Source organism: Hydra vulgaris, chromosome 13 (assembly GCF_038396675.1).
Source record: "Hydra vulgaris chromosome 13, alternate assembly HydraT2T_AEP".
NCBI lineage: Eukaryota > Metazoa > Cnidaria > Hydrozoa > Anthoathecata > Hydridae > Hydra > Hydra vulgaris.
Window position 1 is genome coordinate 10,807,273 of NC_088932.1, and position 72,089 is coordinate 10,879,361.

Here is a 72,089-nt window from a genome sequence, read left to right on the forward strand (position 1 = left end):
CTCAGTCAAAAATATCCCGGTTTTAAAAGAGGAGAAGCTCAAGACGAAGTAATCTCTGTCGGATATCAAAAGTTTTCTTTTGATATGTCTTCTGATTTCAGTACTTTAATAACATTTATTTTAAAACTTAACGAATGGACTATTCCGCAAGACTACTGGTTGGAATTTGATTGTTTTTTATATAAAAATTTGAGCACACTGACTAAATTTGGAACAACCAACGAAGAAAAAGCTTTACTCAACAAAATTTGTATAACGCAAAATTTTATATCCTACTTGATTAAAACAATGAGATTGTATCCCAATTTGCAAATGAACAATTCTGTGCCTGCTAATAATGTCAATTATAACCGTTCGTTTGACAGATTTAAAGCAATGTTGGTAAAAAAAACTATTTGAAAAATTTCAGAGATAACATTATTAACAGAAATATGGGTATTTCAGAAAATATGGAGGGTTTTGCAACTTGGGCCGAAACAAAAACATTATGTCAAGCTGCTGACGCAGCCGCCATTATTAGAGCCAATAATGGAGCAGCCGCAGGTTACCAAACCGAGCTAAAAGCTTATAATGCTTTAATGACAAGTGATAAAGGTTACAGATTTAGAGTCCCTCTTCAACTTTTGGACCCTTTTTTTCAAATTAAAGAATATTTTATTAAATATTCTTTAATTTGAATATTAAAGAATAAGCTTGAATTTTTTATTGAAAACGACATGAATCAATTGTTAGAACTAGTAAGACCCTATACAGATGCCGACGCCACCGCATTAGCAGGAGTTGGAGTCGCAATAAGAAATCCAGTTATTTGGGTCAATACTTATCGAATTAAACCAAGCATTCCCTTGGAAAAGGCTTTATATTTAAATAGCAAACCCGACACACCTTACACGGTTGTCAGAATGCCACATTTTGAACAAGTTATTACAAACGTAGAAGGAACGACTGAAATTACAATTAACTTGGGCAACATAAAAACTTCTGACTTGGTACCTCACGCTATCATTGTTTCATTAATGTCAAAAAAAGAAAATGATCATTTAAGTAAAGCGTGCCTTACACCTGTAGAAATGGCTTGCACTTATATTAAAAAAATTACTCTAAACAATTATAGAAGAACTTTTGTCAATTCACCAGGTGACACTGTTGAAATTGATTTGGGCAACAAATTAGAAGATCAACAATTTTGTTATAGAAGCTATGTTGCTTGGTGCAAAGGAAATTCAGCTTCTACTTTAAATCTCAATAATTTTGCAGATTTTTACACGAAAGACGACGACACGTTTATTAAATTACCAAGCGACTATTATAGTAGAACTGCAAATTTAACAGAGCCTTTAGTCATTGACTGCACAAGCGATTTTGGATATGCAAACGACAAACCTCCAGCAACAATCGCAGGAAACAACGCGTTTCAGATTCATTTTCAATTTATAGACACATTTAAAGGAGTTCTTACTTTGTACCTGCAATACGAATCTGCCATTGTTCAAACTGGAGTTCAGCAAAATGAAAATTATAGCTATGCGCCCGCTAAATTTAAATCGTCATAAATTTCAATTCAAACATTTTTACTTTAATTAAAATGACCTTGTATTTAAATTATTCATGTATATATAATATTAATAAAAAACAATATTCGTATTTTTTTTTTACTTTATAAAAATGACTTGTAGACGTTGTCGAACGAGAAAAGGAGGTCGAAAACATAAAAGAACAAGAGGGAAAGGATTTTTAACAAAAGTTAGAAACTCAGCCAAACAATTTTTAAAATCTGATATTGGAGGTTACGCTTTAGATTACCTACAAAAACGAAGAAATGGTTAGAAGAGGACGAGGAAGAGTTTATTTACCCCCACTAAAAGGTGCCGGTAGAAGACGTTTAAAAAGAAAAATGCGCGGTAAATTTCTTCCTATGTTGGCGCCGACTTTATTATCGTCTATATTGCCTCGATAATAAATTAACATTTGATTTTTTTTTTACAATGAGGAAAAGAAAACTTTACAAAAGACAGTTTAAAAAGAAAATACGCGGAGGTTCTCTCCCTCTGTTTATGCAAAAATTTATTGTTCGAAAACTTGTACAAACTCTTGTCAATTAATTATCTAATGCGTAAAAAAATATCACGTAAAAGACGAATCAAACGAATCAAACGAAAAAACAGTTTTGAAAAAAAATTACGAGGAGGATTTTTACTACCATTTTTTAATCCGTGGAAAGCTTATAAAATTGCAGAAAAACGAGAACAAAATGATAAAAAAACATTATAAAAGACGCTCGTTTCAAAAAAGACGCACTCGCCGTTTCAAAAGACGGTTACGAGGAAAATTTTTACCCATTTTGACCGCGTTAGGTGCACGACTTTTACCCACATTAGGAGCTTCGATATTACCCACAATTGGAAAAGCAGCTTTAGGCGGATTAGTATCTGGCGGAATTTCGTACGGAATTAATCGAATTGGAAAATAAAAATGAACAAATGTTAAAAATAATATATTTATTCGTTTACAACTGTCTCTTTTTTTCGTTCGTTTTGATATTTGTCGACCAAACAATAACAAACGTGAAAAGGAACAAAAAAAAAACATTGCAATACCATTGAAAAATTTCATGAGTAAGCAAGGTATCACTTCCACTATGAATAAACCAGTCAGCCCCAAAGGCACGAATACACAATTAAACGCGAGTTTTAATATTTTAAACATTTTGGATCTTTTAAATTTATCACACAGAGATTTAAAAATACTCGCTATCGTGCAAAACACCGTTCTGATACTTTTCTTTTGAGAATCGAACCTTTTTTGACTATTTCTTTCAACTGTGAAGAAATAATATAAAAACATTTTTTTTTTCTTTTTTAACCGCTTAATTTATGGCAAACGACCCTATCGAGATTATAAACCGCTGTTTTTTTTTAATAAATTCAATAATATAAACGCAATTTTTTTAATTCTTTTATAAATCACCATGTCACAACATGCACACTGTGACAAGAATGACCCTGTCACGCATGCGTTATTTTCACTTGTCACTATGTCACGATGTCACCATGTCACCACTTGTCGTCATGTCACCACTTGTCACCATGTCACTTGTCACCATGTCACCATGTCACTTGTCACCATGTCACCACTTGTCACCGTGTCACTTGTCACCACTTGTCACCATGTCACCATGTCACGATGTCACCATGTCACTTGTCACCATGTCACGATGTCACCATGTCACTTGTCACCACTTGTCACCACTTGTCACACCCCTTGACGCCCCATTTAACGCCACTTTTTTGGTCAGTCCACCTTTTCGGTCATGTGAGAACCATTACAACCAATCACGTTCTTAGGGCGCAATTTTCATGATAATAATGATGAAAAAAATAAAACCCGATTATAACATCTCATCATATATCGTTTGGATATGACTGTCATGAATATGTCATTTGTAAAATATAACTACATTATATATATATATACAAACCATTGACATTAACTAATGTTTTATATTATTAGGATTCTGTTTATTAATAAACATATTTTTGTGACATTATCATAAATAAGTTATAATTAAGTAAAGTTAAAGCATAGATTCCCATTTGCAATATTTACAAGGTTTTTTCCGTTAAAACTGATGACAGCTTTTTTCGAATGTTTAGAAAAGGAGCTGTTACTTTTGGAAACTTGGAGTCTATTCCAAGATTCATTAGCAAAACTGTAATGAATTGCTTCAACAGCTTGTTCAGAGTAGCAGCCTAATCCACGCACTCTTACTGCACAAAAAGCACCTATATGTTTTATAATAAAATGAATTTTCAATGAAACAGTTATTCCATAGTCTTCAACAAGTGTTGTGTAGTGATCTTCAAAGTTTTTAATATGTGTTTGAAAATCGTTATGAAGTTTTGTCCAAAACAAGACTCAACCAAATTGTTTAAAATTCTAAGCCCCTCTGCCAATGGCTTTAAATTAATTGGCAATGCACGCATGTACTTACAATAATTTTTAAGAATTTTACGGGAGGCGTTGCCATTAAAGGCATTATTCTGGACCTCTTTTGAAATGTTTAAAATCATTGATACTTCGGCCACTTCGTTTTCACCACCACATTTCTCTATATGATTATAAATATGATTAACAATTCCTATATATATTCTGAAATAGTTGTTACATTGACGGAAGTTTACAAATAGTACATGTACTAATCTTAAGTAAAAACCTTGTAAATAAAAGCTACTAAATATATTGTTAATGTTAATAGTAATATTAACCGTCCACAGCTGTAACAAAACTAACATTAAAAGTTAAAGGAGTAAAATACTAACAATGATAATAATAAGAGCGGTAGTAGTAACAATAATAACAATACAATGATAAGAGTATAATGATAATAATAAAAATAAAATGACAACAATAAAAATAATTACAATAATCATAAAAAGAATAATAGTAATTTAGTATTAGTCACACACATACACCTTTTATTAATGTGATTTATATTATCATATTTTATTAATGTGATTTATATTATACTGTGATTAATAAACTCAAATAGATAATCAAATATATTAATAACGTTGGTTATATAAAAACCTTACACGACAGTAATTATGAAAATATCAGAATATAAAATTATGTTCATACACACATTATGTTACATACACACATATATAGACACATATATAAACACACACACACACACACACATATATATATTTATATACTTATATACACACGCACACATATATATACACATATAAATATATACAAACATACACATACACATCCATGTATACATATACACTCACACTTATTCGCATGCGCTTATCACAAACACTTATACATATCTTTAGATTTATAAACTGTATTTGATTAGGAAGGAATGGAATAGGTTACTCTTAAAAACATAGATTGAATGGAGAGCTTTTAGGTCATAAAACAGCTCATAAAACACATTAACAGCTCCCTCCATTAAGTGTAACTCTGGTGGGAAAAGATAATCTGCCACTAAGTGGTCGCTTGTTTCTACGTGTATCAATGGAGGATTAATAACATTGCAAAATTCTTTAGCATTACGTTTTATTGCACCTGATTGAAAAAGTTTTGTGTACTGTTCCTCTAAAGAACCAAAAGTTCTAAGCTTCTTTTCTTTAAATGGTTGCATTCGTTTCCATTCGCATATATGGCAAGGTTGTGTAGTCATAGCGCTTGGAGATAAACCACACATTATTGGACAAAGCTTAAGATCAGCTACAAATGAGTGTTTTATTTTATCTAAATTTAGACAGTTCATTAATATAGAAACATTGTAGTGACTTTCAGGAACATTTGGAACTAAAGCTAGTAAAAAAGAAGCTTTTACAGAACCTTCTTTATATTTTGAATTCTGAGGTTCTTCATATGTACTCATTGTAGCTTTGTCTTCATGATTGTATTTGTCAAGTTCTAAACCTTTGCTCTCACAATCTGACAATAGATTCAAACAGATCTAAAATAAGATATTTTTTATTTTTACAATTTTTCTTTAGTTTTGACTGAATCATAGTTCTCATAAACATATTTAGAATGAAATTATTTACCTTCAGAAAGCCTCTTCCTCCATCAATACCGAGTTTGACTGTTTGATTGCTTAAATTCACCTCTTTAATCACAATAAACAAATTTACGAACTCCTCAATATTGGTGCACTTAATAAAATGGAGATTTTCCTTTACTATTAAATTTCCTTTTTTAAATTCAAATTCTTGATAATCAATTATAAAGAAATCTTCAAGTGCACTATCAATTACTGGAAGTACTTTTTGTAGGTTTGCTTGTATGCAAGTTTTCCCTTTAATTGATGTTCTGTTTTTTTTTATTATTATTTTTTTTTTTAGGTGCCCCAAGAAGTCCTAACGGTCTTGTCACAGGGCACCGCGGAAGTGCATTTAACCAGAAAGTTCACGCCTCCTTCCTTACCGTGACGCAAATATATGTTTAGAGCTCGTTTCGAACCTGGATCTCCTGCTTATAAAGCAAGCGCTCTAACCACTGCGCCACGGCCGCACAATTATATATATATATATATAGATTTAGGCTAACTAAATTACATAAAAAGAGTAAGAAATACTTTATTTAAAAATCGTTCTTACCTGAGTTCTTTTGCTAGCTGTATTAGTTTCTTGTTGGACAAAGTCTTGATTGAATCCTTAACAAATCAACCAAGGTGATCTGTCTAGGTTTATTTTTTAAGGGCCCTACTGATATTTGTAAAGTTTTTGCACCTGTAGAAAGTTTAATTCTTTTTGATCCTTGTTCATATGATTTTTCTGAGATGACTTGAGAAGCAATCTGATCCTTAACTTCAGCTGAGGTTTGAAGTTTTTCATATATTTTTACAGCTAACGTTTTATTTCCACAATGTTGCTTCTTTCCCTTCGCAATGTTTGAAAGACAAGGTTTACATATTTTTTTGTGGGGTGCACGCGACTTGGAAAACTTACTACTTCTTCTTCTTGTTCCGGTTCTTCCACATAAACTGGTTAGTTTGCATATTTTACATTGACAACTAGTAGAATTTCTGGTTAAAGGTGTAACAACGTTTTTAGCCCAGTCTATCACTAAATCCAGCAAGTAGTTTTTTCGACATATATTACTTCTACATTTATCACATATGCCAAGAGGATTTTTTTTATCATTGCAATCTAAATCAAAAGTGGACACTTTCTCTTTTATTGCTTGCTTATTTAATAGTCTTGATGTTTTATGAGCGCAAAAATAACAAATCTTTTTCCGGTTTGTGTCATGATCACACTTTTTTTGTGGATGCGACATTATAAGTATTTTTATTTATCTACAAAGAAAAACAAATATGTATGAATATGTATATATATATATATATATATATATATATATATATATATATATATATATATATATATATATATATATATATATATATATAAAATTTTCAAGTTATTTTTTTACTTATGTCCTGAATTTGGGGGATAAATTCCTAAATTGGACCCTTTCGGCCCCTAAAACATAAATATTTTGCTAAAAGGAATTTTATGATTTCAGTGACATATCAACCCTAATTCTACTCATTGTAACTAATCCAATGATGCATGACAATGGCCATGGTCAAAACTAAAAAGTGGTTGCAGGCAGGTGTGTATATAAACAAACTAAACTTCATGTGTATATAAAAATAGATAAAAAAAAAAAGGATCAAACATTGATGATGATAGACTTAAAAGTAAAAAATTAAAAAATAATAAAGAAAATACAATGTTTGTTTTACATATTACAACCAAACCATGCTAAACAGCTAAAAGTGAAAAAAATGTAAAAACCATGCTAAACAGCTGAAAGTGAAAAAAATGTAAAAACCATGCTAAACAGCTAAAAGTAATAAAAAGAATCTTTGCATTGGGTAGAAAAAGTTTAAAATAACACACTAATAAAATAAAATAAATAAAATTCAAGACAAAAAATACAAGTTTTGTAAAGCTACCTTCTGTCAAGAGTTTGTGGTGACCAGCGTTAGATGCACCATTCAACATTTGCTTTATATCCAACTTTCTCATGCTTTCAAAGTACGACTGTTAAATTGATAAAAATATATTTAGCAGCTATTTACTTTATTGTCACCAAAAAATTTGTTTTTACTGTAGACGATGAATGGAACTTTGAACTTTCCAAATAAAGGTTTAGTTTTACACATGTCATGACACATTTATTTTTTCAGTTGATCATCAATATCATTATCATCAAAAACTTGTCTTGCTATTTAATGCTAAAAATGAGTATAAAAAAAATACTATACTATACTATAAGAGTACTATAAAAAAAATGTTATACTAAAGTAAAAAAAACAAAAACAAAAACGAAAAAATGAAAAAAAACAAAAACCATTGCTAAGTATAAAGTAATTGTTAAAAATGTTATACTAAAGTAAAAAAATAAAAAAAAAATAAAAAAAAAAATGCAAATAGAAATCAATATTATTACTTATTATTTTATTAATTTACCTTATTACTTAAAAAGTAATAAGGTAACTGACATTAGTTAAAAAGTGAAATAAGGCAAGTTTTATAAAATAGCACATGCACTAACACATTTGATCACAAATATGGTTTAAGCCGGGCACAAGCTTGGCAAAGTTGGCTGATCGTAAAAAAAAGCATGACCAAACGTTGGTTGATGACTGGCATCACTAGCGTGGTGGTGCCAGTCATCAAAAAATGAATCCCATGCATGGACCATGCACGGCAAGTTTAATTTAGGCTTTTAAAATGTTTAAAAATCAGATACTAAAATACTGCAAAAAAATTTTTGTAAAAAAATAAATGTCATTAATATAAACTGATAAAATTGTAGGTTTTGCATGCTTTGTTTTTGTTGTCCAGGCTACAGCAATAGTATTGACATTTTAGTGAATGAATAAAATCAAATTGAAATTTTAAACACAAGCGAAATTTAAATGAATGCAAAGGAAGTCAAATGTTATATATGTATATATATATTTTTTAGCATAAATAAAAATTTATTTGTAAATAAAGTTGAAGTTTTTATTCCCCCCCCCATCCACCCCTCCCCCTTCGATTTCCCCACCAATTGAAGGAAGAGTCGTCTATGCCACCATTATTAACCCACTTCCTATATGAGCTATAGGAAGTGGGCCCACGATACCGCATTCGATACAGCCTATAAGCTTCATACGATGTATCTAATAGAAAAACAGTAATTATAAAGTATGTTAAAATTTATAAATGAAATATTAAAAATAAGATGCTTTTACCACTTATTTAAGATAATTACTGTCGAAGCTAAAAAGTCAAATTTGAAACTTTAATTTATGGAAAATCTTTAATAAAGTTTGTGGTGATTATAAAAAAACAAACATTTTTACAATTTATTTATGTATATACAAAAGCTTAAGCACTTACATAAAATATATTTATTTATAATATATTTATATATGCATTTATATATTTTTGTAGTTAAATATACGAAGTTACATTTACCGCTAGTTGTAGATAATGATAGTGTCGAAGCTAAAAAGTCAAATTTGAAATTTTAATTTACAGAAAATATTTAAAAAAGTTTGTGGTGATTATGAAAAAACAACCACTTTCACAATCTATTTATGTATATACAAAGCTTAAGCAATTACACAAAATATATAAAATATGTAAATACAAAATATATTTAAAATATATATAAAAAATATACAAAATAAATAAAAATCGTCACTATCTTGATTAAAGTAAGTGTCTCCGAAGCAGATGCTACTTTTGCATTTTTTGCAATAAAGCATTCTTACATTCTGTTGCATTAGTAGTTGCAGCTAAATAATACAATTGGTTATAAGCAAAAGTAAAATTTAAAAATATTTAATGAAATTTGAAAATTCAGAGTGAAATTCAAGAAAACATAAATATTATGCATAAATCAATATATTTCGATAAAAGATCTTACAATCGAGGTCATTTACAAATAGTTAAAAACTAATTCATAAGTAAATACCATGAAATAGTATTAATAATACAAATGATAATGATAATAATGATGATAAATTAACTATTATAAAAATAATAAGAAAATTATATAATAATAAAACAATATTAATTTTAAAACAACAATTGAATAAGAATGTGTCACACACAAACAAAAACATTTAGTGAGAAAAAAAAAAGAGTTTTCATAATAAATGAAAACATTCAAATAAAAAAGGAAATCATATCATAATACCCACCAAACACATATCGCCCCTCAAACATGGTTTCGTCATCAAACACATATTGTCCTTTCCATTTTCGAATGTTTTTTTCTTTTAACTTTGGTTTTTTTTCTTTCTTTTTCTTTTCTTCGCTCCCTTTATTTTTATTCAATTTGTTTTTCTTATTTTATTCTTTTTTCTTTCTTTTTTTTTATTTATAAAATTCGTTATAAAAAAGCATCCGCCATTCCGGAAGTCTCTGCACCGAATGATTATAATAACACTGAATGACTGACATTCCTGTTACTATGCAATACATTAAATGTATATTAATTTAAAGGTTCCTCAAGGTTCTATCCTTGGCCCTATACTCTTTTTAATTTACATTAATAATCTTCCAGATATTCTCACATCTAAGGTGGCATTGTTTGCTGATGATACTACCATTTATTCTTGTCGTGATAAGAAACCAACACTCTCTGATTGCTTGGAGGGGGCATTTGAGCTTGAAAAGGATCTCACTTCTGCTACAGCATGGGGCTCACAGTGGCTGGTGAACTTCAATACAGATAAAACTCAATTTTTTTCAGCCAATCGTTATCATAATAATTTAGATCTTCCTATATTTATAAATGGTGATGTATTCGATGAGTCATCTACTCTTAATCTTCTAGGATTAACTCTTACATCCAATCTTTCTTGGAAACCATATATCAAATCAGTTGCAAAATTAGCATCTGCTAAGGTTGCCTTTCTTTATTGAGCTCGTCACGTTCTTACTCGGATTCTATTCTCTATCTCTATAAATCCCAAATCCGGCCTTGTATGGAATACTGTTGTCATATCTGTGGCGGTTCTTCTAATGTTGCCCTTTCTCTTTCAGACAAGGTGCAAAAACGCATTGTAAACATAGTTGGACCTGCTCTTGCAGCCAACCTCCAACTATTATCACATTGTCATAATGTTGCTTCTCTTTCTCTTTTCTACAAATACTATAATGGGCACTGCTCTAAAGAGCTAGTGTCTATTGTGCCATCTACTAAAATTTATTCTTGTGTTATTCGTCATTCAATTAAGTCTCATCCTTTTTCTGTGACTGTTCCTAAGTGCTCCAAAAATGCTTATTTGTCTAGTTTTTTTCCTCGAATATCAGCTCTTTGGAATTCGCTTCCTTCATCTTGCTTTCCTGATTCATATAATTTGCAATCCTTCAAGTCGTCCATCAATCGTTATCTTGCTCTACAATCTTCATCTTTTCTCTTTCAGTAACTTCCAACTTTGTTGGAAACCTTGTTGGAAGCGATGTTTAAAAAAAAAAAAAAGTTGAATTTTCAATACCTGCCTTTGCTTCTAGCTACCCCACAGGTCTTACTAAACAAGTTAATAAAAGGTTATTAAACATTGATAATCAGTAATGTTATCTATAATAAAATTAAGTAAAACTAAAGTATAACTAAAAATAAATCCATACACATTTCTCTTAGCTGTTCCACTAAAATAACAATTACTAAAAAAAAAAACTTTATTGTTTTAAATTAAAATTTTCTATTACCAATGTAGATTTACTCATGCTTAAAGCAACTTAATACCAAAAATTACTGGTACCAAAAACTACTGGTAAAAATTACTAAATACATTGTATTTTTGAAACAGTAGAAATAAATATCGATTAAAAATAACAAAAAAATACAAAAATAAACATACATATCTCTGTTTGTTGTGTAACTAAAGAAAAGACAAAATTAAAATATAACAAGTAACTTTATAGCTAGTATTAGCTATAAATTTTATACATGTGTTATTTCACACTTTGTTATTGTATTACCTAAATTAAATTTTATAAGTTGTTAATAACAGCATACGAATATAGATAATGTGATAAATTATATGAAAGTTACAACTGTAAAACTAAATTGATTTAGAACTGCAAAACCAAAGTGTTAAGGTCAACTGTTTTAAATTTATTTTTAAAACACCATACCGTAAGGTGTTTTAGAAATGAATTTAAAACAGTAATAATAAAATAATGTAAACAATATCAATTTATCGTATGATACGATGGCTTGCTATTGTTTAGATTATAATTACTTATTTTATTTGATATCATACAACAAGTTATGTGTATAAGACATACAATCTTATACTATTTTTATAATAGTTTAAGACATACTGTCTTAAACTATTGTTTTTAGGTAACATTCAAGTCCTTAGCTTATAAACTTTGTTCAGATTTAAACATGTGCGAGGCTTCTTGTAAAATAACTTTTCACATAAAAATGTCATTTTAAAAATTAGAACATCACAGTCATCATTATTTTACCACCTTGTTTCGGTGTTTTCCCGGTTAGATGTTTCTCACCATGATTAAAATGTACTGCACTTGTGTCTTAAAAAAAGAACTTTATGTTAATCTTTTTTCATAAACCATGCATTACAGACTGGCTACTCCATAGGACCTGAGAATTTAAACAAATTTTCCCTTTTATTATTTCTTTTTCCATCAGAATGCTGGAATATAAAACGCTTTTTAAAACCTTCAGATACTGCACAAGCATTTCCAATAAAGTATACAATCAGTCTTTTATTCTTTTGCAAATTTTAGTGCATATACCAATACTCTATTATGAACTGACTTTCCAATAGCTAAATTTAATACAATCATTCTCTTGTTCACTCTTTTTGTTTTAATCTCAACCACAAAATCTATTTCTCTCATGAAGACAATGTTCATAATGGTTGAAAATATGTGTATGTTTGACAGGTGTGATTATTGGTTTTGGTTACAAATGTTAACAAAAAAATAAGACATTAAAAAAACTCACTTAATTTCTCCAGCATTTTTTCTCCATCTACAATTAGATAAATTAAATTTAAAAACATAATTATTACAATTGACACTGTTTAATAATTCAATCAAATTTTGATTAAAACATATATATATATATATATATATATATATATATATATATATATATATATATATATATATATATATATATATATATATATATATAAGTTTATAATTTGTATTTCTTCTTAAAACAATTAGTTTAACAATATAATTAAATAACATGATAAATGTAAATGTATATATATATATATATATATATATATATATATATATATATATATATATATATATATATATATATATATATATATATATATATATATATATATATATATATATATATATATATATATATATATATATATAATATATATATATATATATATATATATATATATATATATATATATATATATATATATATATATATATAATACTAAATAAGTAACAATTACAAAAAATACACTTTGCCTGATACATAAACAAACATTACCATGCTTCTAAATAAATAATAGTCTTATTAACAATATCAATTAATAATATATTATGTTACAATATCAATATATAAATAATATATCATTTTTAAATATTCAAAACTTAAATTTTATACTTTTTTTTGATTTTTTCAATTTAGCATGGAGTTCTTCTAAAAACATATAGTATAATAATGTGATTAAATAACATAAATAATATAAATATATTTTATTTAATTCGAAAAAATGCACTTTATATATAGGCTGTATCATTTTGTAACTAAAGTCAAAATTCTGGGACATTAGGGCAAAGGAGGGCATTAAGACCACTTTTTTCATATACTTTCAGATTTTTCTATTGTAAAAAATGAATACTGTGAAGTTCACGAATATGTTTTTTCCTAGTGACAGACAACATATTTGTATAAGAGGCATAGCATTTTATCCTTGGGGCGAAAAAACCACGTGATCATTGCGTAATAAAAAAATAAAAATATCTACCATTACGGTATGGGGGCAAACAAATACGTTGATTTCAGTACAACGCTACTTAAGCGCTTTGGAAATGTCTTATGATTATCAAGAAAAACTATCAAAAGAGGCTGCTGAACGTTACCAAAATAAGTTAGATTTAATAGGTAAGCTTTCTATACAACTAATAAAATTTATTAAAAGAAATTTTATATTAGGTTACATATTAAACACGCTAATACTGTTAGTGTGTTTACTTTATTAAGTAAACACACTAATACAGTATTAGTGTGTTTACTCAAACACATTAATAGTATTAGCGTGTTAAATATGAAATATGATATAAAATTTCGTCTAATAAAGTTTAGTAGTTAATCTTGCGTTTAATTATACTATTTATTTATTTAATCACACTAATACTATTAATAGTATATTACTAATACTATTAGTAATAGTATTTAATACTATACTTTTAATCGCTACTAATACTATTTAATAGTATTAGTAGCGATTAAATAAATAAAAAGTATAGTGTGATTAAACACAAGAATAGTATTAGTTTGCTAATAATGTATCAGTTATATCTCTAACACACTATTACTATTACTATCATAATAATTGTATTTGTACTAATCCTATTAGTAATATCAATAGTTTTATATATATATATATATATATATATATATATATATATATATATATATATATATATATATATTATATTTATATATATTATATTTATATATTATATATATATGTTATATATATATTATATATATATATTATATATATATTATATATTAGTTGAGTGATTACTTGTTAGTTAAATTTGGATTTAAAAACTACATTTTAGGTCTAAAAAAGTGCCCTTATAAATTTGCATCAGATGAGTGGAAAGATGATCCAACTGAATGGCCTGCTCTTGCCTATCATCATGTTTATCAATTTCTAATAAAAAGTCCTAGTAAGTAATTTATTATTGACCAAGACAGATAAAGAGCAATTTAATAAACAGTATTATTTAGTTTATTACACAGTACAATTTGATAATGAGAATATTATTATTAACATAGTATTAGATAATGTGTGATTCAGGCAATTAATAAGCATTTAATCATTTAAACATTTAAGTTACTATAATAACAATTATAGGGATATATTCTAGTGAAGCCATGGAAAACTTTAAATCATTAGATGCTTACAAATTTTTTATTGATGGATGGGTTCAAACTATAAAACATCAAAAACTCTCTGGTGGAGCTTACATTCTCCATAGCGAAGTCAGACCATCATTCAGGACCGCTGAAACAACTCATCAACCATGGGTTGCTATTGAAAATTTGGGGAAAGTATTGGCAGGACATTGTGATTGTATGGCTGGGTAAGTTTTATTTTTAGAATCCTAAAACTTACTTATATCTTTCGAAAATTATTTAATCAATGTTTTCTCAATCAACATCTCACATTTTTAAAATAATATATATTTATTCAAGAAATAAGATTAATTGTAACATATAAACAGTCCTTACATTTTTCTTACACCCTTAGCATACAGTACAGTATTTTAAACATAGCTAATTAGGTCTTAAAAAGTCTAAAATTCTTTCTTTATTCAGGCTTGGTGAAACATGTTCCCATGTAGCTGCAGTTCTTTTCAAGATTGAAACAGCAAACAGGATTGAAATGACTCATAATGTATCAACTGATCTTCCATGCAAATGGAATCAAAACTTCACAAAAAACATAAACCCATCTCCAGTTTCTAAAATAAATTTGTACAGCAGTAAAGCAAAAGAGAAATTGAATTTATCAAGAAAATCTTATGATGTTGAAGTGACACATAATGACGAAATGGATTTCATTAAGAGTTTGTCAACAATTAAAACTAGACCTGTAGTTTTGCATCTATTTCCTCAATATGATGGACCATTTATTGAACATAAGGTTTTTGTACCAAAGCTGCCTTCAAAGTTGCCTTCAAGCTTAAGAGAATTTTACTCTCCAAAATACATTGATTTTACTGCTGAAGAGTTAAATAAGATATGTACTGAGAAAAAGCAATCACTAACTCTTTCTGCAGATCAAATTTTTTATGTTGAGGAGGCAACAAGAAACCAAGCACAGTGTGAAGCATGGTGTCAGCAAAGAGCTGGTAGATTAACTGGATCTTTACTAAGTGAAATCTACAAACATGCTATAAATGATACAACTTCATCATCACTTATAAAAAATATTTGCAATCCCTCGTCAATCAATCTTCATGCTCCACCAATTAAATGGGGTAAAGAGAATGAAAAATTGGCTTTCCTTTTATACCAATCTGTATAAACTTGGATGGAGTCATTGGCAACCAGCAGATTAGCTTGACAGATATTTCTTTGCATGAGGTATTTCAGGTTAAAGATGTTGGTTTTTGCATTGATTCCAATATGCCATGGATAGGAGCATCTCCTGATGGGATAGTGACATGTGATTGTTGTGGCTCTGGAGTGCTTGAAATAAAGTGCCCCTACTCTTTGAGAGAAAAGTCACTTTTAACAGAAATTAAATCTGGTTCCTTTTATGTATTTGAAGATAATAACCTATATTTCTTAAAAAAAGACAATAAATATTATTTTCAAGTTCAATTAGAAATCAGAGTAACTTTAAGTCAATATTGTGATTTTATGATTTGGACTCCAACAGAGTTTTTAGTGATTCGAATTAAACCAGAGGTTGATTTTATTGATGAAGTTCTTAAAAACGTTACCATGTTTTGGGAATAAGAAATCTTACCAGAGCTTTTAACACAAAGAATTGAAACAACTAAATTGAAAAAACCTAATAAAAAATGTTCATCCCCTAAAAAACAAACATTATATTGTTTTTGTAAAAGACCATATTGTTTGTCAGATATATGGTAGCTTGTGATGATTGCGACATTTGGTTCCATCCATCATGTATAGGCCTCAAAAAACTACCTAAAAAAAAAGCCTGGTATTGTAAAGAGTGTCGAAAGAAGAAATAGAACAGGTGTATATATTTTATGTATTGATTGTTTTAATATATGTTTAAAAACAATTGATTTTGTCTTAAGTTAATATTAACACAGTGTTGGCTTACTCGTCAGCCATATGTATATTTTTATTTTGTTTAGACCCCTACCGTGTTGTTACTTAACCTGTTAGTCATAATATGTGTTCTGTTTGGAGCTCTAGCACAGTGTCGGCTCACTTGTAAGTATATTTGGATTCTAATTGGACCTCTGATGAGGTGTTTACTAACCGGTAAGTGGTTATGTGTATATTTGTATTTTGTGTCGACCTCTGGCGCGGTGTTGGCTCACTCATAAGTCATTATGTGTGTTTGTGTTCTGTGTCGACCTCTGGCGCGGTGTTGGCTCACCCGTAAGTCAATATATTTGTGTTCTGTTTCGACCTCTGGTGCGGTGTTGACTCACTCATAAGCCATTATGTGTATAATTTTGTTTTGTGTTATTGTTATAATTTTGTTTTGTGTTATTTGTACGTGTGTTATTGTTGTGATGTTTTGTGTTGATAGACAACTTGGCTTACCTTCTCGTTGGTGTCTATTGTTACAAATGATTATTAGATAGTTTCTTTACTGAAACTCGCTACTTCTAATCATTCACTAAAAGCCAAGAAACATGTTTTAAACTAAAACATATTTTTAATGTTGTCATTTTTAATCTTTAGTGTTGTTCTTAGGTCACAAAAACAATCTCACAAAGTAAGTTTCTTCTTTATTATTTATTTGGTCACATTTTTAATACTTCACATTAACATAATACATAAGACATTAATGTATAATTAATGTTTTCAGCATAAATTGGTTGCATTTTCTTTAGTAGATATTTATTTTCTTTAGCAGTCTGCTGTTGTCACTGGTTTTGGAGAGTACCTTCGTGAATGAAGTTAAAAAGTCAATTTTCTAAAAGCCAAGACAAAGCCAAGTCGTTAATCCTCATACCATTTGCTAAAAACTTTATAAATATTGTTACAATGTTATAATTCAAATTGTTATAATTAGTAATTTTGATCATTTCATTATTATACTGTGAAAAATATTTTTTTATTTATAACATTTATTCCACATATATTAAAAATATGCGGAAAAGATATTACTCTGTGGAAAATTTTAAGCAAAATATAGAATTTTTAAATATGACTAGATTATGTAGTATTTTTGTAAGTATTTATTGACTAGTCTGTAAAGTGCAATAATTTCAAAATGATGAATTAATTGAATTCCGTGATTCCTTTATTCGTATTTGCACAGATTAATTGTAATATAACGCGAAATTTCGTTCTAAAGAGTCAAGTAAAATCTCTTCAGCCTGCAAAATAGATTGTTCTGTCTAATCCCGACAGATTTAAAAATGAAATCTTATATTATAATTTCTTTTTTACATATTTAGTTACATATTATAATGATTGTTAGAATGTAAAGTAAATGTTACGTTTGAAGTTGTTGTAATTAGGCAAATAAACAGTCATCGCCTGTCCCTTGAGGTTTTTTTTCGGACTTTCAAATACAATCCCCGTGTAATTTATGTATCACTTATTGACATAGGTATTTTATATTATTTATAAAATAGTAATTTGATCATAATTACGTAAAACAAGTAATTTTATCTACTCCTTCAGACCGGTTGCGTGGACACTGGAGCAACTACACCAGGTACTTTAAGTACACGTATATGATTACGCAAAAAAAGATTTATTACTTTTAATTGCTATGAAAGTAATATATTTCTTTCAAGAGATCGCAGTTAAAGAGACTACTAAAAGGTTAAAAAAATTTAGTCATTTATTTTTTCTATAGTTGATAGATAACTGTTATAAATTTCAAGTCAAATAACAATGGTTCCAAAGGCATTAATGTGAACTACAAACAAAAAAAACTAAATTATGGTGGTGGAGGGGAAGGGGAGAGTCTCGCAGATACATGATGTAATCTAATAAAACATCATTTATATTTTGTTTTTTATATCATTTTAAGTTTATTATTATTTTATATGTAAATTATTGTTTACCTAGTTTATTTTAAAAATGATATAACTGTTTATAAGAATACAGCAATTTTTATAGAATGGGTTAAATGTTCACACAATTTTATTATTAATATAGGTGCCTGAAGCGACAGCATATTTTGCCAATGAAATGTACATTAACTACTATATTTTTGTTTCGTATTCTGCGAACACCTCACCGTAAATATTAAAAAAAGAAATCCTTCATCTTTCGATTTAATTATTAAGATGATTGTGTACTTAAGGCAATTACACTATGCGGAAATAGGATTTTACTTTCTTAGCAATTAAAAGTAATAAATCTTTTTTTGCGTAATCATATACGTGTACTTAAAGTACCTGGTGTAGTTGCTCCAGTGTCCACGCAACCGGTCTGAAGGAATAGATAAAATTACTTGTTTTACGTAATTATGATCAAATTACTATTTTATAAATAATATAAAATACCTATGTCAATAAGTGATACATAAATTACACGGGGATTGTATTTGAAAGTCCGAAAAAAAACCTCAAGGGACAGGCGATGACTGTTTATTTGCCTAATTACAACAACTTCAAACGTAACATTTACTTTACATTCTAACAATCATTATAATATGTAACTAAATATGTAAAAAAGAAATTATAATATAAGATTTCATTTTTAAATCTGTCGGGATTAGACAGAACAATCTATTTTGCAGGCTGAAGAGATTTTACTTGACTCTTTAGAACGAAATTTCGCGTTATATTACAATTAATCTGTGCAAATACGAATAAAGGAATCACGGAATTCAATTAATTCATCATTTTGAAATTATTGCACTTTACAGACTAGTCAATAAATACTTACAAAAATACTACATAATCTAGTCATATTTAAAAATTCTATATTTTGCTTAAAATTTTCCACAGAGTAATATCTTTTCCGCATATTTTTAATATATGTGGAATAAATGTTATAAATAAAAAAATATTTTTCACAGTATAATAATGAAATGATCAAAATTACTAATTATAACAATTTGAATTATAACATTGTAACAATATTTATAAAGTTTTTAGCAAATGGTATGAGGATTAACGACTTGGCTTTGTCTTGGCTTTTAGAAAATTGACTTTTTAACTTCATTCACGAAGGTACTCTCCAAAACCAGTGACAACAGCAGACTGCTAAAGAAAATAAATATCTACTAAAGAAAATGCAACCAATTTATGCTGAAAACGTTAATTATACATTAATGTCTTATGTATTATGTTAATGTGAAGTATTAAAAATGTGACCAAATAAATAATAAAGAAGAAACTTACTTTGTGAGATTGTTTTTGTGACCTAAGAACAACACTAAAGATTAAAAATGACAACATTAAAAATATGTTTTAGTTTAAAACATGTTTCTTGGCTTTTAGTGAATGATTAGAAGTAGCGAGTTTCAGTAAAGAAACTATCTAATAATCATTTGTAACAATAGACACCAACGAGAAGGTAAGCCAAGTTGTCTATCAACACAAAACATCACAACAATAACACACGTACAAATAACACAAAACAAAATTATAACAATAACACAAAACAAAATTATACACATAATGGCTTATGAGTGAGCCAACACCGCGCCAGAGGTCGACACAGAACACAAACACACATAATGACTTATGAGTGAGCCAACACCGCGCCAGAGGTCGACACAAAATACAAATAACCACTTACCGGTTAGTCAACACTGCATTGTTTCTAAACTACCATCATTCTGATGGTGGTTTAGAAACAATGCTTTCACCTAAATTTGTCAATGCTGCACACACAGTCACAATCTTGTCGAAACTCGCTAAATCAGCTGAAACTGCTTCATCTTTAATACTCCTAATGGTTCGTAATGGTATGATTCCTTTTAAAATGGTAAATCTATTTTTCATAAGTCCAATAACTCTCTCTATGTGGATCCTAACTGATGATATTTTTCTTGAATCTTCAACTTCTTTTGCTGATAACTGTGACTTTCCTCTTGTGAAAGCTGGAGTAATTAATTCAGTACTGCTCCCAACAGCAAAATCCTCTTTTAGAATAAAGCCGCGATCAGCTAAAATTTGATCACCAGGCATGTGATACTTCAATGTGTGAAATTGTGATTCTCTAACAATATGGACATCACTGGTTCTTCCACCCCAGCAGGAAATAAATACTTTTATAGTACAATGTTTTTTGTATTGGCTGTATAATTGTGCTCTTGACATTAAAGAGGATGGGGATTCAACAAAAATCTCAAAACAATCAATTATTGATGTTAATCTTGGGAACTTAGCTTTGAAAACTGCAGGAATAGTGTCAAACAAGTGATCTCGTTTTTGCATTTTGATTAAGCAACTTAACTTTAAATACATAATATCTATCCACTTCCAAAAATAATTTATGGCTATTTGTTTTGCAATGTTGCATATAAAAGCAATCATTTCAAAGGTGTAATTATGTCTTAATTTAATTATACATACCATGATTTGATTATACATTTCTTCCTTTGAATTTCTCCCATCGCTAACTTTTGCAATTAAATATGGTAAAAGTTTTTCCAAAACATCAAACTCTAAACCTGTTAATGTTACACATTTTTCTTTATACATGCTAATGTTTGCATAACTAAATGGAGAACTTGGCTTTAATTTCAAATCTGAGACTTCTAAACGAAGATTATATGTTTCTTCACGTAAATTATTCATTTCTATGTATATTGCATCTCTTTCTGGATTCTCAATTGATGTTGTTGAATTTATTTTTGCACTCTGTTTTGGTGAATCAATTTCTTCGCTAATCAAATTAAAATCAATGCCTTCGCTAAATTCAGTTGTTGTTTCGTGTTGGTTCAAGACACTAACATCCTCCACTCCAGTCAATGCATCGTCAGTATTTATTTGTTCACTGACTTCATCAACCTGTGAGTTATTGTCAAGACTCTTTTGTACACGATATTCTAAAAAAAATATTTGCATGTTTCAGGTATATAGTAAATACAAATACAGACATTAAAAAAAAAAATGTTCTGATTCAACTATTTTTTTAGCAAGAAAAAGTTGTGAAAATAAATTTGATATTTCATAATAATAAAATTTGTGCTCTACAAGCTATTTAACATTATTTTATCTAAAAAAAAGAAGCAATAAACATATAATTTATAAATGCTTAGTTTTAATGCATAACAAAAAAAAAATTGCAACTATTACATAAACAGTTTTTACAAAAACATTTTAAACAACAAGATAAATTATATACCAAGAGAACTGTTCAATCTATTTATTCTCCTTTCATTTTGTGACAACAATCGGTTTTGTCGGTGGGATGATTCCACTATACTTTTTTTAACACCTAACATACTCACTGATGGAACATAGTCAATATGCTTTTCAAAATTCTCTTTTTTTCCTGAAAGAAAAACATACTTACTATAAATAGAAATGTAAAAACAAAAAAAACAAAAAAATAAATAAATAAGTTTAAGACAAATTTGTGATCAAATATTTAGGTCATTCAAATACAAAACTTACCAGATACAAAATGTTTTGAGGATACATAGACATGTTTTGTATTTGGCGACCAAAGTTTGTTTTTGCAAGATGAATCAATTCTATATATAGCATTAAGCCACAATCTTCTTCTCTTTGAATCAGCAGGCAAAATATAAAAACTCAAGTTCCGATGACTTTTAACATTGGTTGAACAATCAAAAACACAGCATCCTTTCACCATTTTCAAGCGCAATGTTTGCCCCCATACCATAATGGTAGCCGAATAGTTAGTTAATGTGACGTCAGCTTCGCCGCAAGGATACGGAAAAAAAAAGTTTTGTATAGTGCCAAGACTGGTAAAAAGTTATAAAAAAAAAATCGCAAAAAATAAAAAAAAGGGGGCAATAAGACCAAGTATATTGAATGTATATATTTTTACCAAGATTTAGCGCAATTGTTAAAATTTTATTTGATAACTTAAATATTGTCCCTTTTTGTAATTAAAGTGCCTTCAACATTATATAAAATGTCAAATATGTCATAACACACCTATTTATCACTTCTATCTCCACTTATTCCAAAACCTTTCATGCGGTATATGGTAAAATACGGTACAGTAGAATTTCGACCAGGAATAAAATACTATAAAGCTAAAACTTTGTTCAAGTAAACACAAATGTATGATATTTCACAAAAACAAAAGCCCCAATTATTGTAGCTCCGAAAGGTGAACTTTTGGGTCTATATAAAAGGGCCTATATAATTGCTTGGGGAGAAAAAAAGATTTTTCAAAAAAAAATATTTACTGTTGGAACAATTTGACTAATTCTAATTTATATTCGTATAAGAAATGTGGTCTAAAAATGAGTATTCAAGAAGTTATTATTAAATATGCCAATCAAAAAATTATAAGTAATACAGGTATACATTATAATTTGACTATTGAAGTAATCCTTTATAGACGATATAATTTATACCAAGTTAAATCTATTGTCTATAGCTATTCATTATATAAATAAAATAAATTTCAAATCCAATTAGTGGTGTGTGGTGACTAACCACAGATCTATGCCAAGGGTGGATCCATAGTAAGGGGGAGGCTATCACTCCCTTAGACATTTGCAATTTTTTTTTTTTTTGTAAACTTTTATATTAACACAGCACTTTGTTTAAATTACCTGAGTAAACTAAAGAGGCTTTTTAAAATCAGCAAAAAAAATTATGGACTTGGCCGCTTAAAAATCATCAAAACTGAAAATTAACCCCCCCCCCCTCCTTCATAGGTGGTCAGGATCCACCAAATTGAAAAACATGCCTTCCCCCCTCCCCCCCCTATTACTACAAAGTCTTGACCCCCTTTCCACTTGATATGTGCTCTTCATTAGTGATCCAGTAGCGAAAAATTCTGACTCGTTAGTAACTTTATTTTCTTAATAATAACAAAAATATAGTGTTACTTTATAAAATCTTTAGTAAAAACTATTTGAAACATTATGGTTAACTTTTGAGTCAAAAACGAATGAAATAAACTTAATTATTTTTTATTTCATATATCGTCGAAATATGCAAACTTATAGAGGCCATTATCCTATATCTTGTCTTTTCTGTAAAATAATTACATAATCATTTATTTTTTTAATTTATTTTTAATTTATCCTAAGTTTCTATCCTTAACGTGTAATATTGTGGTAATTTGAGGCTGGGAACTGAAATATCTTAAAATTTTGACACTATTACCCGAAATGTGGGCATTGAGCTAATAATTTTTTTTACTATCTTATAAAACATTTAAATTTATCAGCAGATTTTTTAATTTGATCAAATAACCTTATGTTTAAAGGTTACAATCATGTAAGATTTCACCTTCCCTAAAATGAGGGGGTTGTATACTTTACTTGATCATATTTTTAGAATACTAAATAAGATTAAAAACTTGTTGACGAACTTAAAAATATCATAAAACTGTGTGAAAACAAATATTTAAAAAGGAGTCAATTAAAAAATAATAATTTTTAAGATTATATTTTTACAAAAGCTTAGAACAATTACTATACTTTCACTCCATGACTTTAACATCATCTAATTCAGTTATCATAGTACATTTTACATGATACCAAATGTCACAAACATCGCAGCGCACCCACTGATCACCTTTATCTCCACAGCCACCACATTCAGGACATACAATATTGCTGTTGTCATCATTATCATTTTTATTATTATTTTTTTTTTATTCAATTTTTTTTTGTTTTGTTTTTTTGAAGCTTCTCTTGTTCGTTTTAAACATGCTTCTGATGTTAAACTTTCACCGTAGCGAAACCTTTTAACCCGTGCAGATCTTCCATGAAGAGAGGTTTCTGCACATTTAGACTGTAATTGCTTAAGAAAAAAATCTTTGATAGAGGAAGTCGATGTAGAAACTGGTAATGATGAAGGAGATGATATTGATGTTGAAATGGGAGCATCGTTAACACAAATGCTTTGAAGATTAGACATTGAACATGATCTTGTGAGATGATTAGTGGAGAATGTAGGTTTCTTTACTGGTGACTGAAAACACTGATTAAATAAACGTGTGTCAATAGCATCTTTGTTAAGAGGGAAAATGCCAGTTCCCTTAAAACCACTTTTGACTTGTTCCATAGTAAAGGAACTCTGAAAAAGGGTACGTAGTAGCCCTGGAAAATGTTTCTTGGATACTGGTCCATTATGTGTTCTTGCATATTTTATAAGCAAACTTTGCCATTTACTTTTTACAGGTCGAAAAACTGATGTGTCTAAAGGTTGAAGAAGATGGGTGAGATGAGCAGGAATGCGTAGGAGAATAACATTATTTTTTTTTGCCAAATCAATAAGTGGGGAGCTAATATGAGAAATATGACCATCAAATATAAGAACACGTGGGCGGTTTGCAAGATGCTTTGTATACATTAGAAATATGCTTTGAAACCATTCTAAAAAATGAGGGCACTCCATCCAGCCCTTACTACTAGTAGTATAAACAGCTCCATCAGGGCCACCTTTAACCCAGTCCATATACAAATTTTTTCCTTTGTAGATAATATATGGTGGCAATATATGCCCACTAGCAGAACATGCACAATTGACAGTAATTTGCTCCCGGCCTGATCCACCAATGCTTTGCAACACTCGAGAAGCACCTCATTTTGCTAATACAATTTGCTCCTTTGGGCCAGTGATGAACCCTGATTCATCAGAATTGAATATTTGACTAGGAAGGTTATTAATTCTTGCATTTTTTAATGTTTTTTTCAACTAGATCAAACCAAATTTTGATGGTCTCAGGATTTTCAGCATGTTTTCTTGAATTGCTTAAATGTTCAGTTTTTCTTGGCGTAATTTTGGGATTTCTTTGCAAGAAAGCATGCAACCAGTCTTTACTTGGTCGAGAATCTATGAATGGTGTATCAATACTGTTTGTTTTAAGAAAATCTTGTATCAGATCTTTTACTTCACCTCTAGTAAAACCCCATCCCCAATCAGCCATTAAAATAAGACATTCTGACAGCTCTTTTTCTTGCTGTGAGGTAAAAACTGTTTTTCGTCCTGGATGAGAGTCGACTGATAGTTCACCGTTTACTCTTTTCGAAAGAGCTCTCCTGTCACACCTAAAATATTTGGATGCCTGGTTTATTGACATTTCTTTATTCAAAACAGAACTGCAGGCATCTATCATTTCCTGGCTATTTGAGTAGGATTTCCTTCCTCCCTGCTTCAACTTTTTGTATGTTCGAACCATTCTAAAAAAAAAAAAAAAATTTTTATTTTCAAAAATACATTTACGAAATTTATTTTTACATTAAAAAGTTGCTTTTAATTTTCGTCATAATTTTTCAACTAAATAGTATGAAATTTATAGCTGATTTAAATTTATTAGAGAGTTTTGCCACTTTTTACTAGTCAGCGAGGGCATTAAGACCTACTTGTTTTAAAATAAAAGTTTTATACTCTAAGTTAACTAATAAATAAAATTGTTTGTAACAAGTATCTCAAATAAGTCTTACCTTTGCTAGTATAACAAATAAAAATTGTGTGCAAGGTAATTTTAAAGGTATATGTTTAAAATGTCAAAACCTTGATTGGACGGCTCAATGACTCAATGATTTTTACTAAAATAAATATGACATTTAAATTATTATTTTTGTCTAAATATTACTTAAGTAGAATGTGTAACTTTAAAAAAAGACTTACTAAACTTAGATAGTACTTTACTTTCAAGAAAAATAAAAGCAAACAACTTGATATATAGACTTTTTATTTAAAAACTGAGGAGCACCGATATTGGAAAAGTTTTTCATAAACTTCGAACAAAATTAAAAACTGCCGTAAAAAACGTCAATATTGAAAACCAAATTAATCATGGTAAAAAATTAGTTGTTAGTCCAAGAAATGATTTAAACTACTCGCTTACGTAGTAAGTAAATATATATCATGAAAAACTTAGTAAATTATTATTTACACAATAGCATAAAGGAATTTAGTATTAGCTCTGCTCAAAAAGATCTTATTGCCCCTCTGATCTTATTACCCCGCTTTACCCTATACTTTGCAATCTTTGTTATTTATATCAAATTGAAAATGTTCAAAATTTTAGCTTATGTCATGCATAACAAGATTACATGGAACTCATTTTTTTTTCAATTTTTTTCAATTTTTATGCTCTTTATGGGAAATATTACTTATTAAATAAACTATATTAAAAGCAAAAAAATATTGAAAGCCTAATAGCCTAGGGAAAAAAGTTGTTGTTTGCTAAAAAATGATTTTATTCAAATAATAACAATTACAAATCATTATTGCAAAACATAATTGCTACACAAAATCATTTTCTCCAATTGTTATTTTGTAACTTTTTTGTTTAAATTTTCCTAATTTTTTCCTTTGCAACTACAGTTTTTTTGGTAACATTAGCAGACATCTTCTTTTTCTCCTCTCTTGCTAAAAGTATCACATTTTTCAGTCACTTGTCACTTACATGTTTTTTATGAATTGAGCACACTTTCTGTAGCTCTCCAAATCATCCCAGCAACCAAAATCTCCTTTAATCCATTGATTAACCTTTTCGTCAGAAACACTAACAATGAACCAACAAGGTTAAGAAGTGTCAGATGACTGTCCATATTTAAAATTTTTGTGGGCGAACGTGTGTCTAAATTTCTCTGGCTTAACACTAATAAGCAAATTTTTATTATTTCTAACATATTAATATCAGGCAAAACTTTGTCTGCTAGTGCAAGAACAACTATTTGTTCATCTAAATGCTTATAAATGTCTTTTAACATAGCCACATTGCATCTTGGAGCAGAGGCTGTTATTCTAATTTTTAGGAACCATAGGGCATACATAAAAGTTATGAAGCTGGCATAATTAAACTTTTCTTTATTGCATTGTAACAGGCTGCAAGAATCTAAATTTCTGAATAATTCTGCCTAGGAAGAATTAACTTAGCTTTAATAACTTGCGGTAATCACTTCTAGCAAAGGTTTCATTATGAATTGCACAAGTCATATAAGTTAAAGCTTTTTGGGCTTTTCCATAAAAATTATACCAGAAGCTAGTGTTCCATTGAAAGTTACATACATTATCAAGCCTATTTACCTCATTAAAAATTTCTTTTTTTTGTGAACATTTAGTATCGCCAAACAAAACTTCTAATAAATATGAAATGTGGAATTCATATATATACGTGTGTGTATATATATATACACACACGTATATATATATATATATATATATATATATATATATATATATATATATATATATATATATATATATATATATATATATATATATATATATCGTTTTGCTTTTCAACTAATCTATGATTTCATTTCTAATAAAACCACTTCTGTCTAGCAATATCAGACATGATTAAGTGTAATTATAAGTAGTATCTGGCATACCTAAAATAATTATATGATAAAATTTTAAATTGGTTTATAAGTTACATAAATAAAAATTTAAGAGCAAAAAAACATATGTAGTTAATTTTTCATATGTAATATTAAAAATTATTAGAGCCATTGTTTCTAATGGTAGGAAGCTTTCTATCTGGGAGACCATTAATGGAGTATTTCAGGAGATAAAGAATTCTCATTGGATTGGTAGAACAAAAATAATTTTTTATTTTAATTCCTTTTATTTTAGTTTTATTATTTCAATTATCTGGAAAATTAAAACTAACCTACATTTATACAATTAAAGTTTAATTATGCAGTATACTAGGCAGTAAAATAAAATTTGACAGAGACTAATTGTGTGAAATGTTTTGGTGTGAAATATTTGATATATTCTGATAAAAAGACTAAAATTTGTTGAAAGTTCTTTAAAAATTTTAGTCCAAAAAAGTACAAAGATAATTTTTTATTATAAAATTCAAAAAACTTCTCGTTTTGCACAAAAATTGGAAAAATGCAGCATCAACGTAAACTTATTAGACTTGTTTATATTATATATATATATATATATATATATATATATATATATATATATATATATATATATATATATATATATATATATATATATATATATATATATATATATATATATGTTCATGTGTGTGTATAATATTGTAAAAATGTTAAAAATTAAATGTTTTACTTGATTTTGATCTACTGGATCTGGATTTACTTGATCTTGATCTACTGAATACCTGATTTAAATGATGTGTCGTGTCATCTTTTGTACTTCTAAAATTTAAGTTGTTATTGCCTTTTGCTTAATTAGTATTGCTGTTTTTTTTTTGTTTTTTTTTTGTTGCTTGGTATCATTGTTATATTATTGTTTTTTTATTATTTTTAATGTCATTATTATTATTTTTATTTAACACTGATATTATTATCATTTATTACTATTTCAATTAACAGTATACATATCTAATATACTTGATTAAAATTACTGTGAGTTATCATAAGTTTTATTTTATTTTTATACAAACATTTATGTTCTTGTCAAACAAATATATGTTCATCTTAACTTTGCAATAACATTATAATATTAAATAATTGACCAATAAATCGACACAAAATTTAAAATTAATAAAAGTAATAATATTGGTTATTAATAAGTAATATACTAATATTATTAATAAGTAACACTACTAATATTATCATATTAGTAGTATTATTATATTGGTTAGTAATATGTAAGATAGTACTGTTTTAACAAACTTTCTAACAAAAACAAACAACAAAAGCCTAATTTGTTTTAAATATTTTAAGCTAAAGTCAGCCTTACCATAGGCTTTAAGGTTGGCAAAAGAAACTATCACTCAGATGTCGATCAAAGTCCACTTGTAATTATGCGTAATTCGCTTAAGGTATAATTATGCAAAATATTCCGATTGGTTAAAAATGTTCATAAAACCTTTTGTTTATGGAAAGCCGCAAAAACTATTTTACTAATCTTTTTATTACCAGGTCAACAATCTAAATGAGTTTAAAAATGTTTTGTTAAATACATCAAATATTGTTTTGATAAATCTATTAAAATAGATAAACTTTTATTTATTTTTTTTAAAAAAAAGTAAATAGTCTATGAAAAAATTTGATTTTTCTATGGACGATACGGAAATTTCCATGATGGAACTTTGTTTTAAAGCGGTCTTTGATAGAATTGGAAATGGAATGGAAATGAAAATGAAAATGGATACTCTTTTTGTTATTATTCTTCTTTACATGAAACATGCGTTTCTTGAATAGAATAGAATTTTTTAAAAGGAAACTCTACTAAAAAATGATCATATACATTAATGGTTAATTTAATAACCAAATAATAGTGACCTCTAGTAACCAAATGGTCTTATCCAGATATATAAGATAAAGATTTAATGTGTTGGTTCCCTATTTCCTGCCTAAGCAGTGGCGTAGCAAGGAATTTTGCGCCTAGGGCAATAATGAAAAAAATTGGCCTTTTTAACAATAACCTTTTTTTTTTTTTTTTGTAAATGCAATGCATTTTAGTGAAGCTGCACCAAGCGGTGAACGCCTTAGAGATGAATTATAAGTTAAAAAGAGTTCAGTAGAGTGAGATAAAAGTACAAAAGGACAGATGTCCAGTGGAAAACAAAGAGCCTCAAAGTAGAAAAATACTAAAAAACTGATAAGTAAAATGTTGTAAAAATAAACAATAACAATAAACAATAGTCGAGATACGTAAGAGTCATTTACTGTTGTTTTACTAAATTGTCTTTAGCGTCAAGCGTAAATGTGATGTGTAGACAGTATCAGTCATGGAGCAGAATTATTCGTTTTATAAGTAGTTATCATGTGGTCTGTATTATTAGGGTGGTAAACATACATTATCGATATAAGTGTGCCATAGACGTCTCGAGTACAATATGGATTCGCGCCTTACGGTACAGTATGAACACAAGAAGACCTCCAACTCTCGTCCGAGACTGGTATTCCAAAAGAAGTTCCACTCTTGGTCTACACCAGGGTATCTTTTTAAGGTATCTTATTGTGTTATCCCAAAAGGACTATTCTCAGAGTATCCCGTCAGGATAATTTTTTTCAATAATGAAAAAAATGCGCCTTTTTAACAATATATATATATATATATATATATATATATTTTTGCTACTTAATTTTTTTTCGGCTCCTTTAAGCCTTCACGCCCGGGGCTATTTCCCCTTTAAACCCTTCTCTCTCTACGCTACTGATTTTGAGCTATTTTTAAAAAAATGAAAATAGTTCGAAAGAATCAAATTGCATATCCCTTTTTGTTCTTGGGTTTAAAAAGTTCTTCAGTATAAGCACAGTCGAATTTGACTTTTTAAGGTCGGAATTGATCTGGCTAATCTAGAACAAATTTAAGAAGAATTAAGACCATAAATGTACCCCGAAGTTAACTGATTTAGTTACTTCGCCTTTCAGTCAATTTAGTAATCCAAATTTTGAAGAATATTCGACTGTCCTTTCTTTAGTATGTTATATAGAACAGAACACCTTGCAAATACAGTAGAACCTAGTTAACTCGGACCTTGGATAAGTCGGACTTTTACTAATTTGATTAGATTTTCTATTCCCCTTGAACTTTATATAAATACAGAGAGCTTTGCTTAACACAGGCATTTGTTAAGTCTATTTAGACTTTAAAACTATTTATCTATCTTCTATAAGAGTCCGACTTATAGAGACTGTAGTAATAATCTTTTTTTAAAACAGATTTTTATTTTTAAATAAAAAAAATTGCAAAAAGTTGACTTGTCTTACAATATATTAATAACAATAGCTATACAAAGGGAGTTTTTTATGATTTATTGAAACTTTGACCCTGGCAACCATGGCAACTTTCTCTACCAATTTCAAGCTATATAATTTTAATACCAATTAAAACACCTTTTTTCAAATTTTTAAATAAAGTGTTATTCAATTAGCCTAGCTTGCTCGCGGTTAGAATTTAGTTGTTGTGGTTTCACCTAGGTATTAACGATTTCTACTATACAAATGCTGGTGTCCAAATTAATATAAAATAAAATCTCTTGGGATTATGTTACGAAGCTCAGATTTTGAGCTTTTCTTAATATTTTTAACAAAATATTTACTTTATTAATTGCATATCATTTCAATTTTTAAAACTTTACATCGCCTCAAAAATCAGGCTATTTAATTAAGTAGTATGATTTGAAACAAATATTCAACGGAAGTTGAACATTTATTTCAAATCACACTACTTAATTAATTAGCCTACGGAAGACATAACGGTCTTGTCTCTGAGCACTATAATTAAAATAGCATTTGGGTGCTTTCCCGTGTCAAAATTTACCGATGTCACGCTTGCCATAAGCTAAATCTAAATCGTGGTTCTTGAACTACGCTTCGACAAGTGCGCTTAGGTTTCTAATACGGTGAGTCTGAAGTAACACAGCGGAAAATAAAAGCTTTATTTTAACCTCTCAAATCTAGATTTGAATTTTTAAATCTATTTTTAAATTTGAATCTAAATTTGAATTTAAATCTAAATTTTTAAATTTGAATTTTAAAATTTTTCAAATCTAGATTTGAATTTAACCTCTCAAATCTAGAATTGAAGCACGCAGAAGTCTAAAATTTAAATAAAATTGAACTTGCTATAAAACTCTATAATGACTAAAAAGGAATTTTTTATAGGTAAGTTATGTTCTAGATACCGAGAATCAAAATGTTTATATTTTGATAGTCCAAAGGTGTGACTCATGTTGGAGGATGAGTATTTCAAGTCACCCCTTAATGTCAGTAAAAAGATATTGTACGCAAAACGAGAATCACTTAAAACTATACCCTAACCATGATCCTAATGACTATGTAGTAGGCTATGTAATGACTAGGGTAGATTTTAAAATACTTGTTTCAAGGTTTGATGCCTACTCTGACCATATATTGTATTTTCTCAGAGTTGAGCATATTGAAAGCGCTTTATGTGAGTTCAATTCTAAATTTGATGCGTTGGTCTGTTGATATGACCAAGGATCAAATCCAGATTTACATTCTCGGAGACCTTCAGTAGAATCAATATTTGGGGCCCGCATCATTTATAAGTAGCAAAATTGCATAATAAAAAAATGATTCTCGTTTTTAACATTTAATATTTTTAACAAACCCATTAAAACGTCTGGTCCTAGGCTGGATTTACCTAGTCTGTCTATTGGTAAATCTGGCTCTAACCAGAGTTATTATTGGTAAAACAGAGTTATTATTGGTAAAACTGGCTCTAACCTAAGGCCGAAAATAGCAAAGCCACACGTTACAAGACCGAGTAGAAGGCTGCACTTTGCAAACAAATGTATTTTTCGTCTGTAAGCACAGTCTAAAAATTATCAACTGGCTCTTAAAACAAGAATTTGTTAAATGTGTTAAATATAGTAAAATAACACTGGATTGAAATTTTTTTTTTATAAAAAACATTTTTTATACAATCGCTTAAAATCAATTAAATCTAAAAAGCAATTAAATTTAAAATAACAATTTTTATTAGTATTCTTTTTAAAATTAGTATTCTTTTTAAAATTTTTATATAGTTTTGCTTGTTTTGAGTATCAAGTTAATCATCCTTAGAATAACTTATTTTTTCAAAATTTTAGGGACCCGCCATATTTCAAAGGGTCCTGAGCTACCCCTAACAACGACGTATTTAAAATTTTTAGAGCATACCGATCATACCTCCGCGGACGCATTAAGAACCTTGTTTATTTTTTTTACCTACGACTTAACAATCGGTAGTGTTGGAATCGGCGCGAAAAACATTAAAACGCAACCGAAAACAGTCAAACGTAGCCTCCACACTCTATAAAAAACAAAGTTACGTAAGTATTATATAAGTATTGAAATATTTTTATTATTGAAAAATTCGAGCTGGAGTTTAAGCTTCAACTTTGGGCGACCATACCGGTATACCGGTATCAAAATTGGCTAGGATACGTCTTTGCCTAAAAATATATATATATTTTTAATTATAAAGTTAGTATTATTTTATTCAATACATTCAGGGGGTAGGAGATAATGCTTTTTCAAAATTTTTGTTTCAAGAGCCACCCTTCAAAACATGTAAATAAAATTGGTTTTAAGAATATCTTTTTCATCAGTATTTTTTTAAATAAAAAACACCTTTTATTTTTAAATGTCTAATATTAGATCTTTATTTCAAAAATCGAAAAGTAAATAAATTATGACCTTTAAAATAAACTTATCAAATTAAACAGGGTATAAAAATATTTAAAAGAAAATGTATTTAAAGGTAATTAAAAGGTATTTAATGATACAGCAATTCAAAATAAACAAAAAATTGCTATAACACTATTTAAATAGTATGATAAACTAATAAAAAACAACAACAACAACAAAAAAACACAACAAAGGCAACCTTTAGGATGTGTGTGTTCACATTGCCTAATTAATGGATCATACGGTTTTTACATAATATACCGTTCATCGTACAACTATGTTACGAGGGCTATTGTCATGTTGTAGAGGATGATTAAAGATTCAAAAGGTGTCATATATGTTTTTGAAGACGTTAATAATAATAGAATAACGTTTATAATAATGTAAAAGGGAGTAAATACAAAATTACCTTTTCACATATATAACTTTAGAAAAACCATATACGCCAATCAAAATTGCTAATGTGACACTTGCCTTAAATACCTCTATAAAAAAATGTAAAATATCTTTACAACATTAAACAGTATATTTTAAGTCCAAAGCTTAATAAGAAAACAAGTTTAAAGTTTAAAAATTATTAGATGAAAGCTTAACAAATAAATAAAAAGTAAAAAAATTAACTCTAAACAACAACACAATTAACATTAACTCTAATCAACTAAATAACATTAACTCTAATTAACTAAATAACCTTAACTCTAGACAACTAAATAACATTAACTCTAATTAACTAAATATCCTTGTCTCTAGACAACTAAATAAAATCTCTTTAATCAACTAATTAACCTTAACTCTAGTCAACTAAATAAACTTAACTCTAATCAACTAAATAAACTTAACTCTAGACAACTAAACAACCTTAACTCTAAGCAACTAAATAACATTAACTCTAATCAACTAAATAACATTAACTCTAATCAACTAAATATTCTTGTCTATAGACAACTAAATAAAATCTCTTTAATTAACTAAATAAACTTAACTCTAACTCTAATCAATTGAATAACCTTAACTCTAGTCAACTAAATAAACTTAACTCTAACTCTAATCAACTAAATAGCCTTAACTCTAGACAACTAAACAACCTTGACTCTAGGCAACTAAATAACATTACCTCTAATCAACTAAATAACTTTAACTCTAGACAACTAAACAACCTTAACTCTAGGCAACTAAATAACTTTAACTCTAATCATCTAAATAACATTAACTCTAATCAGCTAAATAAACTTAAGTCAAGACAACTCGATAACTTTAACCAACTAAATAATATTAATTCTAAACATTAAAATTAATAAGATTCACTCTAAAAAAGAAATAAAATTAACTCTAAACAACTAAATTAATACCTAAGTAAACTTGCAAAATAGTAACACTCTAAATTGCTAAATTCTAAAAAAAAAATTAAATTATTATGCAAATAAATTATCGACATAAAACTATAAAGTTATTGAGCACTTCGAACAAAACCATTCAGCACTTTCATGCAGCAACACATATTCTGGTATATTTTCACATGCACGATGAAACCAGCATTCACATTTTTCACACTGTACCATATGCCTAAATTTAATATTGCTTTGCGTACAAATATAGTTAATTAAAACTATATTTGTACGCAAAGCAATATTAAATTTAGGCATATAATTTAGACTAGATAAAAATATAATTATAAGAAATGACTGAAACAATAAGTCCTACAATACCATTATAGATAATTCACTTACCTATCTTTTACAAATTTATCTGAAGCTGTCCAAACTTGTCTGCAAATGCAATATAGATTAAAGTTCAATCTAAACAATTTTTTTACTGATATAGTTTTCTACTACCATAGTAATGTAAACTTAAAGTAAACAGTTATAGAAAATAACTACTTGTTAAAGCTAATGCAATTATCAAAATACCTACAATTTTTATAAAAGCTATGTGTTATTTTACCTTTCCGAGAGGATGATTTTTATGACATATTAAGTTGTCTATCTCAACCTTAATTTTTCTAGAATATATCATAACATTTTGTTGTGACAAAGCACTGTGAATACTTTTAGACACTTGCCTCTTGCAATAATTACTTGGGTTAACAACCTAGAAAAAAATTTAAAGTAAAAAATTAGTTTAAAGAGATTTTGAAAAACTTTAACGCTGACAAAACTTATAACCTTTAAGTTAGTAAAGTATACAACCTCTTTCATGTTAACCTTTGCAGGGCATTCAAATTTTTTACTATCCTGAATGATGAAGTATTCAGATTTGTACCAATGGTCTAACTTCTTGAAATAAAAAATAATTTTTTGTTTTGTTTACCATTGGTACAAATCTGAATACTTCATCATTCAGGATAGTAAAAAATTTGAATGCCCTGCAAAGGTTAACATGAAAGAGGTTGTATACTTTACTAACTTAAAGGTAATAAGTTTTGTCAGCGTTAAAGTTTTTCAAAATCTCTTTAAACTAATTTTTTACTTTAAATTTGATAAGCCTATATATATAGGCTTATTTTTGATAAGCCTATATATATATATAGGCTTATCATTAAAAAAATGAAAGTGCTAATACATAGTATTAATAATAATAATAATAATAATAATAATAATAATAATAATAATAATAATAATATTATGTTTCAAAACTTTCATTAAATTTTTTTTTTTTACAAAACTATAATTTGATTATATTATTGAAATATTTAGTAAACAATTTGATTATAGTATTTAGCCTATTTGGTATTTTTTTTTTAATTATTCATGTTTTGTTAAATTAACTAATGGAAACCCTATATAACTTATTAAAACTACCTTTTCATTGCCACATCCATTCTTAATCGTTTTGATTTTTGTGTTCCTTTAAGAGCCTCTTCAATTCGCGCAATAAGAATTTTATAACTGGCATAATTATACCTTAAGCGAATTACGCATAATTACAAGTGGACTTTGATCGACATTTGAGTGATTTGAGTTTCTTTCGCCAACCAGGCTTTAAGAGGTTAGCTATCTTTAGTATGGCTCTAAAAGGAGGTCTTGCAAATTTTGAAAATTGCAGACTCCGGAAAATTTTGTAAAATAAAAAATGACGTAAAGGTCGTTTCCATATCAGCCGAAAAATTTTTAGAAAAGCGTGGTTTCGATAAAATAAAATTTTAACAGTCGCTTGGTAAATGATTTTTTATTTTTAACCAGTTTCTAAAATTTTGGATTTCAACATAAACATTTTTCAAAATGCTTTCAAACGATATTGAAATAAATGGGGATGATTTGTATGATTCTGGTAGCTTAAAAGATAATGAGAATGGTTCTTTAATGGAACCAGAAGATTTTATAGGTAGGATTTTATATTTATTATAAACTTAAATGATCTCTCGAATATGATTTGATTGTGTCTTTTTAACATTTTGAATAATTAAAAAATTAATAATATAGTTAAAGTTATTAATTTTACTTAATATCTGTATCGTATGCTATATTATTATAATTTTTATAACCTTTTTTTAATTTTTTTTTATTTAATTATGCTCCTTGAGATTTAATGTCATGTTAAATCTAATATGTCATAATTTATGAGCCATGCTGATTGGTGTTTCTTTAAACTTTATTATACATTTTTTAAATCAAGTTTGTTCTTAAATATATTTACTTTTTTTGAAAAATAATTTGTTGGTAAATATATTTTTCTTTGTTTCAAACAAAACAGTTATTAACTGACAAGAGTTTATTGACCTACAATGACACATAATTTAAATAAGATATATAAAACACTCACAAGACTAATAGTATTAATGATTATCGACTAATGATAATGATGATTATTAATGTAATAAGAGATATTACCATTAATGCAATGACAATAGTATGAGTAATACCAATAAACAATAAACAGTAATAAAAACAAACTATAATAATTGTAATAACTGCTAAAATAGCTATAATAATTCTAATAATGATAATAAAATTAAATTATATTATAGCCAATAAAGTAATAATATTGATAACAACATAGCAAAAATAGTAACAGCTGTAACAAAAATTATAACAATAGCAAGAACACCAACAATAACAATACAGGAATATTAGCAACAATAATAGTATTAGTATAAGAAAAGAACTATTATTATTCTAACCCGCGCTTTATACTTAAAGTTGTGACAAGCTTTTAGGGTATTCTTGCTTTTTCTAAGATTCTAATCATTGCAATTGTTTGCAAAATTTTATCATTTCATATAACTATTAACATGCTGATGTTTTGAGTTTTCACAATGCCACAAAGTCATATCTAAAACATTAAAAAATTCTGTGGGGCGCTGTGACCTAGCTACTATTTTATAAGAGTTTACTTAAATGTTTCTTTCATGCAATATAAAAATAAAGTATTATATAATATATAACTATATCATTAATCACACTGCTCACAGAGACTGATGACTTCTTGTCTTCAAAACTTCTCAGGAAACTGATAATTGGATCTGAAGAGCATAGGAGCCTGGTTAACAGGTCTATGTTTGTAGCCAGGTTCTATACTTGCAATAATTATTATGATTTGTTACATAAATAAAAACATAAATTATGTGTCACTTAACACTTATATTAACTTGAAAACTAATATGTACAGTGTTAGCTGTCATGTAAATTTAAGTGGGGGCATGATAATTTTTTATTTAGTTCACTAAAAAAAAAATTACATACTCCCTAGTGAATCATTCACATGTTTAATTTTTGTGATGGCTTTATTATTTGTCTGGATCGCATTACTTGTTTATTATTTTTATGGAATTATTCTGAACTTGACTTCAACTTCATCGTTTCTTCCCTTGATGTTTTCAATTTCTTTTTTCAGTCTTTAAACCATATGATTGTAGCATTTACTTTCATTCATTTATTTGATGGTTTGGGATATTGTGGAGTAGGTTTGAAATATGACGTGGATATACATGAGTTACAGTTACTACTTTGATCAACAATATATCTTATGATATTGTATATCATATAACGACTTTTTTTCTAAGCGTTTTCCCAAAGTTATTTATCTTTTACTAATTTTAGTTAGTCTAACTTTTTGCACAAATAGTTTAGCTTTGATGTAGTATAAATATATGGTACAACCACTTGTATATTGAGTATACAAAAATATGGTCTCTATATATGTATATAAATTATACATATGAAAAACATTTAATTTATGCTTTTATGTATATATTTGAAATGTATGAGTTTAACGTTGTTTTAATTCCATTTTTAGAACCAAGAACATTAAGTGTACCATTAAATGCCATTAATACTCTTGAAGAACTGCAAATTCTTGCAACATATGCTGATGTTTGTTCAAAAATTAAAGACCATGAAATATTTTATACAGTTCATTATGTTGCAGCTTACACAAAAGGAATGAAGAAAACAAAAGAAGGTTTGACTTATTATAACTATTTTTTTTTTTTTTTAATAAATTAATTGATGGCTAGATTGCTTTTTTTAATCCAATTTTTAAAGTTGATCTAAATTAAAAGCTCAGAAAACCAAAAAATAATGTGGTTACTTTTTTATTTAGAGTTAATTAAGAAAAATGATAAAGTATTTTTTGAAGATATAGATTTTTCTTATTCTGGAGTGCCATTTATTGTTTCGTCCCATTGCACTCTTGATTGTCAGCAACGCAAGGATAGAAATGTTAAACTGAAAGAACGGTATAGAAAAAAACAAAATGATAAAGCAGTAAGTTAAGCTTTTTTTCCTTTTTATTTTATTTTTTTTTTATTTTTAATTAATTTTTTTAAATGTTTAGGTTGCAGACCATTCTTTCAAAAAAAGTAAAACTAATTTGCAAGTTACAAAGAAGTTTAATTGTCCTGCTAAGGTTCACATTAAGGAAGTTTATGAGTTTCCTGAATTTAAGGTATTGTATTCCTAATTTTAAGTTTTGTGATTAGGATTTTTTTAATTGTAACATACAATTAATTCCCGATTATTAGAACCTCCAAGGGACCAAGGAAAATGGTTAGACTAAAGCAGTTTCCAATTAATATGAATTTTGACCGATATTAGTTCGAGTTAAGGTGATTTTTTTAATTAAATGCTTAAGTATAAACATTAAATATACACCATTATACTAACAGAAACGTGAAAAATCTCGGTAAAAGAAGCTTGTGTTGTATTCACTCTGTACACTTAAAAGATAACATTGAAAAAAGTTTAGCATCACAATAACTTTTTTATCATTTGGTAATATTGCGTCCAAAAGCTAGCGATTTTTTATTTCAAAATTTATTAAAACTTTAAAATTGCATTTTTAACGTTATTTTATTAATATTTGTTTTAATAAGAGTCTACTTATTCAAAGTTCTAGATATCCAAGTTCAGACTAAACGGGAAACTTTTAATAGTATTCAATTAGACAATTTTAAGGGACCAAATAAAACAGTTCAAGATAACAAAAATTCTAGTTAACCTGTATTTTACTTAACAGAAATTAACTGTATTTTTTAATTTTTTTTTTTTTTGCTATTTCATTAGTATATTCAAATATTTTAAAGTTTTTTGTTTATATCGTTTATAGAAGCAATTGAGTAAATAATGTTTTCAACTCTATCATAGTTTTTATATATTGTGAACATAGGGATAATATTATATTATTAACATTAGTAGGTGTATTTTATATTTCCATCATTTTATTTTTTTAATCACTCCATTGATTAGTTTTAAACTATATGAGTGAAACCTAACCTGATTTTGTTAAAATTATAATAAAATTTGTAGTTTCTCAATTTTTGGTTGAAGAACTTTTTTTTTAATTTTACTAATTTTCTTATTAGGTTTATAAATATTTGTTGACATTTCATTTTTTTTTTTTTTAAAGCTTGATAGGGATTCAGAATGGCTAAGAAAAGATGCATCAAAAAAACTACGAGTAGCTCTTACTGAAAATAGAAATATTATTATGTGTAGAAAATATGTCTTGATAATATCTGATATATCTGTTCACAGAAACCATCCTATTGGTGATGTAAGTTTTTGAAAATAGGCTTTTAAGAATGATTTTGTTTTACTATTTTACCATTCACTGTGCTTTTTAAAGGCTGCAGGTATCAATCAACTCATTTCAGAAGATCTTATTGTTAAAATTGGTGAACTAGTTGGAGTTGGTGTAAATACTGTTCCAGAAATGAAAAGACATCTTGAAAATTTTGTTCGAATAGATTCCAGTTCCAGTAATATTCCACTTAAATCAAATAAACGTTTCTTCCCAAGGGATAAGACCATCCGTAACCATATGATGAAAGCAAGACAAAAGCTTCGTTACTCATTCATAGACCAAGAATGTCTACTTAAAAAAGTAAAAGAATGGGAAGATAACTTTAAGGGATCTTTCATAAAGTTTCGACCAAAAGGTGTCAGTTTAGAAGATAATGACCAAGAGCTTCATAATTCTTTGTTGTTTGTTTATCCAGATAAGTGGCAAAGGAGGCTACTTTTGCGGTATGGTAATGAGCTAGCCTTTCTTGATGCTACATACCGAACCACTCGATACGCTCTTCCTCTATTTTTTTGGTCGTGAAAACAAACATTGATTACCAAATAGTTGCTATCTTTGTTTGTGAAAACGAAACTACAGAAGCCATTACAGAAGCACTGCAATGCTTAAAACAATGGAATCCTTCATTTGAACCAAAATTCTTTATGACTGACTATTCAAATGAAGAAATAAATTCCCTTGAATCTGTGTTTCAAGGTAGGGCTTCTTTTAAATATTTTTTCAATCACTTTAGAATGTAGTGTATTTATTTGTGACTTCCATTGAGAGCAAGCTTGGGAGCGGTGGCTGTCCAAATCTATTAATAGATGTTCTATAATAAAAAATTATGTCAAGGTAAAGCTACGTAGAATCGCTCATGCAAAAACAGCTCAGGATTCTAAAGAAGCTGTAAAGGTATTGAAAGAATCATTTGAATACTAAAGTAATCCAAAGCTCATAGAGTATTTGAAAAACACTTGGTTTTGTATCAAAAAGGTAAGATTTTTATGAATAAGATATAAGTAAGGTTACCTCTAGTATACTACTTTAGTTTTCAATAAGCAACTTTCTAGTTTCTTAATAATCATAAACGTTTTTTAATTCAAAGAAGTAAAAAATGTTTTATTTTATAAATAACAATTTTTGTTTTTTTATCTAAACTTGTGAATAATGGTGGATTAATGAATCCGACTAGGTATTTCGTTAAATATTTTGAACATCTGTATCTTATCCTGTCCTAAAGTAAAATTGTTGATTTGGAAGTTGTGAGAAAACTTATGTGCAATATGTTTCTTTGTATTCAATTATAGACGTAGTATTTCTACCAAATTTTTTGTGTGCAAACTCCTTCATTTTCTCCATCTATACTTCTTTTAGATACATTTTTGTTATGAAATATGTTTTTGTAATGCTTTAAATCAAGCTTTTTTTGGACAGGTATGTGAAGTGTTGAGTTTTATGGAAAGTTTTCTTTCTTTCACTTCCGAGCTTTCTTTTAATGCTTTGAGTAGTCTAAAACTTATTTATAATATTTATCTATGACAGTATAATTTTGTGTGTTTGCATGTTTAGTAATCATGCAACATGAAGTTGATTTGATGATTATTTTCCTAAAAACTTTTAAAACCTAATTATCCACTTTCATTTTGCAACGGTTTGCAAATCATTGATTTGTAAACAAGAGTATCAACACAGTTAAAGATGAGGAAGAAGGGTTAAATGTTTTAACAATGTTTGAAATAAAAAACTTAATTTTAATTTTTTTTAATTTTTTTTATAAGGCAATAATTTATTAAATAGAATAAGTTAGATTTAAATAACTTGTTGTATCATTATTAAGACTCAAGATTTTTTTTATTAATTAAATGTTTAAAAATCAATTAAAATTTTTATTATTTTCAATACTTTTCAAAGTTATATCCTATTTTAAATATTCTTAGAGATGGTTATTTGCCTACCGACAAGATAGACTATTGTTGAATATTAATACCAACAATGGAATTGAACGTCAAAATCAATTTTTTAAATACAAATTTTTGGAAAGAAGAAAGACATCTTCCCTTACTACTATGCTTAGTGTTTGTATTGAAGAGTTCCTTCCGCACAAGTATGACAGGTTAGACTACTGGAAAAAAATTTTAATTCTGCTTTTAATTCTGCTATTGATAATAATAATAATAATAATATTTATAGTTATTCTGATTAAGTTAATAGTATTTCTAGGATAATAATATTATTAGTATTAGTATAAATATTAATAATATTATTAGATAACAGTAATAAATATAGCCTACCATAAAGTATTAAATAATTGACATTTTTTGTAAATCTTTATATAATGTGATTCACTTTTCTCCTTAAAATTTTTATTATCTTGGTGCTTCAGGAATGAGCTTTAAAATCTGTAAAACCTTTTAAGAATATTTAGTTAATGAGTATATAATTGCTGAAAAAAGTACATATAGTAACACTAACTATAATAGTAATTGACTATTTTTGTGAATTTGTTATAGTAACAGCTTTTATTTTGTGTATTTTAAAAAACAAATAATGTTTTTAGCTATGTTGATGAAAACAGAAGAGCAAGTTCATCATATAAAAAGTATCATGAGAAAATACCAAATTATTTGACAAATCGTCCAAGACCTTTGGTTAATCATTACATGAGAATGATTGACAAATTGTATGGTGTTGATTTATCAGGAGTTACTGCTTTGACAAACAGACTATACAATGTTCCATCATTCCAGTTTAACAGTAGGCTTATATACCAGTGTTATCTTAGTGATGCAGAACATTTACCAACTTGTTCTTGCCCAGCTTGGTTTACTAGTGCATATCCATGCAAGCACTTTTTTGCTATCTTTCTTAAAGAAAATCTTTCTTGGTTTGATTTGGGTGCAGCTTATAGAGATTCTCCCTATTTTGCTCTAGATTTGTTTTCAGAAGAAAGTGGTCCATCTATTACTGTTAATTCTCCAGAGTTTACTACATCAATGGGTAATTCTGCTAAAACACTATTAAAAACAAATACTGAGTTAACCAAAATATGTCATACAATCCCAAGAAGTAATAGTCAGGTATTAAAAGACGGCCAACATTCACCAGAAGCATGTAAAGAACTGTTGAATGACATTAGACAGTTGACATATCTATGTAACTCTCAAAATGCATTAGATAATTTATTTGAAGAGCTGCTTAAAGTGAAAACTACCTTAGTTGAAAGTCTTCCATCTGAAAAAGGTATTCTTTTACATCCAACGATTCAACCAGAAACTTGGAGCAAAACCATAATAAAGTCACCAAAACCTTTTAATCTACCTGTTAGACGAAAAAGAAAATTGATTAAGCGATTTGGTGCTAAATATGAACAAAGTAAAGCTGCCGCAGAAATCTGTGTAAAGCTTGATAAGAAGGAGTCTTGTTATTCTGAAATTATTACAGATCACTCAATTGATGAAAATTGTGCAAGTTTTTTGGTTACCAATGATGTTCAATTTGACAATCAGTTAATTGAAGAAGTTATAGCTGGTGAAAGCAATGAACATCGCAAAGCCACTTTAAGTGAAATCAATGATCATCAACTTCAAAGCAAGTTTCAGCAAATTCAAAGTCTTAGTTCCTCCTTCATTGGAGGCGATGAACTCTTTGCAATTAAACATTGTCAAATGCTTAGTGACGAGGTTATTCATTTTTGCCAACAAATGATGAAGATTCAGCTGGAGATTGATGTTGGATTGCAAGATCCCATAAAAGGAAAAATCAATGCTTTTCATGTCCATCAGTTCGTTCCATTTGTTCAAGTTTTTCACGATAAAAATGGTTGTGAAACAGGGGAGATTTTTATTTTTGACAGTCTTTTTCATGGAACTATTACTTTAAGACAAAAAGGCAAATTTGCTCTATTCTACACTGCAGTAAAAACTTTGTTTCTGTAAAAGTATTGTCTATTCAACAACAAACTAATGGTGTTGATTGTGGCCTATATGCCATAGCATGGGCGATAGGGGTGGTAAACGATTAACGATTAATCGATTAAAAACCATTAATCATTAATCGATTAATTAACAAACGATTAATCGATTAATTTTTTTTTTAATATAACAACTTTGCGTTTTTTTGTTTCAAAGATTTTTACGAACATTTACAAGCGTTTTTTTAACGAACAAGACTTGTGTTGACTAGTATGTTGATTTGCCTTTATTTTCCGGCATCCGGTCAAATATTATTATAAACAAACAAAAACAATGCTTTTTTCATAGTGCCGTTTCTTAACCACCATTTACAATGTCGTTTGGAAAAAACCGCTCTGAAGTTTGGAAACACTTTTTATTGGAAAATAAAGGCAAATCAACATACAAGTGCAAACATTGTTCAGTTGAACTTAAATTTCATTCATAAACTTCAAGTTTCTTGTATCATTTAGAGCACAAACATAAAATTTATTTGACAAAAGTTATTTCAGAGAAGTCTAAAAATATACAGCCAAGTATTCCTACCTATTGTAATAATATAGGTAGCAAAGCTGAAGATGTATTAGCTCGTTTAACTGCTGTTGATCGTATCCCTTTTGCAACTTTGGCCAATAGCAAAGATAGTAAAAATGGCTGGAAAGCTCAAGGACTTAAAATCCCTGATGATCGACATGCTATAAAGACAATTGTTATGAACTACGCAAACTCAATTAAGTTAAAAGTTGTTCAAGAGCTTCAGCAAAAAAAATTAAAAGGAGAAAGGTTTTCAATTTCTCTTGATGAGTGGTAAAACTAGAAGGTATTTATGTCTCAATGTACATTGTTCAGACAAATATCACTATGGTCTTGGAATGATTAGAATAAATGGTTCGTTGCCTTCAGAAAGAGCTGTTAATATTGTTATTGAGAAATTAAATGAATTTGGCTTAAATTCGATCAATGATGTTTTTGGATGTGTTACTGACGATGCATCAGTAATGAAAAAAATGGGACGAGAAATGGGAGTTATACACCAACTTTGCTATTGCCATGGAATTCATCTTGCTGTATGTGATATTCTTTATAAGAAAAAATGCTTAGAAATAGAAACAACTCAAGAAGAAATAATGACTGATGAGATTGAAAATGAAACATCTGATTCCGACCTTGATGATAAAAACAACAATGAAGAATGCTGGAATGAGGAAAATAATAGCTCTGTTTCACAGGAAATCCAGTTTAATGAGGATTATGGCATTATCATATCGAAGGTTCGTAAAATAGTCAAACTTTTTAGAAAATCTCCACTTAAAAACGATTCCCTTCAAAGTATTTGTAGAACAGATTTAGGAAAAGAATTCAAGCCTATTTTGGATACTAAAACAAGATGGAATTCGCTAATAAGTATGTTAAAACGATTCTTAGAATTAAAAAATGTTATTGCAAAGGCTCTTGTTGATATATCTAGAACAGATTTAATTTTAAAAGAAGAAGAAATAAAACACATTTCTGATATTGTTCAGGCTCTACATGTTGTAGAGTTAAGTGTTATGGAACTAGGGAAAAGAGACTGATCTGATAAAATTATTTTGTTTTTACTACAAAATCTTAAAGAACAAAGTACTAACATTGGTCAAAAATTATTTACTGTTGTCTCGGAGAGAATTGTTGAAAGAAGAAATTGTAATATTGCTGGTTTACTGTACTTTTTACATAACCCAGCTGACTATAAATCAGACTCAGAATTTCCAGATAATCTTTTGAAATACCCGCATAAAAATAAAATTGCTAAAACTGCTAGAGAAATATACCTACGTTTATTTCTACGAGGAAGTAGAAGCAGCATATCAGTCTGAGTTAGAGTACACTTGTAATGAAGAACCATTAAGAAAATAAACCAAAGGTGAAGAATTAGCAGAAATAATAGCTAATACAGCTTCAGCAGCAAGAAAAACTAAAGGGATAACTTTTAAATCTTCCCCTCAAGAAGTTTTGACATGCATTAAACGTGAAATTGCAGTTCTCGAAAGCACTGGAAACAGGCCAAGTTCTTTAGAAAAGATTTATAATGCCATGCTAAGTCTTCCCCCGTCTTCTATAGAAGCAGAAAGAAGTTTTAGTGCAGCTGGTTTATTTGTTACTAATTTAAGAACTAGCTTAAACGATGATACTGTTGATAATTTATGTTTTTTAAGATCATATCTGATTAAAAGGAAAAATAAAATCATAAAAAATATAAATTACTTTTTATTAAGTTATAAACACATTTTTTCTAAAATTAATCGAAAATTAATCGATTAATTTTTCGAAATTTAATCGTTAATCGATTAATGTAAAATACCGATTAATCTACCAGCCCTAATGGGCGAGACAGATTCTTGAAAAAAATATTATATTGTAAATGTACTAATATTATAAAATATTATATAAAAATATTATATTATAAAATATATATTGAGTTTCCGAATGAAACATTTTATGTTCAACCCTTTCATAAGTACCTAACAAAAGATGCATTTTTTGGGGTTGAGTAGAAGTGGGTTTAAAGCCGACTAATACTTATCCCCGTATACATTTTCTTTCATAACTTTGCTTTTTTATTATTCAAAGAAACCGTGGCCCCGGAATAATAGTTCAAGGATTGCGGCTAGGAATCACCCACTACGCACAAACAAGCTTTGAGTTGGTTCCCTTACTCGTTAAAATTATTCGCCATAATATGGCGAATAAATTTACATAAACAACATAAATAACGCCATATTATGGCGTTATTTGTGTTACTCTTATAGTTTCATTCAGGGCCGCCCAGAAAAGGGAGAAAGGAGCTTAGGGTACATTTTACTTAGGCTCACTGATAAAGGAGGCTTATGCGACCCTCAATAAAAAATGTTTTTGTTGTGACTAGCATGCCGAATGAGTAAATTTTTTTTTTTGAACTAGATAATGGATAACCAGCTGAATCATTTTAAATATTCCTGCCTGTGGGTGTGCTAATCAGTCTAGTACTACAGCAAATTACGAGATACCAGGTAGAACTTTTTTTTTTTTAACTTCTTTACAAGTTCAAATAAAAAATAAAAGCTTCAATAAAGTCTAAAATTGGCATCTAATAACTCTACGACCGACCAAGTAGTCAAGGTATAGCTTAATATCTGGATTAACTTGTTTGGATATTCATAATTTTATTCCAAAAACGGTTATAAAAATTCTGTTGAAAAAGGTTTACGCCACCAACAGTGTTGATGAACTCTTGAGTCAAAGAGAGCCATTGTTCCTTCAAATCAAGTAATCTATGTATAACTTAATATATTTTGTTTCGTTTTATAATCGTTTGTTAATAATATAATAACAATTACTTGATTTCAAGAACAGTTGCAAGGTACACGGTAGATTTGATTTATATTTCCCTAACAGCTTCAAAATTATCGTACCCATTTAAATCTATTTTTAAACTGTAAATAGTTTACGCACTTTACCATGGTTTTTTTTTTTGTTTGGTTCAAAAGCAAAATATTTTTAAATACTTTCTTTTGCAAACTTATCTTTTATGCGTTTATGCATTTTGCCAAAGAAGCGAAATATCATCTTCGTTTGTTTTGCGGGTAAAATTATGGTCTTGATTACAAAAGGTTTACACAGACTAAGTATTATATCGACATTTTAGTCAAGAATAAAACGGGCAATAGATAGTTGTATAATGGCAGTATTAATCAAAATGCAGCGCATTAGACTTCTATCAAATCAATTTTAAACTGAAATTTAATAAAAAGCATGCACCGAGCAAATACGGAGTCAATGGATGTTAGCTATATTTCTGAAATCTGTGCGTTGGATTTCGATAGTCCTATTAATATAATATCAATGCGACAAAATATCAAAAGAATAAAAACACAAATAAATAAGCAAAAAATAACAACTATATTTTATCAGTCTTTTACATAAATTGTAAAATAAAAATTTCATATGCATCAAATAGTCCTTTCATTTTTAAGCCTTGTTAGGGAATTTTTTTCGCTTGGATAGCTATTTTTTCGCTTTTGTCGTTAAATTAAATGCATAAAAATATTTTAACTAAAACTCTCATTATAAAAGTAAACTGAATTACGAATTGTAATGGCCTAAGCATCCAATTTGATGTAACAAATGTTAAGACAAAAAAATTTGATGAGGAAGGTTGTGGTCCATTCGGACAAGTATATACCTGCCTACACGTTCTTTTACAGAAAAGTGACTTTTAAGGGATACTCATCTGTACCTGTATAAACAAAAATAAATGTAGATTTATTAATTATAAGAAAATTTGAGAATGATTGCATGAGAAGACACTTTTGAAAGATTTAAACATATTCATTCTAGATTCATATACTATATTTGAGATGCATATCTTCAAACACAAAATTCATATATAAGACTAATTAAAATTTCATACCTAAATCTTAGATTTCTACCAAAAATCACATAAGATTTATATCCAACAACTACATCGCTTTTAAACGGATTTTTTTTTTAATTTTTGAAAAAATTTGAATCCACCAGTTGCACCTGAAAATACGTAATGAAAATACACCTGAATTTACGTTTTATATTATATTTTCATTAATAAATTTCTTCCAAAAAAATGTAAAAGAACCTACTCATTTACATCAAACAAACAAAAAAAAAAACGTTTTAAATTAGTAATGGCTAAATTCAGTGAGTATAAAAGACTAAAATACAAACAAATTAACAAATGGTTGCAACTCACAGTTGATTTTGATTTTGTTAATGGCTGCAACTTGTCCTAGGATTGCAATAATGATAATTAAATATGCTTATAAAAATCAAACTGCAACAACAAGAAGAAATGGCTAACATTTTAAATTATAAAAAAACTTTATTAAAAATATACTTAAATAAATATGCTTTATAAAAAAATACTGTTACTTTTTAAAAAACTATTCCTAAATTTTTTCAAGATTAATTGTTAATAACACTATTTTAAATTTTATTAATTCCTTTAGAACATTTAATTTTATCTGGGACATCATATCCTTTTGGTCCCCTATCTGTGAACGCTACTCACTGAGATTTAATGGATAACCATTAAACAAAACAAATGATTAATCATTATTGAATAATCATTTACATTTACAAAACAAATGATTTTTTTTATTTAAAAATTTTTTTTTTTTCAACATCTTCACTTCCAACAAGGTTGCAAGCAACTATTAGAGTTGGAAGATACTGGAAGAGAAAAAATGAAGTTTATAGAGCAAGATAACGATTGAGAGACGACTTAAAAGATTGCAAATTATATGAATCAGGAAAGCAAGATGAAGGACACAAATTCCAAAGAACTGATGTTCGAGGGAAAAAACTAGACAAATAAGAATTTTTGGAGCACTTAGGAATAGCCACAGTAAAAGGATGAGACTTAACTGAATGACGAGTAACACAAGAATGAATTTTTGTAGATGACACAAGAGGTGCTAACTTATTAGAGCAGTGCCCATTATAGAATTTGTAAAAAAGAAAAAGAGAAGCAACATTATGACAATGTTATAATGGTTGGAGGTTGGCTGCAAGAGCAGGTCCAACTACGTTTACTATGCATCTTGCACCTTGTTTAAAAAAGAAAGAGCATCATTGAAAGGTCCGCAACAGATATGACAACAGTATTCCATACAAGGACAGATTTGAGATTTATAGAGATAAAGAATAGAATCTGGAGTAAGAAAGTAGCGAGCATGATTAATAGATGCAACCTTAGCAGATGATAAATTTGCAATCGATTTGATATATGGTTTTCGAGAAAGATCTTAGGTAAGAGTTAATCCTAGCAGATGAAGGGTAGATGACTAACCAAGTACATTACCGTTCATAAATATAGGAAAATCTAGGTTATTGCGATAACGATTGGCTGAAAAATTGGGTTTTATTTGAGTTAAAGTTCACCAACCACTGTGAGCCCCATGCTGTAGCAGAAGTGAAATCCTTTTCAAACTCAAATGCCCCTCCAAGCAATCAGAGAGTGTTGGCTTCTTATCAAGACAAGAATAAATGGTAGTATAATCAGGGAACAATGTCACCTTAGATGTGAGAATATCTGGAAGATCGTTTTATTATTATTGTTATGATTATTCAAAACATTCCATAAAAATTCCCATAAAATTCCATTTCCCATTATTTCCCAACAATGATTCCATAAAAATTTCCAAGTATTTTGAGAGTGTAAAATTATATATATATTTCTCTCTAATACAAATTTTATGCGGAAAAATAATACTTATATACATATAATATATATATGCATATTAGGGTAATATTTATTATAAATTTTTTTTTCTAACGAAACTGAAACCCTTTACATTCCAGGAACAATTGTATGCAAATGACAGTAGCAATATCAATTTTTAAAAAATTTAAAAAAGTTTTCCTCCACTTTCACTTATTGCACAGTTTGTTCACTTATTTCACAGTATGGACTTTCACTTTCACATTGAATTTTTATATGACATTCTAGTCTACTTTTAAGCAGATTCCAGTCAGCTGTTTACATTTGTTTATAAACAAGATGTTTAAAGATGGTTGTTAATTTTATTATTTTTGTTTTGATCCCAACTATACCATGAGAATGGTATAGTTTCGCATGGGGCGAGTTCACTATATGTAATTATTTTATTACTGTTACACTTAATTTAGTTTCTATTTCAGGTGCAAATATATAATACATATTTTAGACTATTTTGAAACATTGAAAAATACTTTTGAATATTTTGGATAAAACCTTGTTTTCAGTGCAAAATTGCAACTCTTACAGAGAGGAAGAAAAGTGCAAAGGAAGAAAAGACATTTAATCATCTTAAAGTCAAAAAAAAATGTCATTTAGAAAATCCAGCAACAGTGTAAGTCAAACAGGTGCACTTAAATGAAGAATCTACACTTTTCTTCTAAGCAGAATAGGGATCGAAGGATTCCATCTGTTGAAAAGCTAACCAATCTCACACGGATGCTGATAAATCTTCAAATTCTTAGAAAACTTTGTTTTCTGTTTAATAGCGAGAAACTGCGACTGGTTCGAATCAAAATTATTATCATTGATTTAGAATTCTCTGGAGGGAAACTCTAGACTTTCCACTATTATCTAGCGCACTCATCAGAAAGAAACTCAGTCTAACTGATCTATATGTCAAAAACAAAAAGAAACCATCTTACAAATTAAATGCAACATTTTCTCAGCTATTTGATGTCACCAACATTAATAGAGAAGGGAAAAGCACGGAGCATAAAGAGCTCTACTAGAGGCAAGTTAAAAGTGAAGGAAAGATTGGTTATTTGATGGTCAAACAAGCCCCTTATGAATCAATCAACCTAAAAAAACAAATCCGACTATCAAAAGCTCAACTTCAATTCTCTGTCCAACCGCAATCTTCACAAGCAGAATCTTCAGATACTGAAACCTCTGCTTCTTCACCTGAGTTGCCAACCTCTTCTTCTATATCATCTTCTCCTAAATGCAAACCGAAATACTAAAGAGCAAGCACTAAAACAGCTGGTTTACTAGTACTGAAAAATAACATTTTTACAAACAAAGCACACAATGTTCTTGCAATCATTGCTAAAAATAATGTGCCAGTTCCAAGTCAGGCGAGTGTCTGGAATGGGACTGTCATTCACGAGGAACTACATCAGTTAATTGATGAATACATTGCTTGGGTAAATATTTGCATGATAATCTGGGACGCAACCACAGTAAATTCTAGTTGTTTGCACAGGATTGTGTCTCAAAACTCATACAGGATGATGTCTTGAGCAAGGGCTTTCAGAAACAACAATATATTAGCTGTCAGCACCATGTACTTGACCGCCTTCTCAAACATGTCATGAATTTTCTTATTCAAGAACCAATGAGTAAACTAAAACTCAATTACTCTTTTATTGATAAATTAACAGAAAACTGTCTCTCTTCAGGCTGATTTCTGCCTGGTTGCAACAGATGATGTTAACACTGACAAGAACCCTGGATAAAGAGATGATTTCAAATTCTTATATGAACTATGTCAGGCATATTGTCATTATAAAACAACTTCATGTTGGCCTCGAATCAGCTGGAAGAAACTTTAACTATATATATATAACATATATATATATATACATATATATATATATACATATATATATATATATATATATATTATATATATATATATATATATATATATATATATATATATATATATATATATATATATATATATATATATATATATATATATATATATATATATATATATATATATATATATATATATATATATATTCCTATAATTTACGACTAAGAAAACGTGTTTGTGGTAAAAAATGGCTCTTCGCTTGCTTGTGGTATTAAAGCTGACAAAATTAAGGTTACATTATGTCAAAATGCATTAATTTAATTGCTAGAAGTAATTAAACCACCAAACCGCAAATTAAAAGACTAGAATGTTTTTAAAACATTCTGAATAATTTTAAAAACATTTTGAATGTTTTTATTTTATTTTTTTTAAATAAAAACATTCTGAATGTTTTTTTTTTATTTTTTTTAAATAAAAACATTCTGAATGTTTTTATTTTATTTTTTAAAAATAAAAACATTCTGAATGTTTTTATTTTTATTTTTTAACTGTAAAACATGCGCGAAGTGTTGCACTTTTGTCAAGTCAAATAACTTATCAAGTTTTTCCGTATATATTTCTTTTTTTCATAGTTCTCAATTTTCCAATGTCTTTTGCAATGTTCCATTAAAGGACAAGTTTATCAACTGCATATATTTCTGAGACCAACAGGATTGTAGAATTTGCTGATATCCAAATACTTTTTATTTTAATCAATATTTGTATACACATACATCTTGTATCCAAATGTGTAACTGATCTATCACGCAACAAAATTCCATATCTCACAACGTAGGCAGCTCTGATAAACAAAGTTCGAGTCCATTACCCAATAGCTCGTGCAATTTAGGACATTTTAATATTGTTTGAGCTCGAGGAGATTTAGCCATTTATCGCAATGAAATTGATGTTATGTTTGTTTAGAAATATTGGTAGCTTTTTGTAGTAGCTAAAAAGACTTCCTTTATATATATGTTATAAATTTGTTAATTACATCATTTTTACTACAATAATTAGGATGCCAAAGTGATCATAAATAAATAGAACACGTTTAAAACGCAAATCGTCAGGAAAATATTATCTCAGTAATTATCCTACAAAGAAACTATTGGAACTTTATAACAAATAAAAAATCATACACCATTTCCTGTCATTGACCAATTTTTATGGTTTTTAATAATAATGGAAAGGGGGATATAAGCCCCAAGTCCACAAACTTTGATGACTATGTTTTATGATTCACCTCGTTTTATACTAGTAGCATTATCCACATTGAAAATAACAATAACAAGTTTGTTATAACAATTTTTTTTAGAGTTTTTCGTAAAACTGACATTTTTTAAACTCCCTGCGCCCACAGTAGATGAACTTTTTAAGAAAAAAAAATATTCACGTCTTTTCTAATATCCTAATGCATAAAAAAATATTGTGCGCGATCCCATTTCTAACATTTATATATAGATATTTTTTTGTAAAATCCATAATGGTAGACAACTTTTCTTACGTCTACCGTGTTTGTATAGCATTAAGCAAAGTAGCACCGAATATTATGTTTTATTTTTATGTCTATATTATGTCTGACTGTTTTTTGATAATTGCATTACCTTTGGCTAATATAACAAAGGCTGAAAAATGCCAATATGATGAGTTTTTCGTAAAACTGACATTTTTCAAACATATATATATATATATATATATATATATATATATATATATATATATATATATATATATATATATATATATATATATATATATATATATATATATATATATATATATATTAAAACGGAAGCGCTATTAGACGCATGCAAAATATATACAATTGCTGCTTTCGGTAAAAAAAAAAAATGTTTAAGTAGAAAAAGTGCGCATAATAGCGCTCTAGTATATATATATATATACATATATATATATATATATATATATATATATATATATAAGCAAGTATATATATGAATATATATATATATATATATATACAGATATATATCGATATATAACACGATGTTTTTTTATAATGACAATATTCCTGACATAGTTGCTAGTGTTAAAATCACTGTTGCAACAAGATAGAAATCAGCCTGAAGGGAGACAATATTTTCTGTTAATTTGTCAATTTCAATTTTTTAGGTTGATTGATTCCATTTTGGCATTTACGCATATATATACATATATATATATATATATATATATATATATATATATATATATATATATATATATATATATATATATATATATATATATATATATATGCATATATATGTATATATCTTCTCGTTCTAGAGCTGATTTGCTAACAATAATAACCGATTGATTTTTTCGTGCATTAGATAGATCTTGAGAGGTTAAGGCTATCACTATTGACATTTCTAAAACTTTTGATAAAGTTTGACATGGTGGTCTTCTCAATAAGCTTTCTTCTTATGATGAATCAGGTAACATCTTTAAGATTATTGAATCCTTCCTTTCCAATCATAGTATAAAAGTTGCCTTTGATGGAAAGCATTCTTCTTCATATCCTGTAACTTCAGGGATTCCTAAAGGTTCTCTCCTTGTCCCTATACTCTTTTTAATTTACATTAACGATCTTCCAGACAATCTCACATCTAAGGTGGCATTGTTCGCTGATTATACTACCATTTATTCTTGTCTTGATAAGAAGTCAACACTCTCTGATTGCTTGGAGGGGCATTTGAGTTTGAAAAGGATTTCACTTCTGCTACAGCATGGGGCTCACAGTGGTTGGTGAACTATAGCTCAAATAAAACCCAATTTTTCAGCCAATCGTTATTGCAATAATCTAAATTTTCCTATATTTATGAACGGTAATGTACTTGATGAGTCATCTACCCTTCATCTTCTAAGATTAACTCTTACTTCCGATCTTTTTCAGAAACTATATATCAAATCCATTGCAAAATTAGCATCTGCTAACGTTACATCTCTTTATTGTGCTCGACACTTTCTTTTTCCGGATTCTATTCTTTATCTCTGTAAATCTCAAATCCGCCTTTATATGGAATTCTGTTGCCATATCTGGGACGGATCAATGATGCCCTTTCTCTTTTAAACAAGGTGCAAAAACACATAGTAAACATAGTTGAACCTGCTGTTGCAGCCAACCTCCAACCATTATCACATCGTCGTAATGTTGCTCTTCTTTCTCTTTTTTACAAACACTATAATGGGCACTGCTCTAAAGAGCTAGTGTCTATTGTTCCATCTACTAAAATTTAATCCAATGCTACTCGTCATTCAATCAAGTCCCATCCTTTTACTGTGGCTGTTCCTAAGTGCTCCAAAAAATTCGTCTAGTTTTTATCCTTGAACATCAGTTCTTTGGAATTCGCTTCATTCTTCTCACTTTCTTGATTCATATAATTTCCAGTCTTTTAATGTATATATATATATATATATATATATATATATATATATATATATATATATATATATATATATATATATATATATATATACGGTAAACTCTTGGTTATTGGAACTGGCACTTATTCAAATTTCCCGCTTATTTGAAGAAATTTTAATTCCCTGCGAATTTTTCTTAACAAACCCATGCAAATACCCATCAGTTATTCGAACATGCAGTTATTCCAAATTTCGATTATTCGAAACAATTTTTTACTCCCCTCGACGAAAACCATGTCAGTTATTTGAAGTTTTTCTTTGTTTTTTCAAATTTCAAAACGTAACGTTACTAAACGTTATCAAAATATTATAAACAAAATAATTTTATTAAAATATAATTAAAAAATCGAAGACATTGCAAAGTAGTGCGGTAGAAGTTTCAACATGGCATCTAAACAAAGAAAACAGTTCTGACAATCAAAGAAAAATATCTTGCTCTTAAAGATTTAGAAAAAGGACTAACTAAAAAAAATGTTGCAAAAAAGTTCAGTGTTCCTCAAAACACTTTAACTTACTGGATTACGCATAAAAAAAACATAATTAGCAAGTATGAGTCAGGTCAATTTGGAGCAAAGAGACAAAAGTTAAGTTTGGGAAAGCATGATTCCGTTAATAAAGCTGTATATAAATGGTTTATGAGCGCACGTGAACGAAATGTACCGATTGGTAGACACATTATTAGAGAAAAAGCTTTAGGTTTTGCAAAAGAACTCAACATTGCGGATTTTAAGGCTTCAGAAGGGTGGCTTGATCGGTGGAAAAGTAGACATAATGTTGTTTTTCAAACTATTTCTGGCAAGGAAAGGTCATGTACAGCGGAAAAGACATCAAGTTGGGAGCAAACCCATTTGCCCACTATCTTCTTAAGGTATGAATTGAGAGATGTTTACAACGCTGACGAGTTTGGTTTATTTTATCAACAGCCACCAACAAAAACCTTTCATCTAAAAGGTGAGCAATGTGCAGGAGGAAAATTAAGCAAAGTTCGTTTAACAGGCTTAGCAGCAGGAAATGGGGTTGGTGAAAAGCTGCCAATGTTTATAATCGAAAAAACAGAAAAACAACGATGTTTCAAAGGTGTCAAAAGCCTACCTTGTCAGTACAAGTCCCAAAATAATTACTGGATGGACTCTAAAACTTTACTGATTATGTAAGGAGACTTGACGCAAATTTTAATGCTGAGGGTAGAAAAGTTGCACTATTCATAGATAACTGCCCAGTTATCTATGATTAGTCGACTAACACTGAAATAAATTATTTTAGAAAGGCAAGCATCTCAAAGGAAATTCCGGTTGCAAGTATAAATGGTGAAGAAGATCCTTTTGAATTGCTTGAAGAAAACGTCAAAGAGCTTAGATCACGTGGCTTAGTAGAGAAAGATTTTGCTGTTGAAGATTACGTAAACATAGATTTTGATATTTGTACAAGCGAAGCAATCGCTATCACAGATCGAGAAGTTCCATTTTTAATCAACGATATCATTTTAATCAACGATTGTGCTGAGGTAGATGAGGAGATAGACGAAGATCCGAACAATTAAAGCCAAAATTATCAGAGGAGGCACATGCAATAGAGTTAATTGAATGTTGGTCTCTTTTTGAAAATAACAGCGTCGAAATCCGACAATCGCTAAACCTAGTATCAAAGATGTTTGATAAACATTCTTTAGAGGCAAAAAAGATTTTTTTGAAAAATTGTAAAGATTTTATTTCTTTATTTAATATTGTTTTTTCTTAGAAGGTAAAGACTTAAGCGACATCTTATTCCAAAGTTTTTCTTCTTTTTTACTTTCTACTACTGTTAAAATTTAATAGTAACTTGAAATTGGTCACTTTAAAGAAGATTTTCAGTCATTCGAACTTTCGGTTATTCGAAGTAAATTCTTGTTCCCCTTGTAGGTTTGAATAACCTGGAGTTTACTGTATATATATATATATATATATATATATATATATATATATATATATATATATATATATATATATATATATATATATATATATATGTATATATATATATATAGATATATATATGTATATTATATATATATATATATATATATATATATATATATATATATATATATATATATATATATATATATATATGTATATATATATATAGACATATATATGTATATATATATATATATATATATATATATATATATATATATATATATATATATATATAGATATATATATGTATATATATATATATATATATTTATATATATACTCATTTATATTTATACATTAATATATATACATATATATATGTATATATATATATATATATATATATATATATATATATATATATATATATACATATATATATATATATATATATATATATATATATATATATATATATATAAATAGTCAAAAAGTTTCTTCCATAAACTGTAGTTTTAAATTAAACGCTACTAAACCAGACCAGAAAAAGATTTTTTAATGATAGATTGTGTCCACACTATGTCCACACCATGCTCATAGAGTGATTTCATCCCATGTATACCAAACTTGTTTTGGATCATCTTTTAATCTAGAGGTTAATTTGTTTCAACGATTTTGTGATCAGTGGAGTTAACTTAATTCTGAGTTATGGGACCTAACTAATACAGATCTTCAAGTGTAACCAGTATTTTAGTTAATTTAGTAGTATTTCTAGCTATTTTACATAGAAAACATTATATTAAACTTTTTTTTTGCTGTATATCTTCTATAATTATAATTTTACGATTCATCCATTACCACACCAACATATTTAACTTTTTCACACAGTTCAATTAATCAATCAACATATTTTCATTTTCAATAATATATAAACAATAGTGAGGAACATTTACAAACAGTTTCAGACTGATGATGAATAAAGACCTACAATTGTGTAAAACAATTATTGTAAAATAATTATAATAAAAATAAAAACAACAATAATTATACTAATAATAATAAAGTAATGATATTATTCATAACAGTAGTTATAATAATAATTACAGTTGTATTAATAATAATGGCTTAATTATAATAATTGTAGTATTACTATTAATAGTGATTTAATAGCTATAATAAGATTTATTAATAAATTTAATTCTTCTGCAGCAATGAATGCAGTTTTTTAAAGTTTCCATTCGGACAGTCTTTGGATTCATGTTTATAAGCACAATAAACGTTTTTTTAGATATATAAATATTTTTCTAATAACAAAAAAGAAGCTCAGATTTTGTATTAAAAAATATGGCTTATCTGTACTTAATATAAGTATAGCTTATCTATACTTAATATAAGTATAGATAAGCATATTGTTGAGCCTTAAATTATTCTAAAACTGTTTTTGAGCACAGTAGTATTAGAAGATAAGTTACTTAGAATAGTATACCTAATAGAAAGAAAAAAAACTTATATTGTATAGGTAGTTAGTAAAGAGATTATTAGAGGTTGTTAAAGTTATTAGAGATTTGCAGTGTTATGCAAAAGGATAAAGTCTTTGTTCTTTTATATAAATTCTCTAATCTCTAATAATTATCTATACTTATCTAAACTGTATTGCTAAATTTTGTAATGCTATGATGTCTTTATATAATATAATTGGTTATATTATATACTTTATGATATACACCATATATGTAAACAGCAACTTTTTTATAAAAAAACTAATAATTTCTTTGTACAAAGTTCTTTATAAAAACAAAAAAACTATTAGTATACTCACAATAAAACTAAAACTTTTCTTTATAAGATAATTTAATTAAATATTAAAGTTAATTGAATTACCATACTCCAAAATATACGATAATAAAAGAGACATTCAGTAAACAACATTTTAGTATGCTTCAAAAGTAGGTTGCGAATATTTGCGAAAAAGCATTCCGGAGTCTGCAATTTTCAAAATTTGCGAGACCTTTTGAAGCATACTAAAGATCGCTAACCGCTTTAAGATTAACGCACGAGGTAAACTTTAAATTTTGATATCCTTTTAAAATACATGAAAATTACGCATGCGTTAGTATTTTTCTAGGTCTGCGATTTTAGTAAAATCGGAAATGTCCTTTTGAACGACATTATTTAGCACTAACCGCTAAAAATCGCTAACCGCTTTTGAAATCAAAAATTTCGTACGAATCAATCAATCAATCAATCATATATATTCTGAAAATAAATTTTCACGGCTATTTACAAATAGTATTGAAATACTAATCTTAAGTAAATACCTTTAAAAAATAGTTTATTTATATACTATTAATCTTAGTAATAATAATAATAAAATTAATAATAGTAATAACAATAATAATAATGATAATAACAATAATAATAATAATAATAATAATTTAAATAAATCGGTATTACTTTCCATACAGCAATCGTTTTTTCATACCAAGTTACAATTACAAACAGTAATAAACTGACAAAACGTAACAACTAACGATGACGTAAAAACGACTATTGCTAAAAAAATTATAAAGATTTAGTAAATATATTAATATAATCATAGTTGTTATAATATCATAATCAGAATATATTGCAAATATTAGAACCAAATAAATAAATACAATATAAACAGAAAAAAACACTGAGAAAATCAAAACAAAACAAAAGTTACAACAAACATTACAAAAAATAATAATAATAATACACGGTAGAATAAAACATACATAACAAATGGCTAAAAAGAAAATAAAAACAAATAATATATAACTGTATAAAAAATTTATATATCACTAAAAATAGATAATAACTAAAAAAAACAAACAATAAATGACTAACAAAAAATAATAAATAAAACTATATACGCTAAAAAACTGAAGAGAAATCAATAAATATTAAAATAAATAATCCTAATAAATATATGCAAGGCCGTACCGAGCCAATTTTGCGCCTCGGGCAAGAAAAGAAAATTGCGCCCCCCCTCTTCCCCTCCCTTCCCCCTCCCCCTCCGTAAAAAAAAAAAAGAAGAAAATTAAACGAAAAAAATGATTTATTGATCACAAAATTTATCACATCAAGTTATAAGTAAAATTTGTCATTAAGGTTGCACAAACTTTAGTTCAATGCCACTTTTCTGGCTTTCCTTGAGGCAAATTCACTAATGACATCATCAAAATCAATGTTGTTTGCCAATTCATTTTCAATTGAAATTATAGCCAAACTAGACAAACGTTCTTGGCCCATTGTTGACCTCATATAGTGTTTTATGAGCTCAAGTTTTCTGAAACTTCTCTCACACGTAGCAACTGTGACTGGTATGGTGAGGAAGATGCGAATAGCAATTGTTGTGTTGGGATAAGCATCGGTCAAAGAATATTTATGAATGAGCTGCAAAATGTCGATCGGGCTATATTTTCAAAGTTGTCCATCATTGCGGCAGCTTGATATTTAAAGCTTGCCATTTCTGACTGGAAATTGGAAGAAGCTAAATCTGCCTTGTAAATTTGAGATAAATTTGCAGCTTTTTTCTTGAGTTCATCCACTGAACTTTTAGAGAGTGAATGCCCGCTGAGGTAGCCAAAATCAGAGGATACAGCAGACATCAGCCTCAAACCGCCACTCTATTTGTGTAATAATGCTGTCAAACACAAGGTTGCACCGCTCTGGTTAGCTTTTTCTGTGGCATCTTTGATAATGTTGTCCACCCCAACATCTCAAAAATTCTGAATGGAAGCCTTCAACCATTTGCGGCAATGTCAATTGAAATGGTTTTTGACTGAAGCAGTTTGTTTTCCCGGTCAATTAGAGAAAGAATTTGACACCAGAAACCCAACAAACACAAAAAACTGAAATCAATATGAATGAGAAGTTCTTTTGCACTGCTAACTGTGACAGCATTTGACATGGGATTGTGGATTATGGATTCCAAAACTTGAAGAACGTCTTTGATTTGTCTGTGCAATGGTATGATTGCTTCTTTTTTGGCAGACTACCTTGTGTCACTGTTTCCCTTTAATGAGATGGTCAACGTTTTCATCAGTTTTTCCCATCTTGACGTGAAGCTTGAAAAAAAGTTAAAGATGGCTTGAACCTTTCCAAAAAACGTAATTACGAGTGGGGAAACCTCAGCAGCATGAACACCAACAAGATTTAAAGTGTAAGCTGCGCATGGAACAAATCTTGCTGACTCATTAAGAGAATGGATGTGAGCTTTGACGCCATTGTATTTTCCAGACATATTGGCTCCATTGTCATAGCCTTGGTCCCGGCAATCGGAAATGCTTAGACCATCCTTCTCCAATTTTTCAGTTATCTCTGTTGCAAGAACTTTTCCGGTTTTTCCGTGAGATTCTATGAAGTCCACAAACTTTCCTTAATTGCGCAGGTTTCATCACTGATGCGGACATACCTGATGATCTGAGTTATCTGCTCTTTGTGGGAGGTATCTGGAGTGCAGTCAAACAGAACAGAGTAGTATTTAGCTTCTTTGATGTTTGACAAAATTTCTTTCCTGACTTTCTGCCCAAGTAACTCAATCAGCTCATTTTGAATTCAAGGAGAAAAGTAGAATGTTTTGGTTTTTTTTGCTTTAACGGACGCAATGTGTTCAGCCTTTAAAGGATAATAACGGCTAATCAACTCAATTAAGCTCAGAAAAATGCCACTGTTTTGTTGACCGATGTCTTCTGTTGTTCCCCGAAGGGCAAGATTGTTCTTGGCACAGAAAAAAATTGCATCAACAATCACTTTCAAGATGTCTCTCCGCTTTTTTATCTCTCCACTGATAACTCTCTGCAGATCAGAATCCAGGGTTTTTCTTTCCTTGAGGTTTTTTTCAAGAATTTTCCAATCAGAATAGCATCTTTGGTGTTCATTGTTGTTTTCATGCTCAGGAATTCTTGGGTTTAGTTTTTTCCAGTCACAAAACCCTTTAGAAATTTCTGAGAAATTGTTGGTTTTTGTTGTTGAAAATAACAAACAGCAAAAACAAAATAAAGAATCTTTTTTATTGCTGTACTGCAGCCAAGTGCGAACAAATTTTTTACCATTGGGATGAATTTTTTCATATCATTTTGAGCTGAAGTGTCACATTCTGTTGTCAAAATCACACAGCGTGTTTTGGAAAAGTTCTCTTCTGTCTTGCTCTGAGCTATGCTCAATCAAAAAGCATCTTGTTTTGTCCGTTATTTTAGGCCATGTTGCTGGATCCCTGTGTTGAAAATTTTCTTCCGAGGCCACTGGAATTTCTGAGATTTCTGAATGAAGTTCATTCTCGTCCATTTCAGCTGGGCCTGAAAGCTAGGCATTTTCATCTTCCCTGGTTGGTTCTGAATCAGTTGTGCAAAATTCTTCTTGACTTTGGCTGATGAAAATCTCCTCTTCAATTAATTCCAAATGATGATCTGAACTCAATTAAAGTCAATTATAGGATCTGTTGAATTGTCATTAATTTCAATACAAATATCCTCTGAAATAATTTGTTTCTCCACTGAGTTTGTTAACAACCACTTTTTGAAACAGTTTCGTAGTTTCTCGTCACTTTCTTGGCACTGTTTTCTTTTCTTCGTAAATTCTGCACCAGATAACTTTTGGGTTCGACTCGTAATAGAATTATAATGCTTAAAAGTTATCAAAGGTATGTTAGTGTTATAGGGCGCTTTTTTGTTCAGTATATGAGCTTTAGACCTCTTGACACAAACTCTTAAATACTAAAGCCTTTAGTATTTAAGAGTTTGTGTCAAGAGGCGGAATTTTAATTAATTTTCTTATCAACAGCAGCGACGCCGTGAAAATTTGTTTCATAAACTGATTATTGTTTTTTTAAGTCATTAAAGTTTGCGCCCTCCCAATTTTGGCGCCTCAGGCCGCGGCCCGGCCGGCCCCGCCCTTGGTACGGCTCTGAATATATGAAAGAAAACTAAAGAAATATATGAAAAAATAATAAAAATCTTGATTTGCCGATCGAGGTTCCGATGTTTAAATAGTTTTTTTTCTTTCTTTGCCATTCTTTTTATATTTATATTTTTCGTTCATTACCGTTTTTTTTTAACTTCTATTTTCATTACTTATTTACTTTTTTTTTAGATATTTCTTTTTCTTTTCTTCTACGAAGCTTGTTCTTTGGATATTTACCAATATTTGTTTATTGATATTTATATTTTATTTATCAAAAAAGTTTAAAAGTTAATTAAAATGGACGAGAATAATTTGGGAGATTGTAATGTTTGTGAGATTGTTTCTTCATTAGATCTTGAAGATTTTGCTGATAAGATTTTGTATTTAATGTAAATATGTTATAACAAATATATTAATAATATTAATATAATATGGCATCAATTGATGGCATCAATTTATTTACATTAATAATATACATTAATCAATGTCATTAAGTGTATTTAAGCCTAATTTGCACTGAAATAAAGTTAAACTACTTAAAAAAAAAAAATTAGTTAAAATGTTATTAACTTTGTTTAATTAACTTTGTTTAAATGTTCAAAAAGTATCAAGAATTGATACTTTCTGATAATATGCCTAATTTATATCTTTAAAAGTTAATATATTTTGTTTTTTGCTTTTATATAAAATTGATGCAGGCTTTAAGTTTAACTTAAACTTGAAACTTTGTTCTAAGTTACATTCTTTTTGCATTTGATTTATGACATGAACTAATGAATTTTTTTATTTATAATTTACATATGGCAAATATTAAGTAGAAAAATAATTATAAAAAAAATTAATAATAATTATGAAGTTAATTTTTTGGCATAATAGTTTTAATTTTTTTGAATTTTAAAATATAGTTATTATTCAAAATTTTTTATTTCATCATTTTCATTTATTCACTATGTGCAGAACCAGGATCAACAACAGTACCTTTAGATCCCTTTGAAGAAACTCTTGAAGAACGACACATTCTTAATACATATAGAGATGTTTGATTACAACTAAAAGAACATCAAGTATTGCACACAGTGCATTATGTTTCAGCATTCTCAAGAGGAATGGAAAAGGAATTAAAAGGTTTGCAAATTTAAAACATTTTTACAATCCAACAATGTAAATAGAAGTATATGTATACTTACGTGTAAAATAATAGATGTATGTATAGATGTAAATTGAATGTTAGTTATTTGTATTTCCATTTAAAATGCATTGATTTTATTTAAAATTATATTTTTTTTAAAGGAATACAAATTCTTTAATTTTCAAGCATTATTTGTTATTTTTGTGTATATAAAATTAAGATAAAAATTAAACAAATAAAAAAATAAAAATTTTGGCCGTCCAAAAAAAACAATTGACCATCAGTTCCATGTGTTAGCAGTTTAAATTGACTGCTCGCCTTCAATTTTATATATTCCATGTTGCTGTTGAATATTCTCCAGAAGTCACAAGAGCCTAATTTTTGAAATAAAATACGAGATTTCATGGCCTGAGAATAGTGGGCTTCGTGTCAGACAAAACCTTTTTACAATGGTTTCTAGCCATAGTAAACAGAAGTCTGTTTTCTGGAGAAATGTTTTGCTGATAGATATGGAAGTAATGTAAAGTAAAAAGGTAGAAAAGTAAAAAGTAAATATCAATAATTGATCTTTTCTATTACTTTTATATTTTATTTTATACTTCTAGAGTCTATTTTATTAAGTTAAACAATTTTAACGTAAATATTTGTAATTTTAAGAACTAAAGTAATTTTTTAAATATTTGCTTTTTTTATAATATTTTTTTAAAAATAAAAAACTAAAACAAAAATAGATTAATACGCTTCTATATCCTACAATCTTGGTTTATAAATATATATTAAATTATATTTTTATTTCATTTTCTGAAATAAGTTGTTGGAGATATAATGGCAATATTTATTTATTTGTTTTATAGAATTGACAATAAAAAATAAATTAAGTTTTTTTTGAAGATAAAGAACTCTCCTATTCTGAGTACAGAGAGAAAAAAAATGATGAAGCGGTAAGTTACACAACAGTTAAGTTCATGCAAAAAAAAATTTCTTTATTTTTTTATTACTGTTTTATTCTATTTTAATTTTTATCAATATTATTTATCTTTAACATTAAATACATATCGATAAAACTGTTTTTTTCAATTATGAGATCTTTTAGTTTTTTCTTCAAGGCAATAAGATTATCCAATTTAGTAAGTTCTATATTTTGTGGTATTTTGTTGTATAAGGAGAGGCCATGGTATACAATTGAAAATCTTGAGTCTTCATTTCTTCTTCTAAAAGATCTTGATGAAGTTTAAATTTTAAATCCAATTTTGCTTTTTCATTATTAAATACAATATTCAACTCAGTAATTCTTCTAAAATTTTGTTGATCAAGGTATGCTTCAGTATATTCAAGAAGCTTAACTTGATCTAACACTAAATTATTTTTTACTTCTGCATCAGCCAATTTTTTTAATAGATGTTATTTCTGCTGTCTTTTTATTCAATTCAATACCAGTCTCCTTGCTGATAACTTTGGTTAAATACTGCAGTGTAACCTCAATAATATTACTAACAGGTAAAACCTCAACGGTAACATTTCCCTGTCATGGTATTATATCTTTTACAACTTCAAGTGTTGTGGATTGAAATTTTTTTAATGTTTCTTGCATTTGCGCATCTCACTCTCTTAAGTTGTTTTCTATCAAAAATACTTACATCAATAACCTCTTCAAAGGTAAGGGGCTTCATTTCAAAATCACCCTACAGGTATATGTACCGCAAAAACACCAAAAAAGATAGTAACGATTAATAGAAGATTAGACCAAATAATAAAAAGTGGTAAGTATAAATTTTTTATATAGCTTTGGTTTTTCCTAGGCGAGGAATATCGCTATTGTAGTATTTTTACACTTAAAGAGGAGGAGGCTGTAGTGAAGTATGTCAAGAACAGGAATAGAAGTCTGCAAGGTATCAACAAGGCAGAGTTGACCAAACTCCTTCTTGATATTTTAAGGATAAGGGACTACTTGAATAAAAGATGCAAAGGAGGTCGGAAGTTGGTTAAATTGTCTCCTAATGCAAAATCAGCTCTGGTTAATGGGAAGTAAATCTTCTTTTTTCTTGATTTTTTGTTCATGTTTGATCTAAAGAAAAAATGAAATTTACATAATCGAAAAAAACAAATATTACTCAATAGTAATATTTGTTTTTTTATATATATACAGCAGTGAATGTTAATCATTTGTAAGTGCAAGTCAAATGTTTAGGGTTATTTCTATAGAATATTTTAGACCATTTTTTATTGTTTCAGACTTAGTCGTTCATTTTGGACACGATTCCATGCAAAGCATTCAAGCTTAACAGTTAAACGCCAGGGTCAGGTATCAATAAACAGAGCACTTAACTGTACCTGAGAAATGGCTTGTAATCATTTGAATAATCTTGCAATCGAACTTCAGACAGCTGGTATTATAAAAAATGCTGAAAAAGTAGAGGAGGGTGTATGGAAGAGTGACATTGACACAACAAGAATATTCAATGATGATGAGACACTGCAATTTGTGAACTATGGTGTTGATGGTACTTCAACAGGCTTGGTATATGCAGGGAAAGGTGAACAATGCTTAAAAATGCATAAAGAAAACAGGGAATGTGTTACAATCAACCCTTTTGTGTCTTTTTCAGGTGATGTTTGTGTGTGTCAAGTCATTTTTTCCTCAGTTGGAATAACAAGCCAGATGACACCACAAATAGCTGTAGAAAAAATCAGTCACCTCCTTGTTACAACATCTGAAAATGGGATGTCAGATGACACTTATAAGGTGGCTTGTTAAGAATTTGATGATTACCTTACTGAGAAGGCAATAGAACAACCTGTTATTTTACTATCTGACGGACATAGTTCACGATTCAGTTATGACGGTTTAATATACCTCCTTTCAAAACAAATTTTGTTATTTATTTCTCCCGACACTACTGGTGTAACTCAGTTGCTTGAGCAGGTTAATAAAAATCTTCATCATGAGTACAGAATTGCCAAGAATTATCTTTTCAATCCAATGCGATCAATTAATCGAGAGGGATTAATGACCATCTTAGGCAATATATGGGAGAAATGGGCATCGAAACCGGTTCTTGTTTCTTGTGCAAAAAGAGTTGGAATAACACCTTTTGAATTAAATGTTAACTTTATGCAACAAGGTAAATCTGAGCGAGCTGCTGCATGCATTCATAAAGAAGAACCAGCATCAACTTCTTTCAAAAAACCTGAATCAACCATTTCGTCACCAATTAAGAAAATCAAACCAAACCTTGAAAAAATATCTACTCGTGTTACTCAGGTCTATGCGTTCAATGAGTGCAAAAGATGTTGCAGCAAAAGTGAAAGATATAAAAGAAGAGAAGCGACGAAAGATACAGCAAAAGAAGGAAGCCAAAAGAAAGAAAGAAGAAACTAAAGAAAAATTTATTAAATGTAAAGTTGAATGTTTTTGCAAACAAAGGAAATGTCAAGCTTTTGGCCTAAAGCAATGTCCTAATTGTCTTGATGTTCTCCGTTCAATTTGCAGCAAAGTGAGTTGCAGAGTTGATGATGTTAAACCGGTTATGCTTTTACCAGCAAACCAGCACTTCTTCACATCTAAAAGACTGATATACGACCATTATAACGAATGCAACGACAATCAATAATCTTTTTTTGAAATAAAGTAATCAGTTAGAGTACTATTTTATTTATCTATGTTATCTTAACATTGTTGTAGTAACCTATTGTTATAATAATTTCTGCAGCCATTTTAGATGTCTGTGTTATTACTGCTGCATTTAAAGTCTGCAGCCATTTTAGATGTCTGTGTTATTACTGCTGTGTTCAAATATTGTTTTTAAAAAAATATATATTATTTTCTTTAAAAAAAATCAAATACAATGGTTATTTATTGTTGCTGTTTTTTATTTCAAAACATAACCTATAAAGTGAATTCTATAAAATGTACCCCAAAAACAACAATACTTCCTTTCTTTATGAAGGTGTTTTAAAGATTTATAACTTCTTGAGAAAAAAAAACTTTTTTCAGTATCTAGTTATAATCCATAGGTAATAGAAAAACTATATTTTGCTAACTTATTCTCTGATACGGCTTCTAGGCTCCTACAAAACAAATAAACCTACACACTTTTATAATTGAAATTTTTACTCTAGTGCAAATACCAAAGTATTTAACTAATAAAAAAACCACTAAAGCTGCTTTAATTTATAGGCTGACATATTGGCTATCATAATATATCAAGTTTTTTGAATCTCTTTTTCTACATGCTATGTCACTTAAGCCAACTTTGTGGTTTTTGCGGTACAATTGTTTTTGCGGTACGTATACCTGTAGTTAAAACTATTCCCATTCGATTCTCCATCTTCTTCGCCCCAATCCACATTACCTCTATCAATTGGTTAAACATTCAGCCATCTTATTGTTTTTTTCTAAACAATATATTAGATAGTACCTCTGCCTCTAATTATAACACAAAATAAATGGCTTTGAATCTTTCATCTAGCTATGGGACTTTGCTAAATCCAAACTGTTATCTTATTACAAGGCATGAATCCTGATATCGCATATGCAAATTATAACAGTTAATTTTAACCCTTCAACTATCGCATCACCATCTGGTACTACTTTATTAGTTTGTTTTCCTTCTTTATCCCAAAACATGGTCGTTGTCATAAGTCATCGAGAGAGGTGTGTCCTGAGACCCTCAGGGTGGCGCCAAAGTCGCCTTTTACATCTACTACTCCTTGTTTATTGTTTTATTTTCTGGTTCATCTAAGCCAGACTTTTAATTCATAAAATTGTAGTAATGGAGTAATTGTCATCAGAGGTGCTTTCATACTGTTGTTGAGGACAAACCCCTTTTGACATCTGTGATAATAGCTGATCGTTATGAAACTTTATTGTTACGTTTATAAAATTCTTGTCATAATATTATCAAAGTTAATTGATGTAATTTATTAGTCAAGTCATAAGCTATTTTTGTATATAATTATGCCCTCGAGAATTTTTGTTTCTGTATAAAAGTTGTAAATAGAATTTAATAAAGAGTCAAAAATAAAAGTAAAACAAAGTTGTCGTATTAACAAGCTATTTCGGCAGTATGGCATCTATGGCAAAAATGATTGGAAAGTTTGATGCATCTGGAGATGTTGTAGTGTGGCTGAAAAAGATCAAACTGGTGGGAGAGTTGCGAAATATGGGCGATCTTTCATTGATCATTCCGTTGTTTCTTGAAGGCAGTGCGTTCGCATTATATGAGCAACTTGGGGAGAGCCAAAAAACCGCTGCTGTGGACATTGAAAAAGCTCTACTAGATGCATTTGCAGTCGATGGTTTTCAAGCTTATGAGCAGTTCAGAGATCAGAGATGGAATGACAGTTAATCTGTTGATGTGTATTTGGCCAGTTTACGTCAACTTATGGGTTTGGCCAACATGGAAAGCAGAGAATTATTGCTAAGAGCGTTCATAACTGGATTGCCGGGTGAAATTTCAAAGCAGCTACGAGCACAAGTGAAAATATTTGGGATCAGGTTACAGGATGCATTAAACCATACACGAGTACGCATGACGGAAAAAACAAAAGAAGAGTATGTTTCAACAACAATCTCTGGTTTCTATAAAAATGTTAAAAAATTATCTGCTACTAATTTTAACTGCTACAAGTGTGGCAAGCCTGGACATGTTGCTCGAATCTGTTTTTCAAAGAAACAAATTGTTAGCGATGGAATAAAATGCTTTAGATGTGGAGAATATGGACACATTGCAAGATTTTGTTCGTTGCATCAGGGAAACTCAAATGGGGAATCGCGAGCGCCAGCTGTTTCCCTAAACGACTAACAGCGCTTCCAATATGCACTGTGCAGGTGAACACCTTTGCAGGAAAAGCACTGGTTGACAGCAGATGTACTCAAACTATTATTTCAAACAACATGGCTCAGAAAGCCGGTGTTCGTATCAGAAGAAATGAACTAATGGTGTTGGCTGTTAATGGAGAACTTGTGAAAATGGAGGGAGAAGCTACAGTAACATTGATTAATGAAGAAAAAAAACTCAAAACATCCGTAATGATTCTGAAAAAAGTTGTCAACGGTATTGATGCTATTATTGATATGGATGTCATTAATCACTATGGAGGAGTGCATTTGTACAATGGAAAAATTTAATTTGGTTTTGTTTCAATTCATGCAGAGAAGCAAGCTGTTGGTATAAAGGACAAGGATTTTGATGCTTATTTTGATGGTACAAAATGGACTTTTAAATATAAATGGAAACAAGGTCAACCACAACTGAGAAATTCTGTTGCGCAGTACAAGGTAAAACCCCAGTTGTTACATCAATTTAATGACGAGATGAACTTATGGGTAAAAAATGGCTGGTTGAAATCATGGAACAAAGAAGAAAAAAGTACAAAAGGGATTGTCCTGTTAATGGCTGTTGAGCAGGAAAATAAAGGAGAGATATGACCTGTTCTGGACTTTCGCGAATTGAATCAGTATGTTAATTCACATAATGCCTCAAGTGACGCATGTGATGAAAAAGTTAGAAAATGGAGAACTGTTGGTGACAAATTTGCAATGCTTGATCTTAGATGCGCCTATATGCAAATACACATTGATCCGAGTTTGTGGGAGCATCAGAAGGGAGTCTATCAAGAAGAAAAATACTATCTTACACGTCTTGGTTTTGGGTTAAATTCTGCCCCAAAAATAATGTCTTCAGTCTTAGGCAGTGTGTTGAATCTCAATGCAGGTATTAGTGAAGCAACTGACCACTACATTGACGACATAATTGTTAATTTGGAAAAGACATCAGTTGAAAAGGTCGTAAATCATTTAGCGTGTTATGGATTGGTAACAAAAGAGCCGGTGCAATGTGATACTGCACGAGTGTTGGGTTTGCAACTGTTTAGAAATGAAAAAAAAGAGCTTTGTTGGAAACGTGGAAACATCATTCCAAAGTCACAAGATATCAAAACTGAAAAAGT

General features: G+C 28.7%; 4 protein-coding genes and 1 long non-coding RNA gene across 10 annotated transcripts; 2 read left to right on the forward strand and 3 right to left on the reverse strand.

Moving 5' to 3' along the window:
- The first annotated feature begins 13,459 nt into the window (after positions 1-13,459).
- On the forward strand, positions 13,460-17,662 carry LOC136089218 (uncharacterized). 4 transcript variants are annotated; one of them, XM_065814977.1, is made up of 7 exons: positions 13,460-13,659; positions 14,346-14,456; positions 14,645-14,873; positions 15,109-16,504; positions 16,629-16,707; positions 17,188-17,221; positions 17,360-17,662. In XM_065814977.1, exons 1-4 carry the CDS (start codon positions 13,587-13,589, stop codon positions 15,818-15,820), a joined length of 1,125 nt encoding a protein of 374 aa, XP_065671049.1. In that variant the 5' UTR covers positions 13,460-13,586; the 3' UTR covers positions 15,821-16,504; positions 16,629-16,707; positions 17,188-17,221; positions 17,360-17,662. The 4 variants fall into 4 exon arrangements, with proteins under 4 accessions (XP_065671049.1, XP_065671048.1, XP_065671047.1 ...); XM_065814976.1 differs by having other exon boundaries at positions 13,531-13,659; positions 16,629-17,221; XM_065814975.1 differs by having other exon boundaries at positions 13,531-13,659; positions 16,629-17,662.
- Positions 17,663-19,296: 1,634 nt separating this feature from the next.
- Positions 19,297-22,317, reverse strand: LOC136089219 (uncharacterized). Of its 2 annotated transcripts, XR_010642864.1 has the most exons (4): positions 22,041-22,317; positions 21,769-21,918; positions 19,815-21,469; positions 19,297-19,676 (listed from the first exon to the last, which is right to left on the reverse strand). XR_010642864.1 is itself a non-coding variant. In XM_065814980.1 (3 exons), exons 1-3 carry the CDS (start codon positions 22,270-22,272, stop codon positions 20,250-20,252), a joined length of 1,602 nt encoding a protein of 533 aa, XP_065671052.1. In that variant the 5' UTR covers positions 22,273-22,317; the 3' UTR covers positions 19,297-20,249. The 2 variants fall into 2 exon arrangements, 1 of the variants encoding a protein (XP_065671052.1); XM_065814980.1 differs by having other exon boundaries at positions 19,297-21,469.
- Positions 22,318-24,046: 1,729 nt separating this feature from the next.
- Positions 24,047-26,113, reverse strand: LOC136089330 (uncharacterized). The gene is made up of 2 exons (XM_065815295.1): positions 26,027-26,113; positions 24,047-25,762 (listed from the first exon to the last, which is right to left on the reverse strand). Exon 2 carries the CDS (start codon positions 25,035-25,037, stop codon positions 24,105-24,107), a length of 933 nt encoding a protein of 310 aa, XP_065671367.1. The 5' UTR covers positions 25,038-25,762; positions 26,027-26,113; the 3' UTR covers positions 24,047-24,104.
- Positions 26,114-33,328: 7,215 nt separating this feature from the next.
- Positions 33,329-36,531, reverse strand: LOC136090231 (uncharacterized). 2 transcript variants are annotated; one of them, XR_010643271.1, is made up of 4 exons: positions 36,469-36,531; positions 35,398-35,466; positions 34,080-34,155; positions 33,329-33,435 (listed from the first exon to the last, which is right to left on the reverse strand). It is a non-coding gene; the product is annotated as an uncharacterized LOC136090231 (long non-coding RNA). The 2 variants fall into 2 exon arrangements; XR_010643272.1 differs by lacking the exon at positions 36,469-36,531 and adding an exon at positions 35,612-35,764.
- A 357-nt stretch (positions 36,532-36,888) lies between these two features.
- LOC136089631 (uncharacterized) lies at positions 36,889-45,433 on the forward strand. Its single transcript, XM_065815682.1, has 11 exons — positions 36,889-36,991; positions 38,903-39,067; positions 39,209-39,372; positions 39,443-39,553; positions 40,514-40,660; positions 40,733-41,138; positions 41,237-41,376; positions 41,525-41,584; positions 42,610-42,785; positions 43,230-44,560; positions 45,186-45,433. Exons 1-11 carry the CDS (start codon positions 36,889-36,891, stop codon positions 45,431-45,433), a joined length of 3,051 nt encoding a protein of 1,016 aa, XP_065671754.1.
- The last annotated feature ends 26,656 nt before the right edge of the window (positions 45,434-72,089 follow it).

Excerpts from the sequence above, each read along its gene's own strand:
- LOC136089218 (XM_065814977.1), top strand. The coding sequence starts at position 13,587 with ATGTCTTATGATTATCAAGAAAAACTATCAAAAGAGGCTGCTGAACGT. Across the intron at positions 14,457-14,644 it reads ATTTCTAATAAAAAGTCCTA|GGATATATTCTAGTGAAGCC; the intron begins GTAAGTAATTTA and ends TAACAATTATAG. Across the intron at positions 14,874-15,108 it reads CATTGTGATTGTATGGCTGG|GCTTGGTGAAACATGTTCCC; the intron begins GTAAGTTTTATT and ends TTCTTTATTCAG.
- LOC136089219 (XM_065814980.1), bottom strand. The coding sequence starts at position 22,272 with ATGGTATGGGGGCAAACATTGCGCTTGAAAATGGTGAAAGGATGCTGT. Across the intron at positions 21,919-22,040 it reads CTCAAAACATTTTGTATCTG|GAAAAAAAGAGAATTTTGAA; the intron begins GTAAGTTTTGTA and ends TTTTTCTTTCAG. Across the intron at positions 21,470-21,768 it reads TAGATTGAACAGTTCTCTTG|AATATCGTGTACAAAAGAGT; the intron begins GTATATAATTTA and ends TATTTTTTTTAG.
- LOC136089330 (XM_065815295.1), bottom strand. The coding sequence starts at position 25,037 with ATGGACTGGGTTAAAGGTGGCCCTGATGGAGCTGTTTATACTACTAGT.
- LOC136089631 (XM_065815682.1), top strand. The coding sequence starts at position 36,889 with ATGCTTTCAAACGATATTGAAATAAATGGGGATGATTTGTATGATTCT. Across the intron at positions 39,373-39,442 it reads AAAAACAAAATGATAAAGCA|GTTGCAGACCATTCTTTCAA; the intron begins GTAAGTTAAGCT and ends TTAAATGTTTAG. Across the intron at positions 39,554-40,513 it reads ATGAGTTTCCTGAATTTAAG|CTTGATAGGGATTCAGAATG; the intron begins GTATTGTATTCC and ends TTTTTTTTAAAG.